Source organism: Oreochromis niloticus, unplaced genomic scaffold, assembly GCF_001858045.2.
Source record: "Oreochromis niloticus isolate F11D_XX unplaced genomic scaffold, O_niloticus_UMD_NMBU tig00000692_pilon, whole genome shotgun sequence".
In the NCBI taxonomy this organism is placed as follows: Eukaryota; Metazoa; Chordata; class Actinopteri; order Cichliformes; family Cichlidae; genus Oreochromis; species Oreochromis niloticus.
This window is the reverse complement of record NW_020327215.1, coordinates 4,277-76,365: the sequence shown is the minus strand read 5'-3', so window position 1 is coordinate 76,365 and position 72,089 is coordinate 4,277. Positions and strand designations below refer to the sequence as shown.

The 72,089-nt window shown below is 41.8% G+C and overlaps 3 long non-coding RNA genes across 3 annotated transcripts; 2 read left to right on the top strand and 1 right to left on the bottom strand.

The window, feature by feature from the left end:
• The first annotated feature begins 17,976 nt into the window (after positions 1–17,976).
• Positions 17,977–18,439, top strand: LOC112844651 (uncharacterized). The gene is made up of 2 exons (XR_003217390.1): positions 17,977–18,092; positions 18,408–18,439. It is a non-coding gene; the product is annotated as an uncharacterized LOC112844651 (long non-coding RNA).
• Positions 18,440–28,985: 10,546 nt separating this feature from the next.
• LOC106097390 (uncharacterized) lies at positions 28,986–30,809 on the top strand. The gene is made up of 3 exons (XR_001223649.3): positions 28,986–29,068; positions 29,291–29,383; positions 29,520–30,809. It is a non-coding gene; the product is annotated as an uncharacterized LOC106097390 (long non-coding RNA).
• A 14,921-nt stretch (positions 30,810–45,730) lies between these two features.
• LOC112844653 (uncharacterized) lies at positions 45,731–55,942 on the bottom strand. Its single transcript, XR_003217392.1, has 3 exons — positions 55,903–55,942; positions 46,903–47,168; positions 45,731–45,815 (listed from the first exon to the last, which is right to left on the bottom strand). It is a non-coding gene; the product is annotated as an uncharacterized LOC112844653 (long non-coding RNA).
• Positions 55,943–72,089: the final 16,147 nt, after the last annotated feature.

The window sequence follows — 72,089 nt, the reverse complement described above, 5'->3', positions numbered from 1 at the left end:
CTGCTTTAAATAGTTTATTTTGATGCACATGCTGTTTTCTTTGCAAATTTGCATTATAGATGTCATAATGTGGCTGTGTGCAGGCAGGATGAGGACCCAATCGCAAACTCACGGAGGCAGGAATGAACTCAAAAGTCACAGCTTTATTGCTGGAGAGCAAAACCATACAAACTAAACTGGGAAACCATAAACTAGTACACAGAGAAACACACGGCCATGAATGGGGGAGGACGCGACATGGAACTGAGGGAGACGCGGACATAAATACACAGTAGGATAACGAGGGACGCGGGAGAACACTGGGAACACAGGTGACATTGATAATCATAACAAGACAGGGCAGGAGCAAACACAACGTGACATACACTGACGAGAGACTATCAAAGTAAAACAGGAAGCACACAGAGACGCAGACCGGAGGGGGAGAGAGAACACGGGGAGAGCACAGACATAACGGGCTGGGAAGGCATGGAATAAAACACAAGGAGGAAAAACAAGGCATAAGAACTCACAGATACACTGAGTGAGACACAAGAGGTATAGACACGAGGGGAAATCTAAGAAATGACATCTTAACAGAACAACCTAGGGACCCTAAAACATAACATCAAATGACAACAATACAAGAAACACAAAATACTGGGTAGAAGTCCCAGGATCATTACAATAGGATTGTTTTTCGTTTTTTCTGCAGTATATAAAAATTGGTGTATCTGAAAAATAAAACTATCAAAACACTTAAAATAAATTTCCTGTGGTTGGAAACTATTTTTTCAACTTTTTTGTATTTAAAGTTTTGAGGGAGAAACCTCTTAAATTAGAAAAGTAGAAATATATGTAAAATATATGTAAAATATATGTAAAAAAACAAAAACGATTTTCAATTTTTTTGTAGTTTATTGCAATTTTTTGCAATTTATGGAGTTGCTATGGACTTAATGCATACAGATTATTAAAATTTGGGCTATAGCAGTTGTATTGATGTATAGCAACTTGAAATGCTCCCCAAAATGGCACTACAGCATGTAAAAATATAAAGTAAGCTCTGGCGGATTTGGTTCTATGGTAGGTCTTAAAGGGTTAAGGTCTGTAGTCTACATCCTATATCCAAAAACTGCTCCCACAATTTCTTTATTCCCCTGAGCTTTCCTTATCTCTGATTCTAAGGAGACTGCTGCACTAACGTCTCATCTAGGGAAAGTCATGGAGAGAATGGCAGTGGACAGACTGATGTATGTGACTGAAGACAGCTGCTGTTTTCACCTTTTCAGGAGGGGGAGGAACACCTATAACCTGTGGTCTTAGTGGGGTCTTTCCCTGGTTTCACAGTTGGAATTATTAGAGCTTCTTTCCAGCTTTCTGCTATATTCTATTGTAGAAGAGCAGCAGAGCATTCAGTCCTTCATTGTCTACCAGCTTCATCATGATGTAACAAACATTTATTATCAATATAGACTAAATCTATAGTCTCCATTTATCTGACTCTGAGACTCTGGAGAGTAACTCAGCTGAATACATTTTAATGTCACTTTCTAAATTTAGTTTGCAGAAATCAAACAAAACATGTATAACATCAAAATGATTGGTCCCAGCAGAAGACCCTGTGAAACTACATGACTAATGTTAATGTGTGAGAACATTTACTGTATTAATATATTAACTGTGTTCACTGTATTTCTACTGTGATCAACAGTTTTCAATACTGCAGTCAGGTCTAGCAGAACAAGCTTAGTGGGAAGTCCCCTGAAAAAGTCTCACTTGTGCCATTTCTGTATAAATTAGAGGTTTATTTCAACACTTCCAACAGCTGACCCATAAAAACTCCAAAACAATTTCTTTGTCAATCAATACAATTTTGATTTTTCTAATATAAGCACAAAAAACTTAATGATAAAACATATCTCTCAGAGACAAAGTTAGAAAGCAAGTGTCTCATTCAGGTCTGTATCTGTTTGGTCTCATAGACATGCAGTGCTCATATTTACTTTTTGTGTGTCACTCAGACCCTTCCTCAGGGGCAGAAATTTCATTTAAAGCTGCATTCACTGATAAAGGCTGCTAGCGCTCCAACCAGGAGGGTATACACATGATTCAGGGGGAAAAAAAATCAGATTCATATTTTTGGGCTGAGACTTGAACATATATGTTCTCTTGGGTGGTGTCAAAGTAGTAAAATACAGGACCTTTGGGTTAGATATAAGATGATTTGACAAATCATGTCTGTTTTATATGAGTAAGCCATTTATTGATGGGCTTCAGGCTTTAAATAGTTATCATCAGAAAAGACTGAATCCTGACCTGAGAATTCCCAGTGTACACTGTGGGCTCTCCACTGCAGTAAACACAAGCTTCAGTCCCGAACCCTGCAGGTTGTTGTTACCCAGGTCCAACTCTCTCAGACTAGAGGACTCGAAGCTCACCACTGAGGACAGCGTTTCACAGCTTCTGTCTGACAGGTTGCAGCCACTCAGTCTGAAAAAAAATATGACAAGCAAGACATGAAACACTTGTGTTTAAGTATATTCATGGTGTCACGAGGAGTCACTACATTTACCAATATTTCAACACTGTTTAAGGACATGCTGGAATTCTTCTTGAAGAGAGAAATGTGGCTGTTTACTGCAACTTGGACTGAATTCATTAAAATATACAAAAACAAAAAAGAAAAAATACATATACTCAGGCCCAATTTTATTTTATTTTTTTTAAAGTGAAATGGATTAAATTACCTCAGTCGATGAAAACAAATTATATAGCCTCATCTGACCTCAGTGTTTCGAGTTTGCAGTATGGACTCTTCATCCCAGCAGACAGAAGCTTCAAGCCTGAATCCTGCAGGTTGTTGTTACTCAGGTCCAGCTCTCTCAGAACAGAGGACTGGGAGCTCAGGACTGAGGAGAGAGCTTCACAGCTTCTGTCTGACAGGTTACAATCACTCAGTCTGAAATAATGCAGACAAGATCAACTAAACAACTCACAGCTTTATAAATGGCATACATTAACTCCGGACAACAAAAGTGAGGTGCTGGTAGATTTTGTTCCATTGGTTTATTACCAAATAACACACACATAAACTAATATTTGTAACTTTTTTAATTGTAGCATTTATGATGAAAAAAAGCATTAATCATAGATTTAAGGGGCCTGAATAAAACTACAATGCTTTTTTAAAAAAAATATGACTTCTTCTTCTAATTTCCAACTACTGATTTTTATTTTCCAACCTAACAGTTAAAAATAATTCTTTATCTCATACTGAATCCTGGTGCAGCTGCCCCTAAGTTTATTAAAATGAAGTGCTACTAAAGTTGCTGTTAGTGATATGTGATACCACTGATTTCCTTTCTGATCAAATACAAAGTAAAATTCAGGCTGGCATCAGCGATACTGCGCCAATACTGATGAAAACTATTCCTTGAGAATGAATATAAGACATCATAACAAAATATGATTATTTGTATGACATAAAAAAGCCTGAATTTTGAAATATTCAATTAACATTCAAAAATGAATGTGACTGAAAATAATATGGCTGAGAAACATTTTTTAGATATAAATGTTATTTTCTCTCTTTCCTATATAAAATATTTCGAGTTGTATTTTTATTGTTTTACTGCCAGTATGGTGTATATTTTAAAAATAGCTAGTCTATATAGTCAATTTTAAATGCTCTACAATTTGAACAAATGCAATTCTGTAGTTTTAAAGATGCAGGGAGTTCTCATCATTTAAACATAGACACAAAACCCCTAAGCCTAAGTCACGTTACTAAATTCAGCAACCGTGCTATACAACGCTGCCAGCTCCATATTTCTTCCCTCTATGCCTGGATAATACCTGCCTGCAGGACAAAAGGATTCAGCCTTAGCAGCACCTGTCCCTCTCCTCCTCTTCAGTTTATCTTATCAGAAAGTCATCAACATACTCTGAGTTAAGATTTACCTTTATATGTGTTTAACAAGGTTTCTACCCCTGCCACATTTCTCACAACTAGCATGTTTGGCAGTTTGTGGAGCTGAAATATCTTCACACAAGACTCACTTATGGTCAACACCTGAGTGAGATAGCACACGTGAGCTGCGAAGCATGTTTACAGCTGTATTTTGCATATTACTGTGACCGGTGGAAGAAGTAGTTCCTACTAATCATTTAGACAATAATTATACAGTTACTTTGAAATGTTTTCCTGTCAATAATAAACAAAAAAATATCCCAAATTACTCAAATATTCATATTTTAATCAATTCTACAACATAAATATCAATAAATATCAATGAACACAGCACGAGTAGCTGTCAGAAAATACCAAAAATAACATATTGTTTAATATTAATATTAATATTTTACTTCTGTGTTTGTTTTTGGTTTTTTTGTATTTAAATTTTTATTGAAAAGTGATTGGGCTGAACCTTGTTTCTTGAACAATCACTATGTAAAAGTGGAAAGAGTGAAGATAAATCCATTATTCAATTTCTTTGTGAACAAGTTCATTGTGTTTGATGTGGGTTGTTAGATCAAAACATTTTAAGCTCCTTAAGTGCTTCAAGGTTGTATCAAAAGTTTATTTAAGTTAAAATATTGTGGTCAAACATTCTCCTTTTTTCGTTTATACTTTCCAAATGTGTAAGTTTATGGTTTTAGGATATGGATCTGTGATGGAAGAAATCAGTGCCCGCCTGTGATCAACATGAACAAAGCTATATGTATCAGCATATATTTACTTACAGAGCTTTGTTGGAGGCTTTGACCACTGGCAGCAGCCTCAGAAGAGCCTCCTCTGAAGCAGAGTATTTCTTCAGGTCAAACACATCCAGATCTTCTTCTGATGACAGTAAGATGAAGACCAGAGCTGACCACTGAGCAGGAGACAGTTTATCTGTGGAGAGACTTCCTGATCTCAGGGACTGTTGGATCTCCTCCACTAGAGAACGATCATTCAGTTCATTCAGACAGTGGAACAGATTGATGCTTTTCTCTGCAGACAGATTCTCACTGAGCTTCTCCTTGATGTACTGGACTGTTTTCTTATTGGTCTGTGAGCTACTTCCTGTCTGTGTCAGCAGACCTCGTAGGAGAGTCTGATTGGTCTGCAGTGAAAGACCCAGGAGGAAGCGGAGGAACAAGTCCAGGTGTCCATTTGGACTCTGTAAGGCCTTGTTCACAGCACTCTGGTGGACAGATGGTTTAAACCACCAGGAGGTTGTTTGTTGTTGTTCCAGCAGATTAAGTCCAGAGTTGATGAAGGTCAGATGGACATGAAGAGCAGCCAGAAACTCCTGAACACTCAGATGGATGAAGCTGAACACCTTGTCCTGGTACAGTCCTCTCTCCTCTTTAAAGATCTGTGTGAACACTCCTGAGTACACTGAGGCTGCTCTGATATCGATGCCACACTCTGTCAGGTCTGATTCATAGAAGATCAGGTTTCCTTTCTGCAGCTGATCAAAAGCCAGTTTTCCCAGAGACTCCATCATCTTCCTGCTCTCTGGACTCCAGTGTGGATCTGTCTCAGCTCCTCCATCATACTTGACCTTCTTCACTTTGGCCTGAACCACCAGGAAGTGGATGTACATGTCAGTCAGGGTCTTGGGCAGCTGTCCTCCCTCTCTGGTTTCCAGCACATCCTCCAGAACTGTAGCAGTGATCCAGCAGAAGACTGGGATGTGGCACATGATGTGGAGGCTTCGTGATATCTTGATGTGGGAGATGATCCTGCTGGCCTGCTCCTCATCTCTGAATCTCTTCCTGAAGTACTCTTCCTTCTCTGGGTCAGTGAACCCTCTGACCTCTGTCACCATGCCAACACAGTCAGGAGGGATCTGATTGGCTGCTGCAGGTCGTGTGGTTATCCAGAGGCGAGCAGAGGGAAGCAGTTTCCCCCTGATGAGGTTTATCAGCAGCACATCCACTGAGGTGGACTTTCTAGGGTCAGTTAGGATTGTAGTTTTGTGGAAGTCCAGAGGAAGTCGACACTCATCCAGACCATCAAAGATGAACACAACCTGGAAGTCTTCAAAGCTGCAGATTCCTGCTTCTTTGGTTTCAGTAAAGAAGTGATGAACAAGTTCCACCAAGCTGAACTTTTCCTCTTTCAGCACATTCAGCTCTCTGAAAGTGAATGGAAATATGAACTGGATGTCCTGGTTGGCTTTGTCTTCAGCCCAGTCCAGGGTGTATTTCTGTGTTAAGACTGTTTTCCCAATGCCAGCCACTCCCTTTGTCAGCACTGTTCTGATTGGTTCATCTCTTCCAGGTGAGGCTTTAAAGATGTCTTCTTGTCTGATGGTTGTTTCTGGTCTGTCTGGTTTCCTGGATGCTGTTTCAATCTGTCTGACCTCATGTTCATCATTGACCTCTGCAGTCCCTCCCTCTGTGATGTAGAGCTCTGTGTAGATCTGATTCAGAAGGGTTGGGTTTCCTGCTTTAGCGATCCCCTCAAACACGCACTGGAACTTCTTCTTCAGAGCAGATTTAAGGTTACGATGACAAACTGCAGCATGAAGTTCTGAAGTATCATTTGAAAGTGGAAATAAACAATTCCAAAAAGAATGAATGATGGTACATCTCTTGAGACAGTAGAAAATGTTCACTGATCCAGCAGCTTTAAATTTTAGAGAAATCCTCTTACTGCTCTGCAGACAGTCAGCCAGCTCCTCCTGCTTCATTCTCCTCAGGAAGTTCAGTGTGATCTTCATAAATGCCTCTCTGTTGCTACTCTCCTCATCATCCTCCCTCTGACTCTCTAAGCATTCTGGGTAATCTGGACTCAGAAACTTCTGGATCTTCTTCAGCTCGTTCTTCACAAAAGTAATGATGTTGTCCTCCAGCAGCTGGAACAGAATACTTTATGAATTAACCAATGAGAATGCCATGAATGAATGAGCCAATCAGACTGAAATCATGCAGCAAAACATCAGATCCATGTTGGACACACTGACAATCCACTGGTCTACAAGCATGGAGATGACTGTGAACACAATAGATGTAACAGTAGTTGTTGTACATGTACAGACCATAAATATGGAGTCCAGCTGTGTTTGATGCTGCTGGGCAGACTGACCACTGGGAACCTCTGAGCTCTGCTGGTCCACTCTGTGGAGGAACCATGAAGAATTAGATCAACACAGGATAAAGATCCAGGAGTTTCTGCTCAAATAACTTCATCTGAATCAAGTTCAGGTTTGTCAAGTTTCAACTCTCATATTGTGAAAATATTGGGCATTTTTGGTCTGTTTTTATGGACTCCCTTTCAGTCATGATGGATAATGTTGCAGAAGCTCAGAACAAAGTTTGAGATTTCATTTCATTCTTAAAATAAAATGAAATAAAAAAATCACTCAAGTATATTGTAGATGCCTCCTGGCGTGGTATGAGTCAATGAACACTTCAGATTTTATTTCACTGAAGAGTTAATATATCCAAGCACATGTAGCCTACGTATAATAGACGATACATTTAAATACCGTTCTGGCTGAATTTCAAAACAGAGGTGGCTCATGACAGACGAAATGGTGCACAATGATCATTTAACCAAATAACCTACATGTATGAATAATTACCCGGAGTGTGTGTGTAACGGGTGTATTAAAAAATAATTTATATTTCACCAAAGATCCATCCTGCAGTGTTATTTTGCTTTGTCAGTATTGGTAATGTATATGTGTTTATTTATATATATGTTTATTTTCTGTATTTATATTTTGGGAGCTTCTATTTGTTTGTGTGACCTTTGCCTTTCCACGAAGTCACTTCCTGTAGCTGCGTGCTATTTTCCTCAGTCGCCTAGAGGCCCCGCTGAGGAGAGGTGAGCATGCAGAAGTCCAGTAAAGTGAAGTCGCTGTACTGTTTTGTTTTTATTTTAAACAGTTCTGGGAGAATAAATCCGCCCAGCTGGCAAAGTGAGAGCTGATTCTTCTGGTCATTCGCACAACACAACACAGAGAACTAACGGTAATCAGAGTTTAAGGCCAGACCGGCTACATGTGCATTTATAATCTAGTTTGATAGAGTTGGTGTGCTCATCTCTTCCCAGGATAACCAGTTTGGCTTCAAACCAAAGCACGGCACTGACATGTGCATATATGCACTCAAGGAAATAGTCAGTCTGTATAGGGCTAAAAATTCATCTTCCCCAATGTGTTTCATTTGTTGCGGCCCTGGGCCTCGGAGGGAGTGAGACTGCCTATTTGTGTTCATGCAAATCCGTGTGTGCCATGACTTGCAGGGATTGGACCACCCCATTTGTTACTTCTCCCGCAAGTTTAACAAGCATCAGATAAACTACTCCGTCATTGATAAGGAGACATTGGCCCTATTGCTAGCTCTTCAGCACTTCCATGTGTACTTGGGGTCTGGCACATTACCCATTGTAGTGTACACTGATCATAATCCACTTGTATTTCTTGCCCGAATGTTTAACCATAATCAAAGACTCATGCGATGGGCCTTGCTGCTACAAGAGTACAATTTGGAGATTCGGCACATCAAAGGATCAGAAAATGTACTAGCTGATGGCCTCTCCCGGTTGTGAGTATAACTCGTTTTGTTATCTGTCACAAATATTGAAATCTGTGTGTACAAAACGTTGTTTTATATTTTAAGGGAGGGGTGTTACGGCCCTGGGCCTCGGAGGGAGTGAGACTGCCTATTTGTGTTCATGTAAATCCGTGTGTGCCATGACTTGTGGGTGATTGGTTACAGGGAGGCCCGGGCCAGCCTTCTTTTATGCAGATCGCAGTGTGCCAGACCTCGCGGACAATTGGCCGCCTGGAGATTCCATGACCACTCCAAGACCAATTGACTGGCTGATTGTCTGCACCTGGGAGTATAAAAGGCTGAAGAGCCTTCACACTATGGGGAACTGCTGCTCTGAAGTGAACATGCAGTGTCCTCCTTGTTGCATCACCCTTGAACTTTGTTTGTTGTGTTGCTCTTTGTTTGCTACTTCCGGCGCCGCTCCGAGCTGGCAGCCAGTATCAGCAGCTCCGACCTGACTGAGTCCTTTTTTGTCTTTAATATATGTTTCTCTGTTGTTTTTGTGTTTATTGTTTTTATTTTTCTATTGTGGACTGCTGTCCCCCACAATGGAGCTCAGAATTCTATGGACAATGGTGTTCTTTATTACATTTTTTACGGCGTCTTTGTCCGGAGAGCGCGTGGAGGTCCGACCTCCCATTGTTTACAGCAGGGATCAGCTGTTAGCCCTCGGAGCCTCCGCTGCCATGCCTAACGCCGAGCAAGCTAACATCCCCCGCGAGGTGAGGAGGAAGAGACGCGGTACTCGGGCCGGGATAAAGTTAGGAGGTACCGGCCAGCGATTCCATCTATTATTATGGGGAATGTGAGATCTCTCCCCAATAAAGCAGACGAGCTGGCGGCTCTTACCCGACATCAGAGGAGCTACAGGGAGTGCAGCCTGATGTGCTTCACAGAGTCGTGGCTAACCGCGCTAACTCCGGACTCACACATAAACATGGATGGTTTTCATCTGATCCGGGCCGACAGAACAACGGAGAGTGGTAAGAAGAGAGGAGGGGGTCTGGCTGTGTTTGTGAACGATAGATGGTGTAACTCTGGACATTTATCTATCAAAGAGACGCTATGCTGTAAGGACATTGAGCTGCTAGCGGTTAGCATGAGACCGTACTATCTACCGCGAGAGTTTACACACGTGATTATGATAGCTGTGTATGTCCCGCCCTCTGCTAACGCTGCAGCAGCCTGTGAGGTCCTGCACACTGTAACCAGCAGACTCCAAACACAGCACCCTCAGGCCCTTTTCCTGATCTCTGGGGACTTTAATCACATCTCCCTGTCCTCCACTCTCCCCACCTTCACCCAGTATGTTACCTGCCACACCAGAGACAATAAAACATTGGACTTATTGTATGCCAACACCAAGGAGGCATACAGCTCATCACCTCTCCCTCCCCTGGGGGGCTCAGATCACAACCTGGTTCATCTCCAGCCTGTGTATAAACCTCTAGTACACAGAGAACCAGTAGTGAAGCGCACAGTAAGGAAATGGTCGGCAGAGACTGAAGAGGCCCTGAGGGACTGTTTCCGTTCTACTGTGTGGGACAACCTCTGCAGCCCCCTGGAGGATGACCTCAACAGCATCACAGACTGCATTACGGATTACATGAACTTCTGTGTGGACAACACCGTACCCATCAAAAAGGTACGGTGTTTTTCTAACAACAAGCCATGGATTAATCCTGAAATTAAGGCTCTCCTCAAGGAGAAGAAGAGAGTGTTTAGATCTGGAGACAAACAGGAGCTGAGAGCTTTTCAGAAGAAGCTGAAATGGAAGATAAGGCAAGGAAAGGAAAACTACAGGAGGAAGATGGAAGAGCAGCTGCAACAGGACAACATCAGAGGGGTTTGGAACAGCCTGAAGACAATCTCAGGACAAAAACCAACCCCCCAAGCTGCAGGAGACTTGGGGTGGGTGAATGACCCAAATAAATATTTTAATAGGTTTGATCAACCACCCACCCCTCCCACAGCATCGTACCCCCTGCTGCAATCTCCTTCATCTCCAGGGACTGCCTGTCCTTCATCTCAGGACTTCACACCTCTCAGCTTCACACCTCCCAGCTCCCAGTCATTACACCCACCCCCGGCTTCTGTGGTCTCCAACATACACACCCCTCCCCCAAAACCCACTCTTTCTATTTCAGCACTTTAAGCGAGGAACGAGCTTCACAAGATCAAGGTGCGGAAGGCTGCAGGTCCAGATGGCGTCAGCTCCAGACTCCTGAGATGCTGCGCAGATGAACTGTGTGACATCCTAGTTTATCTGTTCAACCTGAGCCTGTCACTGGGGAAAGTACCACAGCTGTGGAAGACCTCCTGTGTGGTACCGGTACCAAAGACCTCCCATCCCAAGGACCTCAGCAGCTACAGGCCGGTAGCCCTGACATCGCATCTGATGAAGACCCTGGAGAGGTTGGTTCTAAACCATCTGCGCCCCCTGGTGAGGTCTTCATTGGATCCGCTGCAGTTTGCTTACCAGCCTGGCATCGGGGTGGAGGACGCCATCATCTACCTCCTGCACCGAGCTCTGACTCACCTGGAGAAGCCTGGAAGCACTGTGAGGATCATGTTCTTTGATTTCTCCAGTGCTTTCAACACCATCCAGCCACGACTTCTGAGAGACAAGCTGGAGCTATCAGGAGTGGACCACCACATGTCCCAGTGGATACTGGAGTACCTCACAGAACGTCCACAGTATGTGAGGTCACAGGGCTGTGTCTCTGATACACTAGTCTGCAGTACGGGGGCCCCACAGGGAACTGTGCTGGCACCGTTCCTCTTCACCCTCTACACTGCAGACTTCTCCATCAACTCCCCACGCTGCCACCTACAGAAGCTCTCTGACGACTCTGCCATAGTCGGCCTCATCACAGGTGAGGATGACTCAGAGTACAGACAGTGGACTCTGGACTTTGTGGACTGGTGTCAGCAGAACCACCTGCTGATCAACGCCGGGAAAACCAAGGAGTTGGTGGTGGACTTCCGGAGACGCAGACCCACCACACTGACACCGGTGAACATCCAGGGAGTGGACATTGAGATAGTGGACTCTTATAGATACCTGGGTGTTCACCTGAATAATAAACTGGACTGGAGCCACAACACTGATGCTCTTTACAGGAAGGGTCAGAGCAGACTCTACCTGCTGAGGCGGCTGAGGTCATTTGGAGTACAGGGAGCGCTTTTAAAGACCTTCTATGACTCTGTGGTGGCATCTGTCATTTTTTACAGTGTGGTATGTTGGAGCAGCAGTTTATCGGCAGCTGAGAGGAAGAGGTTGGATAAACTCATCAGGAAGGCAAGCTCTGTTCTGGGATGCACCCTGGACCCAGTGCAGGTGGTGGGAGACAGAAGGACTCTGGCCAAAATAACATCTCTGATGGACAGAGTCTCCCACCCCATGCATGTAAACGTTGCTGAACTGCAGAGCTGCTTCAGTGACAGACTGCTGCATCCTAGATGCATGAAGGAGCATTTCCGCAGGTCCTTCCTCCCTGCAGCTGTCAGCCTGTACAATCAGAACTGCTCCCAACAAACACAGATGTTTACATCAGCGCTGTAACAACTTTTACTGTTATAACTGCACATTACTTTTCTCAGCTTATATATACACTAACTTATTGAAAGTTACATGTTTACTTTTTAATGCACAGGTACAATAAACAATCTGCACTTTTCTAATTATTCTAAATATTCTTAACTATTTAAACATCTTTCAGTATCCTGCTATGTTTGCACACTATGTGTACGCTAATTTAAACAACTGTACTGTACTCTGCTCTGGTAACTATTGTCCATGATGTAAATATGTAAAAATTGTGCTTCGGTTCTGTGTGTCCTGTTCTGTTTGTATATGTGTGTTTTTTTTGCTGCTGATACAACCAAATTTCCCCTTGTGGGACAATTAAAGGATTATTCTATTCTATTCTATTCTAAACCAGCTGAACTTAGTTTTACTAGAGTCTTGTGTTTGCTGGCTCACCTTAGTTAACCCTTAGCTTTTATTTTGTGTGCCGCCAGCTTACCTTAGTTAATCCTTTTTTTTCTTTCTTGCCTGTTCTTTTTATTGTGTATTAATTGTTTCCCCGGTGGTCTGTTGAACAGCCCCGTCGGTTTTTGGTTTAATGTTTGTAATAAAACCCTTTATTAACTCAGGTTTCGTGAGAGGGCTTGTGTATGTTTCTCCCCTCCTGTCGCCTAGCAGAGGGGGTCATAACACATTGATGCCTCCAAAGTTTTTGATCAAGTGAACCACAGAAAACTTTTTGATAAATTCAAGTTATGGGAGTTCCTGGATATATTGTGAAAATAATATACTGGTCCGCTCATCAGAAGATGCAGGTTAAATGGGGAAGCAGTATTTCTGCCCTCTTTGGTGTCAGCAATGGTGTCAGTCAGGGTTGGGTATAAAATCCAATTTAATTTAATTTATATGTTGATGATCTGTCCATACAGCTAAAAGCCTGTAACACTGGGTGTATATTAGGTAAAACATTGAGAAATCATCTTATGTATGCAGATGACCTGGTTGTTTTTAGTCCAAGCAGTGCTGGGTTACAGGATCTTCTTAATGTCTGTACTGAATATGGTGTGCAATATGACATAAAGTACAATGCTGTTAAAAGTGCTGTTCTGATATGTAGAACCGAGCAGCATAAACAGCTTAATTTCCCTTTGTTTAAACTGGCCCAAAAAACTCATGAAGTTCATAAAAAGGTGAAATACCTCGGTCACTTTATTACTGAGCAAATGAATGATGATGATGACATTTACAGACAACAATGTAAGCTCTATGTGCAGGCAAATACTATTGCACGCAAATTCAGCTTTTGTTCACTTCCAGTTAAAGTGGCTTTGTTTAAAGCTTATTGCACACCGCTATATACTGCCCCCTTGTGGTCATCCTACAAACAATGTATCATGCAGAAGCTGCATGTTGCATATAATGATGCGATGAGAATCCTTTGTAGGATCCCTAGAAGGGGTAGTGCCAGCCAGATGTTTGTAGCTGTGGGTGTTTGGACTTTTAAAGCACTTTAAAAAAAAAGTTCATGTTCAATTTTAGAGAACGACTGGATGGTTTGAGTAACAGTATAATTTTAGCACTCACAGATCTGACAGTTTGTGGTTCCTGCTACTCATCCAGTCTGAGAAAGAACTGGTTGAAGTGTTTGTATATTTATTGATTTTATTTTAAGTAATTGTGTATTTTAAGTATATTATGGTTTTATATCTTTTGCAAATGTTTTTATATTTTATACATTTTATTAAGGTTTATATGTTGTGTTTCATTTGTGTATTGTCTTGTTTTTATGGGCATAAGGTCTGTCAATAAAGATTGAATTAGAATAGAAAGCCTTTATTGTCACGCTACAGATGCACAATGAAATACAGATCTCCTACTCAGTGCAAACATGTGTAGGGGTTTCACAGTTCTGCAGCAATATGTAAAAACAGTATTTAGAGAAAACAATATATATAAAATGTACAAATGTACAATCCAGTAAAAGAGAAAGTAAATAAATATGTAAATAAAAAGTGTTTTGTATATACAGTGTGGGTTATTGCACGTAGAATTGAGTATTGCACAATGAAGGAAATCCTAGGAAATGGGGGGTGGAACGCTATTTATTAGTGCATGTGTTAATTAAGGGTGGTTATGGTTTTTGTGAAGAATTTATATTGGACTTTGAGCTGTGTGTTGTTCCTGCTCTTCAGTTTTTCTAGCAGCTTCTCTCCTGTAAAGGTTTGTCAGCTGCAGTGAAATTTGAGTTTTTTCTGGATTTTAAATCAGGCATGATTACAGTTTTTATAACAACAAACAAAACAATCAGCCTTTATCTGAGGTAATCATGCGAGATCAGTATTTGGGCACATCAGGTCTAACAGACTGACATGAAACAGGGAACTCAAATATTACAGGCATGTGGTCAGAGAATTAATGTTGTCGATTTCAGTGTCACAGAGAGTCAGACCACCAGAAAGCACAAGATCCAGAATATGTCGTTCATGTGTTGGGCCTTTCATTGACTGAACAAGATTAAAGAGTCTTTCGGTGGCTGGTACACCAGCGCACACAGCAGTGGAGTCAACAGCTGGATTTGGTCTTCTGTGGCTCTCTTTATGACCTCTCAGACTGTTTAACACATCAGACACAAAGAGAATCAGAGCAGCTCTTTAAAGACAAACATGAACCCACTCAGGTCACACTTTCCCCACAGATATGAGCATCACTGTCCTCAAACAGCAAATGACCAAGTCTAACATTTGGATCTTTTCTCTTTGTTTTCTTTTTAATGAATCTTTGTAACAATCTGAGGATGTTTCAGGTCAGATTTATCCAGGAAACACAAACATGTAAAGGAGTCATCACAGCTCTCTGACCTCGTTGCTCCAGGTTCACCACTGAAGGCTGGAGGTCGACCTTTGGACCGGTCACTCCTCACAGACGGACAGCTGGATCCTGCAGACTGTGACCTCTGACCTGTGCAGACACAAACATGATTGAAGCAGCTGTGATCACACAGACTGCAGATAATGCAGCTGTTTCCTGTCAGTAACATCCTCTTAGATTAGAGTTCAGCTTTTTACAGGACAACTGGACAAAACTGATTTTTGTTACAAACTCATTTTCATTTCCTCTCAGCTCACAAACACAGTCAGAAAATCAACCAGAATCAACACTGATTATAATGTCAGTGCAGAATTATTTCTGTTACTCAGTGAGTTCAGCTCTCTGACCTCGTTGGTCCAGGTTCAGCACTGAAGTCTGGATCATGATCTTTGGACCGGTCACTCCTCACAGACGGACAGCTGGACCCTGCAGACTCTGCTCTGTCCTCCTCTTCCTCCATCATCATCTTCTTGTGGACTTCAGTCAGTCTGAGAGGTAAACCACAAACACTCAGTGAGTTCACATTAACAGGAGTAACTGAGTTACAGTCACTGACCTCTGACCTGTCATGTGACCTAGAAACCAGGTCATAAGATCCACATCAGGAATCAGAGAAACCTGATCTCACCTGCTGACTCTGACATTTAAGACTTTCCAATAACAAAAGACAAAAACAAGAAACTGACAGAACATTAGGAACAGCTCTGAGTGTGATACAGTCAGCTCACTGCAAACTCCGACCTCAGTTTGAATTAAAGCTCTTTTATGGTCACTCAGACACTTTAGGATCACGTGATGTTCACACATGATATCTGTTACTGTGCTAGTTTAACATGTAACATTCATGTTGATGCAGATCTGAGCTCCACATCAGCTCTGCTGAATAATCTAAACTTTCTCTGACATCAGCAATCGGACGCTTTCATGAACACACCTCCATGTTTCTGTTTCTCTGACACCCTCAATTCAAACAGTCTGAGGAAACAAGGATGAACTTAAAACTCCTTCAGGCTCTGACTCACTGACATTTGTGACAAGTGGAATAATACCATATAGCTGTTACAACTGCACACATTTTTAAATCTTGGTTTGTAACAGCACACGCAGTCATCACACTTTTGAGGCAGACTTTCTCCATAAAAATCACACAAAATGCTTTCAAAGGTTCATTTTATACCTTTTTTTTTTAACCAAGCTTGATTTTTCTGATCTGACCAATCAGATCACTGCATTTGGCAACAAGTGGACTCATAGCTCAAATCAAACATTTATTAAACATTTATTAAATATACAACAACATGGAAATGTTGTATGTTTGCTCTCTCTCCCGCTCTCTCTCTCTCTTGCCGCGGCGACGCTCATTGCGGGCTCCTGCTGCTGGCCCACACACCTGCTCTCATCACCGCACCGGCCGCTGATCCCAGCTAATTACTGCACTACTTAAGATGGCGAGTCTGCACTAGTCTTCGCTGGATCGTTGAGCTATCAGCATCGTTTTTGGAACCAGATTCTGAGAGGAGTGACTGAGGAGGAGCTTTTGTACAGAAAGTGTGGAGCACCTTTTCCCCTAACCCTATTTCCCACGGACCCTGGCGACCCGGACCCGTTTCCCCTGCACGTTGTATATAGCCACTTGGTGATTGTGTTCACTGTGAATAAACGCACTGTTCTTTGCTTAAAGGAATACCCTGGCCTGCGCCTGAGTCTCTTTCGAAAACCATATTATAAACAGTCTTTACCTTTAAATGTAAGCTCCTGTCCTTTATTATCTCTCTCCATCACTGAGGGAGATTAGCTCTCTTTCTTTTTTGTGTGTTAGTTTGTCTGCTGATGTGTTTTGAGCTAATAGAAATGCTGCATTTGAAATAATCTGGCACTTTAAAACTGTTTTTTCCTTTATTCTCCTCTTTAGTAGGCTAGCTAGATGCTAAAGCACCACAACTGCAACTTATGGACACAAGGTCACCAGGGAAGACACAAAAGATAACTGTTTGCCTTTCCTGGACTGCGCTGTGCACATTGAAGAGAATGGCAACCTCAACATCGAAGTTTACCAGAAGCCCACACACACGGACCAGTACCTCCTCTTTGACTCCCATCACCCTCTGGAACACAAACTTGGGGTAATCAGGACCCTACACCACCGGGCAGAACATGTTCCCTCTAAGCCTCAGGGAAAAAGAAGGAACACACACATGTAAAGGAAGCACTGAAAACATGTGGTTATCCTAATTGGGCGTTTATAAAGTCAGCAAAGAGCCACAGAAAAGAAGATCAGACACCAGCGAGGGAGGATAAGAAAGACAGACGCAATAACATGGTCATCCCCTATGTAGCCGGTGTATCAGAGAAACTCAGGAGAGTTTTCTCCAAGCACGACATCCCAGTGTACTTCAGACCCAGCAACACACTCAGACACAAACTGGTTCACCCGAAAGACAAAACTCCAAAACACAGACTGAACAACGTGGTGTATGCTGTACAGTGCAGCGAGGAATGCCCGGACCTCTACATTGGAGAGACCAAACAGCCACTTCACAAGCGTATGGCACAACATAGAAGAGCCACCTCCACAGGACAAGACTCAGCAGTCCATCTGCATCTAAAGGTCAAAGGTCACTCTTTCGAGGATGCCAATGTTCACATATTGGACAGAGAGGACAGATGGTTTGAAAGAGGAGTGAAAGAGGCCATCTATGTCCACTGTGAGCGACCATCTTTGAACAGAGGCGGTGGTTTACGACACCAACTGTCTGCCATCTATAATCCAGTTTTGAGTTCCCTCCCCAGACGCCTTAACGCCCACTCACATCCTGGGCCATCTGACCTCAGGAATTCACATGATAGGGTGGGGCCAGGTTTCACAATGGGCTCACCCGAAACCCTGGCTGATTAGGTCCCACACCCGCTTTCACACCTTGGCGCATGTGATTAGAGGATCACCAGGGGGTCCTTTGTCCCTCTTTTGGTGGACTGTGCTGCCCATTTAAGGCAGGCATGATAACGGCAAGTCTGCTGGTACAAAAAACACACACCCAGTTTTTTGTACCAGCAGACTTGCCGTAGTACCTCACCAGTGAAAAACAGTCCTTTAGCCAAACTGTTGTCTGTTCCACTTTTTGTTCACTTTTTCTTGCTGAGCCTGAGAGAGCACATGCCTGTAAGTAGTTGCTATCTGTTGTGTAAGCTTTCCCGCGATAGTTTTGTGTAGCAGTTTAGAGTTTTGTGTGAGAAACTTTCTTTTGTGAGGAAAAACGGCCGCGATGCTAACACGTTAGCCCGTCTATGGGATTTCCCATGTAACGTTAGCATTGAGCTAATCGCTAAATCCGTGGGCCTAATAACCAGTGAAAGGGTTTGGATAAGCTTGTGTTTATGTGTTATATACATTGTAGTGCATGGCTTAATGTTTGATGTTGTAAAGAAAATGCAATTACAGCAGAAATGTAATATTTTATTTTTGTTTCTGTACCAGTTTTACAGTGCTTCAACAGTAAACATCTAAAACGTATCCGCTGACTCCTGGATGTTTATTGTGGACCTGTTAGCTATCTGCCAAGCTAGAAACCAGCTTCACATCCTAGTGAGGGCAGAATATGGACACTCCCACTGGGTTTAAATCTGGGACTCTCCACCACTGACCCTTAGAACTGAAGAAGCTTCTCGGATGAGAGGTGAAACGTCTTCAAGCAACTTAAAGAAGTCCAGACGCTTTTCTTTGCAAACTCCTTTGACTACGATGACCTGGATGACTGAGAACCTTCACAGACAACTTATGGACACCTGCAGTCATTCACTATCCCACTTTTAACCCACGAGTTTGGCATATGTCATCTCTTTTAATGCGACATCTCCTGGTGATAAATAGATTCTGTCTTTCATGTGTTTCTATTGAGGCTTAGATGTTTACGGCTCGTAGTGATGTAAAATAAGAACGCCCCAAAAATGTGTTAAACAGAAAGTAATTGTTATGGTCTCTGACCCAGTTATGTGTTCTCTGGGTTAATTAATATTCTTTTATTTAGTGTTAATCATGGTTCTGCAGTTTTCAATGTCCAAATTCCTTTAGATTTTAAGGTCTTGTGGTGATTCTCAGGTTGGGGGATGGGTGTTCATACTGGAGTGCAAAATTAAAACCAATGGAAGATGGACAGGAAAAGGTCAAAGGTCACCAGGCTCTCAGTTTAGAAAAAAGAGAAAAGAAGAGAAACAAGTAAAAGATAAATGTAAGCAGATGTGACTTCAGATGATGGCAGTTATTATGTATCCTGAAACAGGACAACATTCATTAGTAGGGAAAACTGCTGTTTACCTTTGTTAGCCACTTGGCTGTGATAGTACAGCAGACACTGATGTGGCTTATTGAATCTTTTGGACTGTGTTCAGTATTAATTAGCCATAAATTAGAAGAAGAGATGTATTGTTGATTTGTCTGCTATTCTCAGTGTATGATGAATTATAATGGCTGTTTGTTAGCCAATGCTATCTATCTGTGTGTATGTGTATGCATGTGTGTACGCACACACACATATACACACACACACACGCACACATATAGAGGTGACACTGGAAAAATTAGAATATTGTGCAAAAGTTCATTTATTTCACTAATTCAACTTAAAAGGTGAAACTAATATATGATATCAACTCAGTACATATAAAGCAAGATATTCCGAGCCTTTATTTCTTATAATTTTATTTTTTATAATTTTTTTTATAAATTTGATGATTATGGCTTACAACTTATAAAGTTTATTAGTTCCAGCTGTTGTTCAACTGAATTTCTCAGAAGAACAAACTTGAGGGATTAATAAAGTGCTCTCTCTGTTTCTCCTCTTTAGCCTCGTTACAAACACTACAGCTAACAAGTGGATTTTCCTGTTTTAGCTCAGCCAGCAAACAAAGCAGTGTTCTTATTCTCCACTAAGTCATTGGTTCTGTCACTAATTAGCTAACAAAAAACTAATCTATGTCTATTAGCAACCAACCAACTCAGCTCTCAAAGAGTTCATGTTACTAACAGCTCACCTCTCTGCAGCAGACACAGGCTGGACTTTGAAATTATAGGGCTCATCTTTAGACCGGTCACTCTTTAAGGACACACAGCTGGGTCCAGAATCAGGTCCAGCAGGTCTCCCATGGATCCTGTCAGAGAAGAAAAATGTGTTTCGAGAATGAGCAGAAGGAAACTCCAAACTAGTGTTTCACAGTGTAAGAACAGAGCGCCACCCAGAGGTCATTTACACTGTGCAGGACTATTGATGGTCCCACTGTTAGCAACAGGAGTTTAAATGGTGAACATGTTTTATGGAATAAAGGAATAAAGGTTCAGTGACTTCCTTTGAGATGCAGTTTAAAGACCAGGAAACAACATCAAACAGTTCATTTAAATCAGATAAACTGACATCAAAGAGTTCATGTTACTAACAGCTCACCTCTCTGCAGCAGACACAGGCTGGACTTTAAAATAAATTAGCTCATCTTTAGACGTGTCACTCTTTAGGGACAAAGAGCTGGGTGGAGGTCCAGGTGGGTTCCTGTGAATAATGATGGAGCAGTGATGTGAGTGCTGAGCTGTGACATGGAGAAGAGTCATGGACAGTTAGAGATGGTCATCTCACCTCTGAGCTTTGGTCTGGCTCTCATGTTCCCCACACAGAGTGCTTTTAGAGGGAGGGACTCCCTCCTCTCTGTCCTCACACTGATCCATGCTGCTCAATTCAGCTCACACACACTTTCTACCTTCATCTGCAGAGGAAACACAAATCATTCATGTGCACATCAACTGAGAGCTGCAGAGGTCGTGTCTGATGTGTTGGACTAACATCCATCTGAGACAGCTTTCATCAGTTCACTACAAAAAGTGTTACAGAGCCCAGTTCAGCCTCCTGCAGCATCTGGACTCCCCAGGAACCTACGCCAGGATCCTGTTTGTGGACTTCAGCTCTGCCTTCAACACCATCCTTCCAGACCATCTCCAAGGCAAGCTTTCCCAGATGAACGTGCCTGATCCCATCTGGCGGTGGATCACTGACTTCCTGACGGACAGGAAGCAGCATGTGAGGCTGGGAAAGAACGTCTCGGACTCCCGGATCATCAGCACCGGCTCCCCTCAGGGCTGTGTTCTTTGTCCTCTGCTCTTCTCCCTGTACACTAACTGCTGCACCTCCACCCACCAATCTGTCAAGCTAATCAAATTTGCAGATGACACCACCATTATTGCACTCATCTCGGACGGGGATGAGTCTGCCTACAGGAGGGAGGTTGAACATCTGGTGTCCTGGTGCAGCGTGTTGTGCGCTCTGCTGAGAAGGGGGTTGGTTGCAGACTCCCATCTCTGCAGGACCTGTACACCTCCAGGACACTGGGGCGTGCAGCTCGGATCAGAGCTGACCCTTCTCACCCTGGACACAGTCTGTTTGACCTGCTCCCCTTAGGCAGGAGGCTCCGGTCCATTCGCACCAGAACCTCTCGACATAAGAACAGTTTCTTCCCCTCTGCTGTTGGACTCATGAACAATAACCATATGACTATTTGCACCACTAACACATGACCCTACACTGTGTTCACTGCAGCATTCCATTTTTGCACTGATCATCACCTGCACTCATGTATATATCTATCTACTTAGCACTTTTAATTTTAATTTTTATGTTTCTTTAAGCGTTGTCTGACAGAATGTTTTGCACTAAGTACCGCAGCAATTTCCTAATGTTGCAAACCTGCTCAACATTTGGCAATAAAACCCTTTCTGATTCTGATTCCAAATCCTCCATTAATGTAGTCCTACAAAGGTCAAACATGGCTGCAGAGAGCAGCTTTATGTCAGTAACAATGTCCAGGACCAAGCTGACTGCTTAAGTTGGGCACACTGTGTGATTTTTGGACCATCTTGAGACCATTTTTCACTCGTGTGACTGTTTTGGAGATCGGCCTGAGTTTCACCTTAATCATGTTTCGTGCATCGTGTAGGACACACGGGGTAAGAAGAAGCAATTAACACCTCACGACCAGCTCCTGATCAGCAATCACAAGAAAATCAAATCTATTTGCATCAGGGCTGTATAGTGTGAGACCCTGCATTGTGACCCTGAATAACTGAGATTCAGTTATTTGAGCAATTTGAGCACGAGCTGAATAACGTGACTGAAAAAAATCACAGTGTATACCCAGCGAGATAGTTCATACTCTGACAACTAGTAGCATTTAGTTCTCCAGCAGTTCACCGGCAGGGATAGCTCAGTAGGTAGAGTGGTGGCCCCATGATTGGAAGGTCAGGGATTCAAATACACTGAACAGCTACCCTGAGGTACCCTTGAACAAGGTACTGTCCCTACACACTGCTCCCCGGGTGCCTAACGGCTGCCCACTGCTTCACTGAGTGAATGGGTTAAATGCAGAGACGAATTTCCCCACGGGGATCAATAAAGTTGTTATTATTATTATATTTAATCCTTGTTATCTGCTCCTCTCACCTCTGTTTACCTCTGACAACAAGAACATTTAGCCAACAGTTTATTAGCTTTGGTGAAATTATGAACAGGCATCAGTGTGGTCACCTACACAGCAAATCTCTGGAGTTAAATATTCTGGAGTTAGGCATAAAAGTGCACAAGAGTTACATTCCAGGAGTTTATTTTTCACCTTATACTACAGTCAGTGTTGGGGAGTACTCTAAAGCGGTGTAATATTTAGGTGTTCATTCACTGGGTGCTAAGGAGTCTAATTCAACACATTACTGGTGTTGTTTGTCAACCGTTACCGCGCCTATCTGTGTTTCTTTCTTGGACTCTGTTATATGTTCACCAGTATGATAATGATGAAGCAGTATATTCAGTTAACGTGGTTTTATTAACCAGCAGAGCAGCAGACAACTTACATGCTTGGACTCAATAACGGAATGGGGCGTATACCACTCCAAACATACACAGACCTACACAGAGGTACGGCAAGCGGATTAGGACAAAATACCAGACTAACAGCAGGTTGTCTACAGACTCTGACATGTAGGAGGTAAGTGTAGTGATGTTATTTATATATATATATATATATGTATTCGGTTACATGTATGCATAAGTAAAATATAAAGTTAACTAACTAGCACTACATGTGTTTTCTGTATGTTATGCTAATTTGGAGATAGCAGCTAGGCTAATGCTAGTCAAAAGTTAGCTAAATAACTTATCTTACTGTATTTTAAGATACACATTTCACGTTGTCAATGAAAACGTTTATTTCTATTTCTTAATTTTAACACTAACGTTTAATTTAACGTTAGCTAACTACAGTAATATTCTGTTTAGACCCATGGTAATGGCCGTATTTAACCAAAGAGAGGTGCAGCTTGCACTGATGAGATGTTGAGGTACCATTAACATCAGTTAGTTAGTCCTGCTGCACACTGAGATATGCACAACCCTGTCTCCAGAACTGAAAAGACAAGAACACAGCAAACATGCAGTCACATTGTCTGCTAAACCTAGCCTAGCTAAATAGATTTTAAGCAATATTTAGTGTGGACACACTAACTCAATGTAAGAAAGTGTTTATTGATTAAGTTATACACAGTTTACATAAAGTTACCATAAACAACCTCTTCTTCTTGTGTTGTGTTTCATATTAGTAAAGCTATCTTTTTTCCATAGGTGGCCAAGATGTGTGATAAAAGTAAAACACAGAGAGACAAAGAAATATGTAAAATTGGAAGAAGTCAGCTTCACAGATTTTATGAGTGCAGGTAAGTTATACATGGTTTGTAATAAGTCATTAAAGAGGAAATGATAATGTTGTTATTAACTGAGTGATGATTTTACTTCAGTGCAGCAGAAGTTTCTCATACCAGAAAATGCAGCACTGAAAGTCACAGATGAGCAGGGTATAGAGGTGGATGAGGATGTCTTTCCTGAACTTGCAGGAGTCAAAGAGGTGTGTTTTGTCATCTATACAGGTGAAGGTAAGTAAATATATGCTCTGGTAGATTTTGAAGGATTTGATTTGTACAGTTACTCTTAAATAAACATTTTTAATTTGTCTAATATCCTGTGGTAACAATCACAAAATGCTGTTTTCATGGCTCAACAGTAAGTTGGATTTATCACATGCATTTCAGACATCCTGGAAACACAATCATCCAAGAAGCTGCGTGACTGCTCAGACCTAACACACTATGTGACACTCACACCTTGTGGTATGTAAATTGTATATTACCATAATAAAATACAAAATAACCATCTGTTCTCCTGGGAGAAAGTATAATTTAATCAAAGTGTGCAATTTACTGGCCCTGTTTGCATCAATGTTATCTTTGTTATGTTGTGTTTTTGATTGTATATGCCTTATATTCTAATATTTTTATTTGTCACCCTCAGATTTGACTGTCCTGAAGCAACATGTGGAAGAGCCCTCCTCTCCAAATCTAACAGATACATTGTCTGTCTCAACCACCAGCAGTCAGAGCAGTGACACAAGTGATGCCGGACTTCAAATGGTTCAGCCTCTATTGGACAGCATATATGAAAGAAATGTAGATACAGTACTTAATTGACTTATACTTGACTCTTTAGTTGCCATTACTTGAAAAAGCTTAAACACAAAGATAAAACAGATTAGAGAAAAATAATTTAATATAGTATTTCATGTAGTTTGCTCTGCAACTGTAGTGTGTAGTAAGACTTGCTCTCTCACTCTCTCTCTACAAATATATAGCTGTTTTTGTTATGTATGTTGACCATGAAACGTGTTTCCATGATCATTGTCCTGCTTTTTAGGTAAATGAAACCATTCCTAAGAACATACTGGTCCTAGAAAGGGAGAAAGTAAGACATTTCAAATGTTTTGATGCCCAAATGTCATATGGGTGTGATTCACAATTTTATGTTCTGTGAGAGAGTTGCATTACTTAATTTGTTGGCTTGATGGAGACTTTACAGAGTCTTCCTCACGTTAACACTGCATTGCAAGAAGTGCTTATTCTGTAGTCATTTTTTTTCTTTAATTCTGTTTTTCTTTTCGCCCAATGTTAGGCCTATCTGACCACACAATGTCTCAACTGTTTAGCTGCCAGTAATGGTGGATGTTATGCTATTACAGTACTGTTACACAGAATGTATGTTAATCCATGCAGCATTCATATTTGAATATGTTATTTTTGATAAATAAAATTCATACATTCATAATAATCAGTATTGTGTTTTTTTAGTAATTTGCACCTAAAACCTAAAACTTTTTTCATTTGATGAGTAACACTATAAAAGAGTTAATATCAAACTTAACTCTAGTTATGAGTTACATTTTACTCTTTATGGTAGTAGAAATTTTACTCCATGAGAGTTTAGTTTTAACTCCTATAAAGAGCTGAAAAATCAACTCCCGGAAAAGAGTTACTCTAACTCTGCAATAGAGTTCATTCGATGGTCACGCATGTACACTCAAATGTAGTTAATCTGAACTCCCAGAGAGTTTATTCCAAAGACCAGAATTTGCTGTGTATACTGTCCTTTCAAGAGTCTTTACTTGTCACGTGCACAGTTATACAAGTAAAACACAGTGAAATGTATCCTGACGCGCTCCTCGACTGTGCACAAAGAGACAGAACATTATATACATGAAGTGAATATAACAGGAGGACATTATGTGCAGTTAGTAGCATTTAGCTTTAGTGCTGAAGCAGCAGGACCAGTTCATCTGGAACAAACAGGCGTTCATTGGCTCTTAAAACATCAGTGGCTTTGCCGAGCACCAAAGTCTTTGGACTGTCACTGATATCAGTGCTGTTATTCAACTTATTTCCTGTGTTACAGGAAAATGTATTGAACATGTTAAAGAGCTAAAGCCTGACGTCACAGATGAAGCAAAGAATCAGTCCAGACTGAGTTCTTCATCGTTGGTACCATTGCTTTGTTTTTAGGCAGCAGCAGTGAAACCTGAAGAAAAAAAAGTGTAAATGTTGATGAAGGTTAAACTTTGCCAGCACATCTCCTCTGCCTGCAAACGATGGAGAGAGATGTTAGTGAAGTTTGGACCTTTGACCCACAGGAAGGTTTTTAAAGACACAATGATCAGGTTAGTGAAGGTGAGCATGATAAACTGAGCTGATCAGTCATTGTTCAGGTTTTTGTCAAACATGTAATCAGACTGATTTGTGTTTGTGTTGGATTGAAAGCGACATTTGTGAGTCCTCAGAGGTTACACACAAACCAATGCACACATTATAAATCTTAGTTTACACTGATGGATCATGTTGAACCCATTCGTAGCATTTTGGAGGCAGATTTCTCTCCATATATTTCACTGGTTACAGTTTGTTGTCCTATTAAACAATCTGCAGGTCTGAGCATTCAAAGTGCGTCAGAGTGAAAAACGTCACTGAGTGGAAACAGAATCCAACAGGAATGAGCAGCAGAGCGCTGACTGATGCATGACTGCAGTAATGATGTGTTTGATTAAGTTTGAGCTGATGTTTAAAATAAATTGATAAATAATCTGGACACAGTTTGATTGGTTTGTTTTTCTAACCAGCACAGGAGAGAGAGGAGGAGGAGAGACCAGAGGAGATGAAGAGTGCAGCAGTGAAGAAGAGGAGAGTGTCTGACAGAGCAGAGTCAGTTTAAAGGAGCCATTATGGCTCAATAGAAGCTCTGAAGTCACACTGTCAACATGTCAGCACACAGTGTCTCACATTTACATGCACTTTACTGTCAAACACACTCAGTAACTTTAAACATCTGCTGTGGTTCCAGGGCTGAGCCCCCGTGTTTCCCCTGATCAGGTCTAAGATATCTGCCTGCACTGACTGCAGGGCCCAGCTACAGGATCATGTTCAGCTATAAATAGAATACATGTTTTACAGGGACTGTCAGCACTAAAGGAGGCTGAGGACAAACTAAACAGGACACAAACAAACACACACAGTTTGTTTATGAAGAATCAGTCAGACTGTTTGATTCCAGCTGATCAATAATCTATAATCATGTGGATTTGTCTTCAAACACGATCAAAGTTTGTCCTGAAATAAGAGCTGAACATTTGCTCCAAACATCACAGAAACAGTCAAACTGTTAAAGGAGGAAACAAAGCAAACTTACAGTTTGTTCACACAGGAACAACAAGCTCCACCGTCTCCACCTGTCAGCTGCTGCAGCTGCTGCTCTTCTCCTGGACCTCAGACAGCAGGTGGTGCAGTCTCAGTGAACGGATGTTCTCTTCAAACTGGTGAAATCTGAACATCAGCACGTCACAGTGGGACACTAAACATAGCTCTGAGCTGTTTAGGAGGACTCAGTGGTGTGGACCGGTGACGCTAACATTGATGCCCATTTACATGCAGCCTAAGTTATGTTTGTTTTTGTTAGAATTGCCACATGTTCCCACATCACATGCAGCCAATCATAAAGTTACTCAAAATAGAGCCTCAAGGATTTTACATTTGCACCATTTCATTCTTGTGATAGTTAAACTGAGTTATTAGTAGTGATGTGCGATACCACTGATTTTCTTTCCGATACGATACTAAGTAATATTCAGGGTGGTATCGACGATACTGATCCGATACCGATACTTTGTACAAAAACTATTTTATTTATTGTATCTCAAATTATAGCGTCATAATGATTACAGGACATCAGATTACTTGTTCCTATCACTTAATAATACAGGGTTCATCATATAGAAATAAAAAAACTGAAGATGTGCGCTATTTGAACACCTTGCCTGCCTGCAGCACTAAAGGACTCCGTGAGAGACGTCTGTCTCCTGTCCCTCTCCTGTCCCTCTCCTCCTCTTCAGTTCGCCTCAACATAGGCTTGTCATATTCTGTGATATGATTTACTCTGAGGTGTTTGACAAGGTTAGTGATGTTGCCACAACCATACATGCCAACCCTCCCGATTTCTCCGGGAGAATCCAGAATTTCAGTGCTTCTCCTGAAAATCTCCCAGAGCCACCATTCTCCCGAATTTCTCCCGATTTTCCACCCGGACAACAAAATTGAAAAACCATATCGCAGAATTCATAGCGCGGCCCAGCCAATTCCAGTTTCCAACAATGGCGGCAGCTACTTAGTCTTTCTCTTTCTGGGTCGCAAAAAAACTTATTTTCATATATTTTCAGGTGAGAATGTAGCTGTGTAAACTTCAAATATCTGAGCCGACAGACACATCGTCTTCAAACCCCTGCGGTCTTTCGCTACTCGGGTTAGACATGATATATAAGTCACTTTGATAACTTAAAAATGTTATTGTTTGGCTTTTTCAGTGTTTTGTTTGTTCGTGAGTAAATCGGTTTGGCTGAGATTAAAGTTATTAGATTAAATTAAATTAAATTAAACTTTATTAATCCCTCGGGAGGGTTCCTCCGGGGTTTTCACACAGCTGAATAAACGTCAAACAGAAAATGATTAAACAAAGTGTGTGACGGTCGAGAGCTTACGTCAGCGCCCGGTTATATTTTAGATAGCGAGGAGCAGACGGCAGAGTTTCACTCCACCAACGGAGCTCGTGACATACTACCCGGCTTTCTTTAGACCATGAAGGCTGGGTCCTCAGGTGGAAGCGGCCTCTGAATTTGGACACCCCCGCTGTTTCCAGGCCGGCCAATAATAACGGTGACATTTAACTTATTTTATCCGATAAATAAACCCTGTAAATTGTATTTATTACCTCCCAACAGCCCTTTTGAATGTCTCCCTAGTATGGCCACAACACCTCACTCTTGGAGCCACATGTATCGCAAACCACGTCTCAGCTGTTTGTGGAGGTAAAATACGTCTGCACAATTACGCTCAGCCATTGTTGTGAGTGCGCACGCCAAGGAGCTGCGAGACATTTATACAGCCGTATTTCGCACATGACTATGAAAGGTGGAAGAGGAAGTAGTTTCTTTGAATGTAGACAATCCGAATGTTATAGTTTCTTTCCACTGTGTTCCTGTTAATGACACACTACAAATGTACTCTAAATTACTAAAATATCGATATTTTCATGTGAGAATCGATTCCAAAACATAAATGAGTGGTATTGGAGGAATCGATATTTCAGGATCGATCCGCACATCACTAGTTTCGGAACAAGAAGAAAGGAGAAAAAGAGCACGAGCGCATCGTTAAAGCCGACTAACGTGAAAACACGTGACGAGACGAAGGTAAGCGGTACGGTTTGGTGACGTCACAGTGAAATCCAGCGTCATGACTTTAACGTTGAACAAATCCAGTCCACACAGGTTCAGGGACAGACTTCATCCTTTTACTTTAACCATGAAACATGAAGCTGTCGCTCATAATGAGACAGGAGCTCAGCTTTCAGCGTCACAGCTGGAACAACATCAGCTGACATGAAAGAAAAACAAACGTTTGTTCCCTGTTAGCAAAGATGAAGATGGAGAGCGTGAGGGAACTACAGAGAGGAGGAGGAGGAGGACACGGGCTGTGAGGGACGCAGTGGAGCAGCCCTCAGACCTGTGTGTCTCACACTGTGATTACACTCCACACACTCAGTTTCAGTAACACTCATGAACAACAATGAAAAGATAAAGTAATAAGTTACTGTAGTTCCCAGTTACAGCCTCGTGTTTCCTCCACATTCGTCTCTTTCAGACATCAGCAGGAGCGAGGACGACCCCCCCAGTCTGAGGACGTTCCCACCACATGAATGGGGGACAGGAGGCGCAGCTTCCAGCCCAGCTGGTAGGAAAGTCCTCCTTGGGTGGACTTCTCTGTAACTATGGACTCATGCATGCAGACGTTTCAGTCCACAGTGATGTCAGTCAGTGCTTTTTAAAGATGTGCACGTGTGCAGGATGTGAAATCTTCACTTTGATTGTTAAATGTTCACTTTGTTTGTGCTTCAAATAAATTCACTTCATGGATGAAACAGTTTGTTTTGGTTCTGTGGCCCATGAAACCCCCCCTGAGCCCACCCTGGTGAATCTGCTGTCAAACTTTATCTTCATCTATCAAATATTTTACATCAAAATGCTCCTTCCACTCATGTTCATGTCCTTTTCCTGCACACTGAAGTCTGAGGCTTAAACATGAATCTGTCAACAGCTATAAACACACTGGAGTCACTGCTTTTTCTTCTCATGCACATGAATCAGGGTCTGTCCTTCAGCACAGAGACTTAAATACACGAGTACAAAACAAGCAAGCGCTCCTTCAAATCTGTGAGCGCGCGGTAACAAAAACACTTGACATGTGAAAGATCATCAGTGTCTGAATCTTCACAGAAATGCAAAAATAAAAACGTAGAAAAGAAAACAGCAGATTTTTAGTGACAGAAGTGAAGAAAATGCTGTTTTCATTTTGCTTCCAGCATCAGAAGAGTGTGACATGATGCACACATGTAGAAACAGACACGTGTAGCTGTGCATGGACACATGATTCCATCTTTCTCATGCAAACACCTACAGAAGCTGTAAACAGGCAGAGAAGCTTTCCTGCACATGTTTGTGTTCTCAGCAGTGACGCTGCTCACAGCTGCTTCGTCCTCGTGGGTTTGGTGAGGCTGCAGGTCAGTAACCATGGTTACAGGTGACGCTCTGAAACTGATGATCAAAGATGTCAGGTTATTGTTTCCATGCAGAATCAAGACTGAAGTCAAATAAATCCACTGTGTGTTTAGATAGTGTGTCAGTGTCGTTTCCATGGTAACAGTGACTTATAAAAACAAAGGCGATCCATCAGTCCAGATCAATAATGTGAGCTCATTTAAGTGCACATGTATGTTTGTGTGTTCACAGCATGAAGGCTGATGTCCACTGATGACTGCTGACATCTAGTGGACATTTGATGACATTACAACAACAGTTTGTGTGAAATAAATAAAATGCAGATAGAAAACATTAATTCACACAAGGAGAAGTCATGTGACTGTGACGACAGATGTCATTGGGTGGAAAGATCATCAGAAGGCTGACTGACCTGCAGCCTGATGGCCTGTGGCAGGAAACAGTGCGTTCATCGTTCAGCTGTAACCTGATGGAGTCGTGTGTAAAATAAGGCAAAGATATGGATGGAGCAGAAGAAGAGCAGACGCTGAGCTCCCAGTGTTTCCAACATACACACCACTGTGTTTGTGCTGTTCCAACATACGCACAGTGGTGACAACAAAATAGTCTCGTTCAATAAATCTGATGTCATTTTGTGTGACATCTCCAAGAAGTTTGAACTTTTTCATACAAACGTTAGTAAACGAGGCCACACAGGTGATGACTTCATGCCTGTTGCTCTCTAATCTGGAAACACAGAAGAAGAGTCAGACGTGTTGCAGCAGGGAGACGAGCGCTGTCATGAAGTGTGATGCTTCCAGCCTGCAGTCAAACACCACCTTCAGCATGTTTCAGCCTTTTATCCACCATCACACCATGAAGCCGCCTCCAGTCAGAGACGTTACTCTGAGCGCTTTGTCATCGGGTCTCCTTCGCCTCCTCGTGTCCTTGTCTCCTCCCTCCTCGTGTCTCAGGTGAAGCTGCACAGAAACCTGCCCAGCTCGTGTGATTCATCTGTGCAGAGCTTTAAACTCACACTCTCCTGTCACACAAGCTCAGTGAAATCAAGTTTTTGTCCTCATGTGAACAAAGTGAGTGTGTGTGCTGAAAGCAGCTGCTGTGTGTGTGTGTTTCACTTCTTATTGCACACTAAAACACACACACTCTCTTTCAGCTCAGTTTAGTGTGTGCAGCCAAACATCACGGCAGACTGCCACAGAGTTCAGCTTCCTCATAGTTTCACATAAGCCTTCACATCACTTCCTGTCCTCACAGGAAGCTAAACTCCGTCTCTCACAGCAAAGAACGGAGCGTTTGTCAGAGCCACACATATTCTTAAGGACAAAATCAGTGTTTCACAATAAAAGCCTTGTTAATACAAAAGTGTCCAGCAGCTATTAGGAGGGCCTTTAATTTGATGCTGTTCATACTTTGGTTATTTTTTCTGTCTGAACTGGCAGGAAGTCCTCTGTGAGGAGCAGGAAGTCCTCTGTGAGAAGCAGGAAGTCCTCTGTGAGAAGCAGGAAGTCCCACTTTTGTTGTTTTTGGTGACTTTCAGAAATCTTCCAGCCACTATAAAATAAAATGGTGTTGGAAACATCGCTGTGGCAGATGGAGGGTTCAGCCGCCTCCAACCGAGTAAAGAGGTTCAGCAGCTCTGATGGTTCATTGGAGTCAGCACAGAGTGTGGAGACATCTAGTGGTGGTGGAGAGAAGTGCAATCAAAGCTCTGCTGGTGGATGTAGTTACTGTAAGGTCCCTGATGGAGCTCTGTGATTGGTGGATTGTCCAAACTAAACTCAGTGATAAAGTTTCCTCTGATAAACAATGAAAGGACCGATCAGCTGATCAGCATCGTGACACGAGCACTGGATCCAAATTTGAAGTTCTTTTCTCTGACCAATGAAATCTGACCTGGAATTTGGGGAAAGTCCTGGAAAGTTGTTTTCCTGCATTAAGGATTCTGCTCACAGCCTAGGTGACCTTTGACCTTAAGCTGAAGATTCAGCTCCCACATTAATCATTAATAATAACTGTCATATGAAAGTGTATCAGGGCCTGATGTGGCCCGCTGGCCGTATGTTGGACACCCCTGCTTTAGCTGCTGAGTCACGGCTGAACGAGCACAAACAGCTCAGACTTGTTTCTCACTACTTTCTGTGGAGAAAGAAAGAAAACAAACCCACTCATGATCTTCAGATTCTGTGTCACAGTGTGACTGTGGGGATGAAGGAGCTCTCAGGGCCTCCACAGCCTCCTGTTTCTAAAAGCAGCAGCAGCAGCTTCAATGACAGGATGGGGAATAATTATGTGTTTAGTTACAAACAACAACGTCTCTGATTTGATGCTGTTTCATTTTAATGCAGACAGAATATCAACAGCATCACAAAGGCTGCAGATAAAGTGTTTTCATGTCCCTGAGTGAGGAAAGTATTCGATGCTACAACACACACACACACTCCTGATCTCAGCTCATGTGTGGATGAAGCACAGCTGTGCACAGATTCACTTTCTTCTGCTCCACCCTCTCCACCACCACAGGACCAAAGAGCTAAACCACGCCCCCTCACCCCCATCACTGCTAACCTCTTACAATAACACACTTATTGACTCAGGCTGTGGAAACTCTTTGCTCGTCACTCCTGCCTGGATTTTGCACTCAGCTCATAATCATCCATAGTTCATATTTTCTAATCTGTATCTGTGGGCAGGTCTGGAACAGGTGAGTGATCAGCAGGTGTGACCAGCCCACCTACTGACCAATCAGCTGTCATGAGGGTGTGTCAGAGCTGTGTGGGGAGAGCACAGTTGTTCACAGTTGTTCCTCTGATGAGCATCAGTGTTGATTATGGAAGCTCAGACACAACTTTACTCTCTGATTCTTCCTCCATCAGCTGCTCTGTGAGCAGTAATATAGGATCCTGTCTCTGACAGACAGATGATGACCTTTGATGACCTTTGTGAACTCTGTTTTTAAGTTTACTCTGAGCGTGAAACAGCATGAAAACTCAAATTTAAACATTCATTTAATGAAACACGATTCTTCCTCACATTCTCCTCGTCTTCATATTGATGCTACGCTCACTAAACATCATTAATACTTCACACACACCAGCTTTGTCTCAAATGTCCAACATAATAAATCCCTGTGTGATGTGTGATCAGCTTTAACATCACTGTCACTGCTGTGAGCGGAGCTGAACTCTCAGAAGGAGACAAACGAGCGTAAAACTGCGAGTAGAAGAGAAACTGACTGAGACTGAATGAGATCCAAACATCTGGAGCTGATTTTACCTTCATCTGTTTAAACTGTAACACACCTGGATCCCTGTGACTTTATTATTACGACCCTCACGTGTGATATGTGAGGAGTCCAGCACACACCTGCTTCCTGCTCTCTGCTGACATCGTGACCCTGAGCAGTCGTGTAACTGTGCAGAAGGTCGAGCAGCTGCTTCCTGCTGCGTCTGAGATCTATTCAGGAGGAAGAGAAGATGTGTTTGTCTCTTCTTCTCTGGAGCCAACCACAGTCCAGCTGCAGCCCTGATACGCTGCCTTCAGCTGCAGATACTGAGTGTGTGTGAACCTGCTGTGTGACTGTGTTTGTTGAGCCTGTAGTTTCAGACTGTTGTTAGTGTAACTGTGCTGCTGCCTTAACTCGGCTACATTACAGGACGTGGCCACGATCCTATAGGTCCAATGAAAACTCTGCAACACTAAATGTTTTTAAAGTGTCAGCCTCCTCTAGAGCAGGGCTGTCAAACATAAGGCCCGGGGACCAGAATCGGCCAAAGACTTCAGCCCATTGGACAGCTTTGGACAATATGAAGCAGGGCATCAGTTTCTGTAACTTTAAATATATGAAATAAGTCTTACAGCGCCCTGCGACAGACTGAAGAGCTGTCCAGGGGAAGCCCACCTCTCCCCCGTGGTGACTGGGAGAGGCCGTCCTGTCCTGTAGAAACACTGAGACGTGCTGCTGACGCTGCTCCTTTATATTAACATGTCTCAGGAATCAACAGTGACTTAAACATCTTTGCACTGACACAAAGAGGAGCTTCACTCGTCCGGCCCACTGACCATCAACATGTGTGTAACATCAGTGTGACGCTGCGCTCTACAGGAAGAGGACGACACTCCACACACAGAATCCAGAAACTAGAAAAGCTGAGGACAGAAACCCGAGAGGGGCGCGAGCAGAACCAAGGCGCCACCGACAAAGACGAGAGCACGATCAGATATCTGCTGCACCGAGACGCCGAGCCAACAGCTGTATGTGAAGAACATGTGAGAAGATAGCGCGTCCCAGAGGCCGACGAGGGAACAAGATGTTCCCGCAGGAGCTGAAACAAACACGTCTTAAACTTTATATCCTGTATATTTAACTTCAGCTGTGCTCTCAGACCGACCGTGGACTCAGCAGGACTGGGTTCAGATCTCTGGGCCACTTACATCACCTTCATGTCCCGGGTCCATGACAGCTCTTCAACACCACCTGGTAAAGAACCAGGACCAGTGACTGTAGTACAGAACCATCACTGTGTGAGGACACAAACCAGTATGTTTGATGGTGAGGACAGGACCCAGTAAACTATCTAAATACTGCAGATTTAATGAGGCTGTGCTAAATGATGAGGTCACTAAACAGTGAGGGGTCAGATAAAATGCTTTTGCCATTATGTAATCTGTAACTTCCACATAGTATGCTGATCAGTGTAATTTTCAATGATCAAATTGTAATAGAGACGAGCAAACATATTAGCAGATCTGAGAAGGAAAAATCTGTGTTATGAAAATGATTTTAATCTTTTATACATGATTGCATTTGAGCTTATTAAAGAGCTGTGGCTCCTGGTCAAGTGAAGGTCAGAAACTCTTGGCAGGCGCTATGATCAGCCAATACAAGGTGAGAAGAACAGGAGCTCTGAAAGGAATTGCAACACACCTGATTAGTTATTACTTATATCCTTTAGAGCTAAGATTTAAGTTTGTATCATTTATCACGTATATCTTTTAAGTAAGTTTTAAGGTTTATTTATCTTCAGTTTAAGTAAGTTTCCTTCATGGTTTGAGTGTGACATTTAGCCTAGAAATCACACAGAGTTCAGCTGTGTATGTGCACAGGCCTTATGTCTGGCTGAGACGGGAGGTGTAAGGCTAGCAGAGGTGCAGACGGGGTCATGACACATACATAGCCTACACAGCAGGCGCCCACACATACACACACACTCACACACACACATACACACCATAACAGATCTATTTTGGTAGGTGAGAAGTGGAGATGTGTTTTTGCTGCAATTGCAGAATTGTGCCGAAGTACTTAGAGGAAGTGCAACTGATGTCGAGACAGGAGACGTAATGTTCTTTAAACTATGTTAAAGTTCACGGAACATTTTGTGGTTTGAATTGACGTAAGCTGTACTATTGTCTGTTTTGCAAAAGAGGGGGGCTTTGTTGTTGTATCCATATAAAACCTTGTGTAATTGTTGTAAGTTCAGTTCGACGCTGAAATCTGCACAGCGGTCGGGCTCACACATGTGTTTATTAAAATGCCGTCTAAGTACACCAGGCTGGATCTGTGGTTATTTTTAGATTCCCTCTCTCAATATTTTTTGAACCTTAACATTTGGGGGCTCGTTCCGGTGAGAAAGAGGGAATTTTGGTGTAGATGGAGAGATCCAGGGTCCGTGGTGATTAGATGGGCAGATACGAGTCAGTGGTCTGAAGTGAGAGACAAGCCGGCTTAAACAAAAGGTAAGGCACATACCTGTTGAATTTTCCAAAATGTGCTAGAATTGGATATGACAAAATTGAAGTCTACTCACTGAAAATTACTGGTGAATGTCTGTTTTGAGTTTGCTGAAATTTTTATGAGGTTTACCGGTTGAAGTAATGATAATGAAGTATAAGTGACAGTACTGAGTAATGAGAATGAAAGAATGAAAAGAGAATTAAAGCAGTTGGACTGCTAAGTGAACTTAGAAAAGGTAGGGAATTTGGTCATTGTGTGGGTTCAAGTCCCATTGGTTATGCAACCTTTAAGAAGTTTCTCGGAGGTGACGCTCCCTGCTGGATAGAGAAATTTATCCTTCACCTAGCGATGACTAGGGATAGTTTCGGGCAACATTCGAGGAGGACTTGGGAACCTCCAAAACTGTTGAGGGTTGTCCTTAATCTTAATCCTGTTTTGGGTTTAGATTGTTGTTTCAAATTACTCTAAATTCTTCTAGAACGACAGCGGCGTCTGTTAAGAAGCGCATAGCCCGGACGTTGCGATCCCTCCTCGATGTGGACGCGCATCGTTGACCTATCGACGAATAGGGTTAGCTCGGTTTGGCTTGACCGTGGGGTACAGGGCATCCTGAGAAAAGCCAGTGGTTGGACCACTTGACCGTTTGAAACGGTACTTGCGCTTTTTTGGCCAGCAGAAGTTGGACTTCGGGCATGTAACTTTAACTTAAAACTTCGGGGAAGCCTGGGATGTGAAATGCCCAAGAATAGAGCTTCAGGCAGAGTTTGGGTTGGTTCATGCTTTTAAATTGTGTTAGGGCATTAGAGATGCGGCCGCGGTCCGGGACCGAGAAACGGTAAATTGATCGCAAAAAACTCAGGGAGTTTTCCGCAGGGCGGTTATTATTAAATTTGTCGAAATTCGGTAGGTGTTTAAGAGGCCTAAGAAATCTGTGCAGTGTAAATATAAGACGTCTCTGTGTAATATAAAATATGAGATCTATGAGTAAGATCAGTCTCTGTGTGTCAGTGCACTACCGGATGTGCACTGATGGTGTGTGTAAATGCAAATGAGGAGCGGTGACGCGCATAGAGATTGTTGCTTTCGGTTTCGAGTGTACGGAGCTTTAACTATTGTTTGAAAATATTGCTGAATGCCTGTATATAAGAGGTTGGTGTTGCTTATTACGAGAGTATAAATACAGTAATTAATAATACATTAGTGTGGATGTATAGTAATTGACTGAATTTTGATAGATGTATATATCTTGAGCCATAAAGGCTGGTGTGTTTTATTTTTAGTTATGTGTGTGTGGGGAGAAGCTGTGAGAATGATGAGAGGTTTCAGTTTCTTTTTTCTTTTGACTTGCTCTTTCTGATCATGGAAGGCATGTCCAAAATACTCGTATGAAAGCGTATTTCGTGTGATTTTAACTGTGTGAATGCTGTCAGTATTTGATTTGAGTGACTCTGCGTGAGTTGTCTGAGTGAGAGAAAAGGCAGTGTGTGTGAGACGATTCATGGCGTCTGAAAGAGGTTAGAACATTTAAAAGTGTGTATGAAATAATGGTATGAAATATATTTCTTGTGTGATGTAGAGTAGGATGTTTTAAAGTTTGAAAGTGCTTTTAATTCAAGAAATGCATGAGTGATGGTATGAGAGGTTGAGTCTCTTTTCTCTCAGTTCAAAAACACATAAGTATATACACTTGGTTAATTGTTCTGATGTTTGAAAGAGCTCTGTTTAAATGTGTGTGAGTGAGATGAAGGTGTATTGTTTTTAGACAAAGATTTAGTAGAATTACTGATTATTTGTAGACTGTGAAATTAAAAGGAAGTCTCTGCAGAAGCTGTAGAAACAGGAAACCGTGTGTGTGTCTGGGACAGGAAATGCATGCCCATAAAAGGGAAGCTCACGGTGACAAGTGTGCACCCAGAGTAGAGAGAGAGAGTTAACTCTGGGCAGATGAAGCAAAAGGGAGGTTTTAAGATAAAAACGAATATGAGACTAATTATATGCTTTAGTGTGCCAATACAGGTGGACTCTCTCAACATGGATCCTTGAGTGCAGCTGCAGAACAATAGATTAACAGAATTGGGAGAATAAGCCAGTCTTTGGCTCGAAATTGTGCAGCTTCATCGGTCACTTTGTCCCTAAACTGAGAAGAAGTTCAAAGGACAAGTCAACCTCCTGATGAAGACCGACAGAACATCGTGGACTTGAATACAGCAGGCAAACGACAGTGCCACTGATCCATTAACACTGATGACGACTGACGACCAGCAGCAGCATGTAAGAGTAATGCAACATGTACTGTGAAAATACAGGCTGGACAGTTGAACACTGGGATAAAGAATTGTGGAAGAGCACTGGACATTGAGTGTCATATTTGCCATGCTTGAAGTAATTTTGGAAGAGAAGACTGAAAAGCCGGACGGGAACTTAACTTCGAAGAAGAATACGGAAAGACCAAATCAGAGTAGAAAGAGACTGTGTTTGCTGGAGCTTTGAAGCCCGAACAGGACATTGTGCAGAGAGGGACCAGTGAGAGATGAAGCTGGACGAGTTTGACTGTAAGATTATAGGATAATTGGATCGGAAAAATTGCAACCTGAACTCATGAAGGTTTAGGGATGTCCATCACAGCATAACAAAGGGGTAAACATTAGAAAAGGTAAGAATAATGAGAGAAAATAATTGTCATTACCTTAATGAACAGAAAACACACATGCACAAATTGTTACATGTGAAATTATTTTTGAAATGAATTAGAAGTGAGATAGTTTGAATTTAAAGCTCAGTGAAAAGAGGCATAAGTTAAATATGAATATATAGGATGCAATGAAGAAACAGCTTACACGTAGTGTACATTAACATGAATACATAAAAAATGCAACGAAGAAAGCAGCTTACACTCAATTAACATGAAAATGCAACGAGTAAAATGCTTACATTCATATTCATGATATAAACATGACATAATTGGTATTTGTGACAGGAGAGAGAGAAAAGTGGGTCGTTTGACCACTCGTGATAATAATGAAAATGTCTTAGTTTGTTACTTTTAGGAGCAAAGCAAACCCGGACCAGTTCTCCACGGCACCAGTCGGAAGGAAATTCTAGGTTAACATCAATGGATATGTTAAGGCAAGTTTCTGGTTGAATTGGTCACAGGATGATGTGTCCAGAAACCTGAAAAGCAAGCCCTAACTCCTGGCTGAAGACCAGGAGGGCGGTTATTCTAGGTGGGAAATTAAAGTTGGGGCTAGTAAATTCGGGAAAGAGAAAACTGACTGCTTAACTGGAGAATTGGGAAGGAGTTTGAAAGACTGCGAAGCCATAGATGCATAAATAACACACACAAACAGAAAATGCATTAACTTTACAGAGACAACCTGATGAAGTTTAATGCATAGAGATATTGAATGAACCTGGCTAAGAACACAAGCATATGCAATGAAGATCTGCTTGCTGCTTGTATGAGTGAGAGAATGGTGTGAATGTTTAATATAATAGATGGAAAAAACAAAAGATTATTTGGCGAAATATATAAGGGTAAAGTATCAGGATATTTGATTACGGTGGTCAGGTCTGCTCAGAGGGGCAGATTTGGACAGGAAATTTATAATTTAAGGATGATACGTTGTTGAAATTGGTTTTTATCTTGTGCTGAATGGAAACATGGCAGAGTGAGGAAGGGAGACATTGTGCAAACGGTCTTTGATCTTTTGACGAGGTTTTCGGTGCGTTGAATGGGTGAAATTTAAGATTGTTTAAGATTTTTTGGGGCTGTTGTTTTTCATTTTAATAGAGGGAGTTTTGATAAACATGGACATGTCTAAAAGGGCCCATAGTTTTTGTAACAGTGCACTTAGGGAAAAAACCTGGTAGGTGATTTTATTTTGTACTTTGATGAGCTAATAATCAGCTCTCTTTTTTCATTTTTGTTCTAAGCAGGCCTGGAAGAGAGTGAACTGACGACGCTGACAAAATTATCAAGTACGAAAATCAGGTGGGCTTTATCGATTATAAATTGGCTGAAAAGGAGACCTAATTGGCGGTGAGTCTCTGTTTAATTTTAGGATTGCCGCGAGTCAATCCAGTCAAAAGTATAGAGAACTATTTTCCTAAAAAGGAAAAACGAAATAAAACAAATGATTGAGCTCATTTTGCTGATGTGGAGCATCTGACGTGCGCAGAAGGCTGCAGTATCAGCAAAAACATCATGGGTGAATGCATGGGAGTGAAATAAATGAAAGGACGAGTGGGAGACTTAAATCTGGGGATGCTGATTTTGGGATGTTGATGTTTACTTTGAGGTAATTATTTATTACTGGGGTTGGAGTATGTTATTACATTCTAGAATGCTAAATGCTAAAAGGGAAACATTGTTTGATGTAACTTAAGTTACCATTAACTGAGGTAACACATGATTAATAACTGTTCCGTTTAAGTTTATTTTTTGTTATGACATAGACGGGATCAAAAAGGGACAGTTGAGAATGAAATGTAAACTACAGGTTTTGTTTCCAGGAAATTCCAAGGATCCAGATTCGATGGAGCAGCGAGTTTGAGAAGATTTGACATAATAATTAAATTGATTTTGTTCCTTAAACACAGGTTTTCAGGGCTGGAGCAAAATACCGGAGAGGAAGATGGCTGAAGTGTTTGGAGAAATGAAATGACTAACCTTTTTTCCCTTTTAATTTCCTAAGCTTGGGTGAAGCATGTTGAGTTTTTTGCCACATGAGATGTGTCAAAAAGAGAGGGATTTAAGATTTAATTTGTTTAATTTGAAATGGGTTTTAGTATGATTTTAACTATTGGGGTTTTTGATAACTTAGATATAGTAAAACTGAGGCAGAAAATGTTATTTTTTAAAGAAAGGAGTAAAATGAACTGAAGTCGGTTTAGAAGATAAATTGCTGGTGTTAATAAGAAGTGTATAAAACTTAAAGGGAAACTGTGGGAATATAGGATATGCTTTGGGGAAAACAGGGAAGATTTTCTTTTGTGAAGAGTTTATAAATAGATTTATTTCTAGGATAAAGGAGAGCTTTTGATGAGGATGTTAGAAGTGTTACTGACCCAAATGAATAGTATTGAAGATTACATACACAGGAATGATTTCATACACATTGCATTTTGTGCTCATTAAAGAAATGTTGCTCAGGTCAATAACTGCAATTTATTGTGCAAGATGACCTGAGCATTGAAGGCTGCGCACGCTTACAGACATATAGAGTTCATCAACACACAGGACAGTATTGATTTGAGGCCAAAGGCCTGAAATCCCTTTAGCTTTTAACTGAATTTGAGTTGACCCAATAACAAATGACAGAAAAGAGGAACTGAATAGGAGTTTTGCTTGTAATTAAACTGTGTGACATGTAAAATATTGAGATAACACATGCAGCTCTAAATTAGTCCTCTTATATAAAATGTAGTTACAGAATAATAAATGCTTGTTGAAGTGACTAAGTTTTTGTTTAAAACAGAAGCAAAGGGAAAAAGCTTATATATTTTGGTTGAGTCTGATAAAGTATAAATTAGAATGTACCATTACAATAAGAGCAGCAAAATGAAATAAAATGATATATTAAAACAGGGTAAACACAGGAAATGTGAGTTCTAAAATACAGTTAGAGTTCAGCTTTTAGCTATGATGTAATTTATTTAGGAGCTATTGTTAATGTGCTTACACTTAGTGAGTAAAATGGTTGTTTTTTTTTTTATCCTTTAGTAGAATAAGCAGGTATAATGATTCTCTTGATATATTTTCTTGGGAGAGGTGACTTTAGGTGAGAGGCACTTGCAGCAGCTACAGTTATGTGCATAGGATGCTGATAATCAGATAAGGAACCAACAGGAAGCATAAGCAGAGACGTGCTTCCTTTGATCCTCTTAAAGGCAGTGCTTTTAAGAGTTTTTACAAATGCTGACGGTTGAATAAGATATAAAAATAAAAGTCAAAAACCAAATACAAAATTAGGTTCATGTTTTGAGTAATATTAGGTTGAATCAGGTTCGAATAGAGAGAACAAGAGAGGGACCCAGAACAGGGACAGACCACTAGAGATTCACAAGTGGAAGGGGTCTCTCCCCGGGTATGAGTGGGTTCTGGGGTGAGGGAGGAGTGCTGATTGAGCTCTGCTCGCACTCTTATTCTCTCCTGCCCCTGATCAACTTTAGGCTCGCTGATACTTTGGTGTGATTAACCTCAAGCATGAGTGTTCTCAAGTGGGAGCTGGCATTTTATTATTAAGACCACCTAGATGACATGGGGTTGTCTGGTTTGCTAAGTCACAGGATGCCTAGAGAGGGTCAGTGATCCTAAAGTCCACGACGTCAGGGGTGGACAGGGAAGCAGCTGAATGGGACGAGGAGTGATGCACCTGAAAGTATGGTGACCTCTGGTCAGCCAGAGGTCAAAAGGGGGAATGAGGGGTCAGATAAAATGCTTTTGCCATTATGTAATCTGTAACTTCCACATAGTATGCTGATCAGTGTAATTTTCAATGATCAAATTGTAATAGAGACGAGCAAACATATTAGCAGATCTGAGAAGGAAAAATCTGTGTTATGAAAATGATTTTAATCTTTTATACATGATTGCATTTGAGCATATTAAAGAGCTGTGGCTCCTGGTCAAGTGAAGGTCAGAAACTCTTGGCAGGCGCTATGATCAGCCAATACAAGGTGAGAAGAACAGGAGCTCTGAAAGGAATTGCAACACACCTGCTTAGTTATTACGTATATCCTTTAGAGCTAAGATTTAAGTTTGTATCATTTATCACGTATATCTTTTAAGTAAGTTTTAAGGTTTATTTATCTTCAGTTTAAGTAAGTTTCCTTCATGGTTTGAGTGTGACATTTAGCCTAGAAATCACACAGAGTTCAGCTGTGTATGTGCACAGGCCTTATGTCTGGCTGAGACGGGAGGTGTAAGGCTAGCAGAGGTGCAGACGGGGTCATGACACATACATAGCCTACACAGCAGGCGCCCACACATACACACACACTCACACACACACATACACACCATAACAGATCTATTTTGGTAGGTGAGAAGTGGAGATGTGTTTTTGCTGCAATTGCAGAATTGTGCCGAAGTACTTAGAGGAAGTGCAACTGATGTCGAGACAGGAGACGTAATGTTCTTTAAACTATGTTAAAGTTCACGGAACATTTTGTGGTTTGAATTGACGTAAGCTGTACTATTGTCTGTTTTGCAAAAGAGGGGGGCTTTGTTGTAGTATCCATATAAAACCTTGTGTAATTGTTGTAAGTTCAGTTCGACGCTGAAATCTGCACAGCGGTCGGGCTCACACATGTGTTTATTAAAATGCCGTCTAAGTACACCAGGCTGGATCTGTGGTTATTTTTAGATTCCCTCTCTCAATATTTTTTGAACCTTAACAACAGGAAGTACAGAAAGATTTAACTCAATAGGGTGTGTCACATGATGATGTCACAGTCTGGCTGTCTACCCTGTGGGAGGGGCCTAAAGTAGGCATGAGGGGGGCATTACAGCCATTTCCTCCAGACTGAGAAAACAAAGCTGAAGGAGAGAAACTAGAGACAGAGCAGCAGCAGCCACACAGACAGGAGGCGTCTGCATCAGTGAAGGACTCTGTGACATCCACATCAAAGCAAACACACACTGGGACAACACACAGGAAGATGATGGACGAGGTGAGAGGCGGAGCAAGTCTCCAGTTTCACCAATCACAATCCATCAGGACTGTTCATCAAATGAAACGCTCGCGTCGTAACGAGACGTCGACACGACCAAACGCCATCACAGACACGTCTCTGCTCGCTGTCAGAAGACGAGGACGATGAAACAGGAAGGATTGAACTCTTCTGTGACATCAACGCCAGCAGAGGCTGAAACACATCCTGACCTTGAAAATCACAGATCCCCACGGGCGCACTCCCATCTGACACATCACATCCTGTAACAGGAGGAGAGCGCCGGGGTCGTGCTCAGGAGACATGAAGTTCAGTTACAGCAAAGACCATAAAGCAGCATGTAAACGAAGTGCACAGGGTTCATTCATGTTTGCAGGGCTCCATCACTGCGCCTCCACAGCTGGAAGTGTGTTGAGTGTTCAGTCACCCTGCAGGGATCTGTGATCACTCTCAGAGAAAACCAATCATAATACAGACACTTTTCTTTCTCCCTGCTGGAGGTTGGCTGGAGTTCTTTACTGTCCAACAGCTGAGCTGGACAGAAACAATCACAGGTTTCCCTGACTGAAGGTCACCATGCTCACCTGTGATCAGCGTGGGAGGAGTTTCAGGCCTTCAGACAGACGGCTGCAGGTCAGTGCTGCACCGACTGTGTTGGTCCTGAGTCATGGGGACAGCAAACGACTTGTCAAAGCATCTGCAGGAGAAGAAAGCTGAACTTTATTAAGCAGCAAAAGGACATAAAAGCACTAGATGTGAGTAAAGAGCTGCTCCTCGGCCCCATCATCGTGTGTGAGGTCTGAGGTCTGGTCCTTCTAATAAAGATGCATTTCCTCCAGTGTATCCATGAACTCGTGGGGCTGAATGATCACATGTTATCACAGTGATCATGTGGCTCAATGTAAAAAGTTCAAATAGACTGAAACACTGTAGATAAAGGTCAGAGGTCACGTTGATGCCTTCATGTTTGACCACAGAACGGTCAGTCTGTGTAACAGACTCTGTGATCAGTGATCAGTGCTGTGGGTCCAGATCAGAGGACATGTTGGATCTCTTCTTCTTTCACTTCCATATTAAACAGCTGCTGCGATGAACTGTGACTGTTAGCAGTAACTCATTAAACATGTCTGCACACTGTGAGAGAGCCGTCCTCCATCAGTGAGGCTGACAAATGCTCACACTGGGAACAGGAAGCAGATTTCTGTCTGACTGTCCTGATGGACAAAGGATGAAATCCTCTGTAACACAGTCAGCCTGTTACAGCCCATAATAACAATGAACACTTATTAAAATATGAAAGGATCACGTTAGATAAAACTGTTTTTAATCAAATATGCAAACAGATCCAACAACATTCACACAATAAGATCCAAATCATTAGTTCCAGCTGACATGGACTGGAGTGAGGACACCAGTGACTGAAAGAACCAGTGTTCCCATCACAGACTCATCATCATGTGTTATGTTAGTGTCTCATTCAGCACAGACACATTATTTCTGTTAGGTCCTGTCAGCTGTCAGCACTCTGTACAAGCACGACTGTGAACAACACAGACTTCTTTTAAATGTGTCACAGAAACATTCAGTGTGGATTTGATCCAGATGTTTCTGCGTATGGAAGTTACTCAGGCATCAAATAGATTTGAAGTCTTTATGATCCTGAGCTGACTTCAAACAAGGAGCTTCTCAGACTAACAGCACGAGCACAAAACTGAAAGGATGAGAAACAAAAGTTTGATTTTAATGCTTCACAGAAAATCTATTTTAATCCGCTGGAGACTCATTTAGGTCACTGCTGTTATCTTTCACTCAGTGCAGCGTTTCTGAAATGTCTTTGTATTATAGTGAAGTTTGAGCTTTGCAGGATACAAAGAAGAAGAAATCAAAGACGTGCACACAGCAGGTAGTTGTACAGAGGACGTCAGCTGATGGAGCAGAGGGAGGCAGACTGTGGATGAATGAGGAGGTGAAGGCCTGCAGGCCGGGTGGAGACAGAGGAGGTGATGGTCACTAATGACTTCAGACCAGCTTTCACCTTATTAACATAGTTGTTTGGTCACGTTGTGTTTGAATGAGACACGTACAGTTTGTGGAGTGGACCCGGGGCTTTGTGTGTCTGTGATCAGTCTTGGTGTTGAGGATTTCTCATGTTCAGCTCCCAACCAACAAAGTTGGAGCTAAAACTCTTCCTGTAGCCACGTGTGCTTTGCATTCTGCAGCAAAGTTCTACAGATGTGCAAAGATCTGGGCGAGCAATGAGCTGTGACATCAACATTAACTTTCTGTTTCCTGCAAAAGTCCACAGCACTTCCTGTTGTTGCTCAGACGTGACTGATAACTAGAATTGAACAGAACTCTTTGAAATTACTTAGCTTTAGCTGTATGCTAGCTACACTCTACAGTGACTTTCAGCTTCTTGTGCCACCAGGATGTTTCCCTCAAAGATGCTTGTAGGTGGATCTGACTGTGGTCAATCAACACCTGCGCCTTGCCGCCCTGATCAGATACCCAGCTGGGATAATGAGCTAGATATTTATAGTCAGTCCTCATGCATATGCTGTGCATATAGTAAGTGTCTGTCATGAAGGTGTCATGTGTGCATATCTGTGGTCAGTAAAGCTGATTGTGATTAATAGCTACACTACAGAGAGCCCACAGAGTTGTTGCATTGCTTGTTAGCCTTGTTTAGGGAGGGCTGGGGTTTCTTTGGAGCCGAATTCATTAAAGTTAGTTCAGCACCAAGTGAAAAGAATCCCTGAAGACTCAGCACAGAAAGTGTGAGACAGAAGTTTGCTGTGGAGACATGGACTGAGTTAGAAAACTAGCCAACATGGTTTATAACGGACAGTCATCATTAATGATGGAGAAGTGAAAGGACATGAAGGCTGCGCTGTTACACTTTTTGATAGCTGGAAACTTTAACTGTCATCAGAAAACATCAAATATTCTGGATCCTCTCTGCAGTGTCTCTTCTTTCCTCTGTGACTTCCATGGATTTTAGCTCAAACATGTTTTTAAATGGTTTGTCAGCAAACTGACCTCTGACCTCTACAGTACTGACCTGTACAAAGAGCTGTCAGTCTCAGCTCTTCTCTCCCAGCACTGGTGGAGCAGGTGTAGTTGCTGCTGACAGCCATTGTTGGTTTTCTCAGAGACAGGCGGAGGTCTGAAGTGTTGAGAGCATCAGCTCTCATCGATGTGCGCCGCTGTAACGCTGCTTTTGTCCTCTGAGATCACCAGGTATGAAATCCGAGCACTGACAGGGCAGCAGGACAGATCTTTCCCCCTCATTCACTTCCATGAGCACAGCCAAGGCATGCTGGGAAACTGAGGACACACCGACAGATGTAGAAATGACCTGCATGCTGTGGGTTTGTCTCAGAGTCCTCACAGGTGACACATTAGCTGCAGAAACCCAAGCCAGGTGTCTGAATACTGACACATGGACTCTTCCCATCCAGAGGGAGGATTTAGTCGCCCTTTATAATAACTACACAATAGTGAGCATTAGTATGTAGTTTATTAATGGAACCAGACCCAAACTGGTCCTGTTATACTTTCAGGACCTCCAAGTCTGCACTTATGTTTATTATCAGTTGGAGCCCCTCCTCATTCTTCTTCTTCTTCTTTGGTGCAACCCTGTAAATTTTGGGGTACCCCTTTGGCCCCTCCCCTTTTCTCCCCTGTGGGAGAGGTCGGTGTCATTTCTTTCCCAACACTGTACAACACACATATAATGTATATTTAGCCACCCTGATGTTTCTGATTGTGTTTTTAGTTCAATCATTGTCATCATTGTGTCTTTGCTAGATGCTGTAAATGTGTAGTACGTGTGTGCCACAGATGTGTTACAGTCTATGCTAGCATGAATAGATCATTCTTGCTAGCTTGGAAGTTGTGGTGGGTGGAGCTAACCCTCTTCCCTGCTGTTTGCATTTGGTTGTAGGAGCTGGAGCGAGCGAGTTAATGACTTGGAGCTCTTTGTTTCTTTGACCTTTCATTGTCAGACACAACGTAGGAACACGCCGGTTACATTAAGACAGATTTCAAAGATCTGGATCAATAAGTTCAGAACATCATCAGTGACAGCAGTTTATATGTCTAAAGTATGACATCACAGACAGAGCAGTTATTTAGGAGCTGTTATGGTTGTAAATTATAGGTTTATTACTTAGAAAATGATTCATGAAGTATTTAGATAATAATAATGTTTCAGATGATGAACATACAGGATAATTCTGCTTCTATAAATGTTATGAAGTTTGATTTCTCTGAGGTTTCATAAATACTTATCTCTGACTGTAATTTCTGGTAACTGAGGCACTTACTAGTCGTTATTGTTAGTTAGTGCTTTTGTCTGATCTCAACGAAGGAGACGATTATTCAGACTTTCAGGAGGTTTTAGATGAAACTGAAAGGCCCACAGAACCAAACACGTCTCAGCTGTGATCACACCAGAAACAGACAAACACAAAGTGATCAAACACACACCAAAGCCTACACTGCCATCTAGTGACAGAAACTAGTACTGCTAGACAACCAGGCTGCTTTAAAGCAGGTGATATTTAGGTTGGAAAATAAAAAATAAGTTGATAATAAACATTTGACAAAATCTTTTGGCAGCTAACATCTGGAAGTGAGCTGTTCTTTGGTGGTAATTAACAGTTTATTCTTGTTGGTAATTATGTAATGAAAGGTAGCAGCACACACACACACACACACACACACACACACACACACACACACAGAGTAACTGACAACAACAACTACAGACACGTCTGTGACTGCGATGAACACCTGAGTGTAAGACGAGGACTGAATATGATACAGTAACAGTCACATATGAATGTGTGTAACAGAGCATGATTATGTGTTATACATATATCAGAAATATGTGCTGGCTGTACATGCACTGTGTCCAATACTCCCAGTACGTGCACCTGCAGATGATATCCACAAAGCTCTGAGTGTCACAGAGTGGGCCTGTGCTCAGGTCACTCTGCCCCATTGAATTCTACTTACAGAGTTTTACAAGTGTGAGTAAAGTTATATATACAAGTTGGTGGCTGATAAGTTCTTGTAGTGACCCCTGACCCCGTGGTTCTTATTGGTTAATAGTAGCTTAGAGCATCTGCACCAATCATAAAGCACCAAGTTTGAGTGGAGCGAGTGTTGGACTTTGTCCCTTTTCCCCTGGACCATTACACATCCTGCCCTGTACACGTGGGGTTTGTAAATAAATGTACGACTGCTGTTCTAGTTCAGCTGCTCTGCGCCTGCTGACAGCTGCAGTTATTATATGACATTTTATTATTGTATTATCCATCCATTCACCTCTACTGTTCTTGCATTACATCACATAGTCAGCATAAATATGTTTTTAATGAATGATGAAAGTGGGATGAATTTAATGAGCCCTTGTTGAGAGAGGTGGGACAGAGAGAGACAGAAGTCCCCCCCTCACCTCTTATTGGCTCTGAGAGAAATAAAAAGGTTTTAACATTTAGGCTGTTGTGTTTACAATGATATGAAGTGCTGTTAGTAAATCATCTTCATTCTGAATCAGAAGTTTAATGAATGTGTTGAATGAGAATAATTGACATGATTTAAATGTGTAGATGTTGTGTGTGTAGACTCAGCTTTGAGAGATTAGTGTGTGTGTGGCTGCAGGAATGTTGGAAGATAAGAAATGTGCCAGAACTCCATCCTGATAAAAGACATTAAGAGTTAACAATAGAGTCATAATTCATATGTGATTGTGCTGATAGTTAATCCTGCTTAACTGACTGAAACTGTTTAGAATACAATCAGGTTTAAGTTTAACCAAAGCAACGAATAAGAAACTATGATAATAACTCTGTAGGCCCCACACTGAGAGTCTGTGTGGAAAGGATGGAGGAGCCACTAATCTCACATTAACATGGAAATCAAATCAATTATACTGAATATATTTGTTTCTGGGAAGAAAGTTTTCCTGTGTGTTTGAATCAAAAAGACATTATGTGGATGTTGATGTGAAAATGAGCTGATGGTGAATCTAACTGAAGATGAACTGCATGGGTTGATGCTTCATAAAGTGAAGTATATTCATATGCAGCCAAATGTTCATAATGGAATTTTCTATGTTAAGAAGAAAAGAAGAAAATGAAATGAAGCGATTTTGAAGCTAAAAGTCAGACACAGAGAGGATGAACGTTTATGGTTAGTTGCTCGAGTTCTTGCGATGAGCAGAGATGTCATCTGAAGACTCGTCCCGTGAGTCCACAGTTTGACACAAATTCATAGAAATTCTATCAGGATAAGATAGAAGATCTTTATTGTCACTGTTACCAGAACAATGAGTAGTTTGGCATCTCTCCATTGGCAGCTTGTATCTGTTTACATTCAGATTCTCAGGATAATAGAAGAAGATAAATAAAGATAAGAACAAGTTTCAGAGGTACCTACACAGGGAATGTGTGTAATGCACAATAAATGAAGTAAACAAAAGGATCTGCACAAGTTCTATACAGAAACAAATCTATAGATATATCTGCAGGTACAGTGTAAAGAGGAGGATCAGGTCAGTATAAGGTGCTCTGTGATTGGTGGGATTGCACATTGAGTAAGTGGTAGGAATGCTGGTTGCTGCTGTAAAAGAATACAGTTCTATAAATAGAGGCAGGAATTCTACTGTAATGAATACTGGTTAGAAATAAATCTAGTGCAAGTGTCCATGAGTGTTAACAGTTAACCTTCAATCAGGGTGGAGGTAGAAACTTCTACTGAGTCTGTCTTTGTTGGACCTGTAGAGTTTACCAGAGGGAAGGTGGGAAAGTGAGTGTCCAGGGTGGAGGGGTCCTTGATGATGATGCTGGCTTCCTGCTGAAGGCTGCCAGTATAGATGTCTCTGAGGGGGGTCAGTGAAGTGCCGATTGGCCGCTCTGCTGCCCTCACCACGCGCTGCAGTTTCCTCTTGTCCTCCACAGTGCAGCAGTTGAAGCAGAGGGTGCAGCAGGAGGTCAGAAGGCTCTCGATGGTGGAGCAGTAGAAATGAATTAGCAGGCTTTGGGGCTTGACATTGCTTCCTGAGGAAGTGCAGCCTTTGTTGTGCTTTCCCTACCTGGTGGGAGATGTTTGTGGACCAGGTAAGGTCGGCCGAGATGTGGACTCCGAGGAACTTGAAGCTCTCCACCCTTTCTACCTCCTCCATCAATGTAGAGGGTGGAGTGCTCAGATGGCTTTGTTCCGCTGAAGTCGATTATCATGTCCTTGGTCTTGGCTGTGTTCAGATGCAGGTTGTTGTCACACCATTGCTTCAGATGCTGAACCTCCTCTCTGTAGCTGAATCATCGTTGTTGTCCATCAGTCCTATGATGGTGGTGTCATCAGCACATTTATAATGGTGTTACTGGTGTGGAGAACAGTCATGGGTGAAAAGTGAGTATAAGAGGGGACTGAGGACGTTCAGAGTGAGGGTGGAGGAGGTGTGGCTCCCATCCTGACGTTCTGGGGTGTGTTGCTCAGGAAGTCCAGTATCCAGCTGCACAGTGAGCTGCTGGGTCCTAAGTTGCTGAGTTTATGAACCAGTTTGTGGGCTTGAACTGTGTTGAAGGTAAAGTCCACAAACAGCATTCTCACGTACGTGTTTCCTACTGTCCAGATGTGTGAGGGTTGTGTGAAGAGCTGTAATCATGGCGTCCTCTGTCCACCTGTTTGCCTTCTACAGACTGTAGCAGTGAGAGGTTGAAGATGGTGGTGAAACCTCTGCTAGTTGGTCTGCACATGCTTTAAGCCCTCCACCGGCTGCACCGTCAGCACCAGCTGCTTTCCTCGCATAGACTCTGCGCAGTGTGGCTCTGACCTGATGCTGCTCCAGCTGGATGGGGGCGTCGTCCCTCTCTGTAACGACAGGATAGGTGTTGGTGTCACTGTTTTGTTGGTCAAAGCGGGCGAAGAACTGCTTCATGGTGTCAGGTGAGGTGATGTGCGGGAGTTTGTTTGTGTGCGATTGTCCTTGTAGCCAGTGAGTGTCTTGATCCCTGCCACATGTTTCTGGTTTGTGTTAAAGTGTTCCTCAATGCGCTGTTTGAATCTGCGTTTGGATTCTTTGATGCTTTAGATCAGACGCCTCTTTGTAGGTTTGTTGGTCTCCTGATCTGAAGGCGCTGCTCTCAGTAGAGCTTGCACCTCACTGTTGAGCCATGGCTTCTGCTTTGGGAACACTTTGTCTTTGTTGTTGTTACACTCTCAGTGCAGATGTATGAGAGTACAGCAGATGTGTGGCCCTCCAAGTCTGATCCTTCTGTGAATACACTCCAGACCATATTGTCCAAACAGTCCTGCAGGGCTGTGGTGGATCCACAGTCTAGTGTAGACTGTGTTACTTCTGGGTCTTAAGAGACAAGGTTTGGATTTCTGAGGATGTTTCTTCTTCATAAATGTACTCAAGTAAAAGTAAAAAGTATCGCGCCAAAAAGGTACTTTAAAAGTACATTTTTTCCCCAAAACTTACCCAGGTAAATGTAACGGAGTAAATGTAACTCGTTACTACCCACCTCTGGTAATAACTCTGATTTTTCTGTGTATTATGAACTAAATGTATCCTGATACACACAGAGATGGATGAGCAGAGGTCACATGATGAAAGAACAAACATGGAGTCTTTGATTTATTTAGATATTTATTGATGAATGCAAACAAACCCTGACACTGAACCATCGTCGAGCAGAACAAACCTGATCACATGACCTGCTGACCCAAACAGTGAAAAGCTCCATGGCAACAACAACAAACAGCCTCACATATGTTAACAGAGGCTGTTAGAAGCACAGAGTCTTTACAGTCTTTCTCCTGTTTGTACACAGATCTCTGCACATCTTCATCACAGTTACTCACAGACGTGCAGAGTGTGTGGATATCAAAGCTAAGTTTCCACCATGTTTGTAGTCTGTACTGGGACTCATGGAGCATCTCTCTATGAGCACTCAGTGCTTTAAACAGTGAGTCCCAGTTTAACCAGCAGCCTTCACACCACACATCACACAGACATGGAAACTTCAAACCCTCAGACTGAAGTCACTGTCAGCCTCTGGCACCAGCGACTGCGCTAACAAACACACAGCAAACAGTGAAGGTTTGGTAGAGAAAGCTGGTTGGGTAATACCAAGTATGCAGCGAAGGAGGCGGGGTTACATTACTAGATGATTAAACATGAAACTATTTTGCTGATAATAATTGAAGCGAATAAAGAAAATAAACAAGATATTTAAACACAACATATTGATATTCACTGTGAAGCTTTGAGTGGAAAAAGACAGAAAAACAACATGTGGATCCTGGAATAATGGGAGCTTCCATCTTTGAAGGACTGAAGAGGAAGAAGTTTACAAGGAATCATTTAGAAGAGTTTCAAACATCAACTGATTGAATCCATGAATGTGAAAACGTGTTTGTGAGTGAAAGAGACAGACATGTACAGACTGAACTATCTGTTCAACAGTCGGAGTGTTTCTCTAACAGGAGACACTCTTTACACTCAGCACAGGGACACTGAGGAACCAGGAGACCAGAACGTAAACCCAGGATAAAGAGTTTGAGTGAATGTGGTGTTGAAGGTGTGGAGGTGGATCAGAGTGTCAGAGGAGACTCTGTAGAAGGACAGAGTGCCAGCAGGACAGTCCACATACACTGCTACTCTGTTAGAGACAGAGGAGGAGGAGGAGGAGGAGGATGTGTGTCTGTTATTGTGTCTGACATAGTAACCAATCACAGAGCAGTTCAGACTCCAGGACTGATCATTGTATCCAAACACACAGTCTTCACCATTTCCATTCCTTCCGATTCCTCTGTAACTCACTGATATATCAACCTCTCCTCTCCACTCGACCTCCCAGTAACAGCGACCAGTCAGACCATTTCTACACACCAGCTGATGACAAAAAAATCTGTCTGGATGATCAGGATATGACTGAACCTCCTCCACACGTGTCACCTTCCTGTTGTTGTCAGACAGTTGGAGCTCTGTGTTCACTGTGTTTGTGTCGATTGTGAGTTGACAGGAATCTGATGGAGAGAACAAACACAATCCAGCTGCAGTTATTGATCCATCATCTGTTCATTGATTGACACTTTGATGATGACTCCTGACATGATGAAGATGGTTGAATGTGTGCTGCTTTGTTTTCATGAATCCCATTAAAATCACACTTACACTTCCTCAGACCTGGTCTCAACCATCGGACTCCAGCAGGCTCCACCCTGAAAGGAGGAGGGGTCAGAGCAGTCAGCATGCACACATGGACATTACATGGCTCTCATACACACACTGTTACACACTGAGCTCAAAGCTCGGCTCCACTGTTTTATTCAAAGAAATCTACATTTATTTATCAGCACATTTAAAAACATGAGGGAGAGAACTGTGACAGCGCCGTTCCTTCGCTTGACCTCAGTCGCGCTCGTCTGCTCCCTCGTAACACTGCTCTTTATTGAGGTTACATGAATATGAATAAGTTCATTATCATATGACGTCTTACACAGGTATGAACAAAGAGTACCAGTCTGTGCATAGTGTAGGTATGTGTGTGTGTGTGTGTGTGTGTGTGTGTGTTCCAGACGTGACCTTGTGACCCCAAAGCTGGTGCTAAGAGTCCAGCGGTCGTAGAGTAGGTGTCCTGCTATACCATAAATCAGTAAGAGAAGGTACGACCTATCTCATGACCCCAAGTTGTGTGTGAATGCCAGAGCACTCTGGAAGGCACACAGAGTCTTTAAAGACTACTAAGGATCAAACCTCTATAATTATGCAATCGATTATAAAACTCTAAGCATAGATGAGTAAATATTTCTAAGCATAAATGACAAACAACAATATAAAACTTACAGCTTGTTTTAATAACAGAATTCATTTGTTTCTCTTATTAACTAATGCTAATTTGATGTGAATTAGCATTATGCACTAATGCTAACACTTACTTTTTAACAATGTGAGTAGTTAATGCTAACTATTTCCCTTAACTTTAAAACAATGTGAACGGCTAATGCTAACACTCTTTTCCCTAGCATAACAACAATCTGAGCTGCTAATGCTAAGTAGGCCGCCATTAGCACCTACGTCTAATTTAAGGCAAATACGCATTACAACCTAATGCTCATATCGTTTTCCTTTGCTTTATAGCAATATGAGCAGCTACTGCTAAATATACTGCTGTTATTAGCTAATGCTAATTTAATGTGAGTTAGCATCATTTGCATTAAACCGATGTGAGGAGTTAATGCTAAGTAGGCTGCCATTAGCGGCTAATTCTAATTAGGGGTGAATAATTATTACCAGCTAATGCTAATATCGTTTTCTCTTTCCTTATAACAATGTGAGCAGCTGAAGCTAATTTGAGGTGAATAAGCATTAGTAGCTAACGCTATTACCCTTTTCTCTTGTGTCATAATGATGTGAGATGTTAATGCTAAATAGGCTGCCATGAGTGACTCCTTTCCCTTGCATTATAAAGATGTGAAGAGTTTATGCTAAGTAGGCTGCCATTAGTAGCTAATGCTAATACTGTTTTGCCTTGCTTTCAACAACTTGAGCAGCTATTGCTAAGTAGGCCACTTTGCTCTGCTAAGGATTTGTGTGACCATGATGGAAACTCTGATAAGCTAATGCTGCTAAGCTAATGCTGTTTATGGGCCCTGTTAGAATCAATATTTCATTCTCATTATGTTGTTTGAGAACAACAACAGAAAAATGTGGACTTGAGAACAAATTTATTATGAATCCCGCTGTGAATGTAGAGTTTGTCATTATTTAAGCTTCCATTTCCAAATGTTAGCTGACACTTTATGAGGTACACTGGCATCTATCTCAGGTACACCTGTGACCTAGATGTTCCTGCAAACAGACTCCTTGGAGACGCCTACATGAATATCCATGTACTATCCAGCTAGACTAGTGTGTCTGTCCCTGAAAATATTCCTGCATGTGTGATTGTTCATGTGTCATCTGCAGGAAACAAACAGGAAGTGAGTGAAGGACTCAGGAAATGTTTCCAGCTCTTCCTCCTCTATCAGACATTCTCCATACCTGAGAGTGTCCAGTCTCCAGCCTGGATCCTTCAGTCCAGCCGACAGCAGCTTCATTCCTGAGTCTCCTGGATGATTGTAGCTCAGGTCCAGCTCTCTCAGATGGGAGGGGTTGGAGCTCAGAGCTGAGGCCAGAGAAGTACAGCCTTCCTCTGTGATCAGACAGCCTGACAGGCTGCAGACACACAAAACAACAAACCATCTGTCAACAATCGTTATCTCTTTGTCACAATAACACCTGTCCATTTACATCCATTCAATGTAACTTTATTTATAAGTAATAATTCCCAACAGACACCAACAGTCATCTCAAGCTGTTTAACAGAGTAAGGTAACAGCCTCCAATATTAGAGAGAAAGCCCCAACCATCAGACAATCCACTGTGAGCAGCACTTGGTGATGGTGGGAAGGAAGAACTCCCTTTGACACAAAGATCCTCCCAGTGAAAACAGGCTCCAGGAGGAGCATCTACCATGACTGGTTGCAGGGTGAGGGGAAAGAGAAGAGATGAGCTCAGAGAGACAAGAACAAAACACAAACTAAGGAGAGAGAAGACAAAAGTTAAGGACATGCAGTAGTGACATATAAAAGCATCAGGAGTGAAAAGAGGGGAGTGGAGAAGAAAGCAGAGCATCATGGGAAGTCCACCAACAGCCTGAGCCTATAGCAGCATAACTAAGGGATGGTTCAGGGTCACCTGATCCAGCTCTAACTATAAACTATATCAAAAAGGAAAATTTGAAGCTGATCTTCAAAGTAGAGAGGGTGCCTGTCTCCTGAACTCAAACTGGGAGCTGCTTCCACACCCAGTCCAACACAGCCAGGCTTTCTTTGCTGCTTTGACAAAACCTCAAATTCCAGTCAGAGATGATGAGTATCATCACAGTGATGATCATTCTCTGTTAACCCAGGCTTTCTGCTTGAGGATCTGTGCGCGCTCACAGAACAAGGAGACCTTTAAACATCATTTCACTAAATGGATGGACTGAGCTCAGCCTACAGATGAACTGGTGCCAGAGATCATAAAGAACATCAGACAGTCAAATTCAACACTTTAGATGGAAATATGAGATTAATGCTGCAGACAATCATGAACCTGCTGAATTCATGAACATCAAGAATGCAGCGAGTGGTAAAATAAAGATTTGACCTCAGTGTTTCTGTCTATTCCTAACATATTCCTAACATGATAGCTGCACTTTAGAGCTCTAAAACTGGAACTGACACATATTTAAACTCTACATGTTACTCAGTACATTCAGTTTTGACACTCGCCCACAGTCCAACAAAGGAAACATGGAGATCACATCAGTTTGTCATCAAAGTCTAATTATTAGTGCAACGTAACCTGTTATTATCTCGTTAACTCATTAACTGATTAACACCAACAATTATTTTATCGCACATTAACACAGTTTTTAAAATCATGATTATTGTGAAAGTGCTCACTGGCTCTGAATATAAAGCCATGGGTCACAGAAGGGATGTTGACCAGTGCTGGCTTGAAATGGGCGTCATTATGCGTCTCAACCAATGAGAGCATTGAGGGTGGGCCTAATACTACTGCAGCGCTCACATGACCCGGGACAGAAAGAAAGGGGCGGGGACAGAAACATGGAGACAGGTACAGATCTTTGACATGTTCATTTTAAACTGTTCCAGGAGGCAGTGTTGATACAACTAAAGTTATCTGGAAGCAAAGTTGAGTTTTTTATCACCGGAGTACTTCAAGTCTGAAGTATCACTTAAATGCATTACACGCTGTTGATGGCAGCAAACCACCTAAACAAACAGAGGTGGGAGGCTTGGGCAGACTACGTTGGATCAGCTTGTGGGATGAGTCTAGATAAACCAAAGAAAGACAAGCTAACAAATGCCATAGTGAAGTGAGTAGCTACAAACTGCAGGCCGATTAGTGTTGTTGAAGAAGTCGGTCTGAGGAACGTTCTTAGGATCAACAAATGACAGCATGTATGAGCCTCAAGACGCACCATCACAAGAAGAACACATGAGCTGTAGAAAAAGGAGAGACTACGAAAGCCACGGCGTTACAACGTGCACCAGCTGTTGGTCTCTCTGGAGACTACTGGACGTAGCTGGGTAACCATGGTGACGTGGGAGTTACAGAAACGTGCTAACATGTGATTCATGTTGCACAGCAGTGGGACATTTGAAATAAAGTCAGCACACTCAGTACAGATAGTGCATCAAATATGATGCTGCTGCCAGACGTCTGCCTTTGAACACGTCCCTGCATCGTGCACAACACCAAGGTTGCCATGGCAATCACAGCTAACAGGGACAACGTGCACAGCTGGAACTCTGCAGGTATATTTAACATGATGTAATTCTCAGTGTCCTGTCTGTGTGTGAGACAAACAGCCTCTGTATGTGTGTATAAATACAGCATGAATATGTAGAGGACATGTTTGTGGATATAAGTACATGAATGCTCTACGTCATTTGAATCTTTGATTCTTGTTTCTGTTGCAGGTCTGTGACTGAACTTCTGGGAGGAGAAAAGTTGGTTTCATGCTCTGTGATTCTGTGTTTTGTCGTCTCTCTCAGGTGATGGAGAGCTCAGATGATGACCCCGCCTACGTGGTCAAATTCAAGTCTACATTCAGACCACACCTGGAGACACGCAAGCAAAATGCCAACATTGTATATGTGAAAGCTGCTGCTGCACTGGAGCCAGATTCAAGGAGCTCAAGTGTTTACCCAGATCTTACTGAACTTACTGAAGGAACAGAGGGTTGTTGGAGGGAAACCTGTGGAAGCAGCAACATCCGAGCCACCAGAGAAAAAGTTGGCCCTATTGGTGCTTCATCAGAGTGTGAACAGGAGGAAGACTCAGCTGAGAACAGTGTGGTGGATACAGAGCAGAGCCCACCATCAGTACAGAGGCCTGTGCATTAGAGTGCTGCTCCAAACATGCAGCACAAGTACTTGGCCACAGCTGCAACATCTGTACCTGTGAAAGCTTGTTCTCTGTTGCTGCTCATAATGTACAGAAGAAGAGAGTTTCTTTATCATCAGAAAATGTCAGTGAGCTTGTGAGTCTTAGCAGCTGGCTCGGTGCAGAGGAGGAAGAAAATGTCAAGTCAGAGGAAGATAAATGCAGTTCATGTTGTCAACTCAACCTGGACTATTGAAAGAGTTTTTCTTTGTCTTGTTTCTGACTGAGATTCTCCAAAGGAAATCCAGTACAAACACACACTTCACACACTCAAAGTCCTGCACAGTAAATGAGCTGATGAGTGTTTGTGCTGCTGCCTGATAACAGAAAAATAGTTCTGCTGCTTCCTGTTCTGAAAACACACATTTATAAATGTTCACTTGCTGTTGGTCAAAAGTGTCTGTTATAATGTTATGTTGGTGGCTCTGGACTCTGAGGGGAACTTTGTAAAAAACTAGATCAGATGTTGACGTCCTGGCAGAGGTAAAGAACTTTTATTTGATATTTGATTGGATTAGATTCATGTTTCAGCTCAGATTGACAGAAACATTTGAACTGCTACTGTGTTAAAGGGAACACTGCTGTTAGTTGTTTCTGCACACTGAATGTTGCACTTCTCATACTGCAGTACTATTAAAATAAGTACACAATACACTACTTTTGAACTCATGATTGAATGTTGCTGTAACAAAGCCATTAATGGTGATTCAATGTGTTCATGGTTGCCCAGAACTACAAATGATTGTACAAGTGTGACTGATCCACTTTCTAATGTGTGTGTAGCCCACACTGTGTGTCACTGTGTCACAGGTGAGTCTGTGTATCCAGGTTCTATGAGGAGAACAGGATATAGTGACTGAGTCCAGCAGCTTAAAGTCTGACTCCATCCTCCATTTAAATAACTCACACCAACCACTGAATACCTTTGCCTTTGTGTAGCTGACACTTCATTTTAATGCCCTTCTATTCTGGTCAAGTCAAACAGCAGTGAGAAAGACTGATTCATTTCTATTTAGTCTTGTGATGTGCAGCTTTGATCAGAGCATTAAGGCCCAGCAAAGATTACTGAGGTCATAGAGTCACTGATGAAACCTGTGTGCTTATAGAAACTGAAACCCACCATAACCCATGGAAAGAATTACTGTCCATCCAGGCTCCTGAACATGAAGCTGATGAAGGTGGAGTATTGTGAGGGCTGATGGAGATGCTGATGAAGAATCCAGGAGCAGTGGGAGGATGGCAGCATCAGCATGAAGGATCAGTGTGAGAACACATCATCATCCACAAAGAAAACCAGTCTGAGTGTCTGACGCTCGTTAGAAAGACGCAGTCCCAGCAGTTAGCTTGTCTGCTAGTTAGCTGGTTTGATACTTAGCTTGGAGCTAACTCACTAGAACATTCAATGCTAAACTGTGTAAACCAGGGGTGTCAAACATATGACCCGTGGGCCAAATCCAGCCCTTGAGATAATTTCATATGTCAAATATTGATGAATTTTCAGGCTTGCTGATAATCAATGTGAGCACGGCTGAGATTTTATTCTGATGAGCAAACCATGTGGCCAAACACTTTAAGAGACAGACTGGGATCATACCATTATATGAAAGAGGACGGAAATGTCCCATAGACAGCAAGGGTAGTGGTAGAGACCAGGTACACAGAGAAACAGGGAGCTGTACTTAAATGCAAACAAAGGGTTTCAAACTCGTCCAGATCTTAAACCTCACGCGTGTTCTTCCTAATAGCAGTAAGTGGATAAAAATAAGGCATTTATGAAAACACTGAATAAAATTTTCTGCCTTTAAAAAGACTAAATGTACAGTTCAGTATTGAATACTACATAAAATAAACTATATATAAAGTGTGTCTGAATGGCAGAGATGCAGAAAGCTGTGCATGTAGCACAGAGCCACGGCTCAGTGTCTGAATGAGTCTCACAGACCTGAACGTGCTGTTGAAGCCTTTTATAATTATAACATAATTCTTTACTCGCTTGATCTGCTCCTTACCACAAGCGACCAGATGTAGAAGGTTTTGGACTTTTAACTATATTTTCTTAAGTTTTACAACTTTTCTTACTGTTAAAAACCTCGTTGTGGCCATTCATGCTATACAAAGTAATTAGACATGTGTGGTATCTACAGAAATATCAGAATCTCAGCTAAAAGTTCACAAAATCATCTCAACAACCACCAAACAGCTAAAACAGCAGGTGAACAGACCCCACAAAAAGATGTAAACACAAAGTGTGGATTCCCCTGATCATCTGTTTTTTTTAACCCTCTGGCTCTATCCTGGCCATTTGTGGCCACTTCACTTTTCTTTTTTCTTTGTTCTGTTAATGCAAATGGAATGAAACTTCCCAAAGGTGTGTATTTTTTTTCAGATTTTTTAATTTTCAACATCAGCTCCTTAATAATAGCAATAATATTCACTATACACTAAATTGTTCCTCTTGGCTCTATCGTGGCCATTTGTGGCCAATTGAAACCCATTATAACCACGTTTTTTGATTCCTTGTTACTGACAGTACTATATCATGCGATTTAGGTAAAACTGCTTTCATTCTAAACTCAACACATGAAAATTGTAGTTTTTAATGTTTTTTACCAAATTACATCATTTACCCATTTTTGGCCAATCAAGCAATTTCATGTAATATTCTGAGTTTCTAGTAGCGACCTTTGATGGCTTACCACACTCCAATGGACCAAAATAATGAAACAATTTTGACATAGGTTTGATCTTAAGGATCTAATAGTTTGTGTTTGTGCATGACATTGCAGCACAAACATGTATTTGCAAGATAGACTGGAATAAATTATGACGCATCAAACATTACATAGGCTGCAGTGAATTTCTGTGGATGCAGGATATTGAGCTTTGAGGTTCCCAGTCAAACTTAGCTTTGAAGCACATGTTAAAAGCACTTTAACTCTTGTATTTTTCATCAAAAGATACCATACCCAAAATATCAACTCTAGAAACAAAAACAAAAAAAAACCCCAATCACAGGACATTTTGCAGAGTTCAAACCTGCAGCTGCAGCTGGAGCGCAAACAACAACAAACACTATTTGTAAACGTGTCCTGGAGTTTATGCAGGTGCAGACAGAGCTACTGCTGTAAGTAAGCCTAACAGCTTCTAGATCATTCATTCTGGCAATATGGCAATTAGATCATCACTGCTTCACGCACTGCCTATATGATGTGGTCAGAGAGCAAGGACACCAAGCAGTCTTCTGACCTTGAAGAAAAGACATCTGTCCAAGATGAAGAAACCTCCTCTCCAGAAGATGAGGGGACAATCTCCAAAGAGGCTGACTGCATCACCACTGATGTTGAGTTCTAGCCAGTGCCTGAATCCTCTTCTTTGGGGGAGGATTGGGGTTGGGGGGCATGGAGGTGGAGGCTGAGCAGCTGATGGAAAAGAACATAGGAGCATTTTCTGAGACCGAGGAGCCGGCGACTTAGTGGATCCTTCATGAAAGGAAAACCATGTGGGTCCCACCACTGAAGAGAGACTGCTCCACAATCCAGTGCCCACTGGTATCAAACCAGGGCTCACCCTGTATGCAGTTCCCTGCATTAGCAGCCTGAGATCTACTTTTGACTTTTTTATAACAAAGGAGATCTTTTAGCTGCTGTGCACCCTTACAAACCTGCACGGGAGGCCAAGGTGTGAGGATTGGAGGATTATAGATGAAGTAGAGATAAAACCTACACCAGAATAAAGCAATACATAGCATGTTGGATGAAAACACTGGAAGTTCTCAGGAAGTAAAAAATGGCATGGGGTTCAGACTCCAACTGACGGAGGAGCTCCGAGGACAACGTCTTTACTTCAGTCACCTTGGCAGAGGAACTCCTCAGATGAAAACTGGCACAGGTGAAACCACCCGGAGCTTCCTTCTCAGCTCCTCCAGTTGCAACAGAGGAAGATTTTGTTGTCTGTCTTTGGCTTCACCAAAACTACCACGGCGATATCCCACATGCCAAAGCAACGGAGGAATGTGCTTCTTTTGACAGCAACACACAGGGAACCAGCAGTCGGTGATGGGGAATAAAGGATGCGTGAAAGCAAGAAGCAATCCTGGACTACAATAGGCACAAATACAGATTGGATAACTTAGAGAGGATGTTGGCACCTCGTGTTTTTGAAGGAAAACTAACTGATGACTGCTGGCTCTTTTCTCCAATTTCCTGGATGTCTTGGGATACGATGCCTTTGTCCCGCCGGAAACAACTTCACTGAAGTGGGGAAGTCCTCTACACCCTACAAATGAAAAGTGATCCTGGAAGAGCTGGGACACATGCTGGTGACCTCAACAACTGCAAGACACCCTTCTCCTTAATTCTCAGCCACTTCTGCCTTTGATCTCAAGATACAGCAGTCTGAACCAGAGTGTGACCCACACCCCACCAACAAAATGAGAAGAAGGTGCAAAAGGCGCACCTCCAGGATTGGAACAGCTGCCCCTTGAACCAGGTGTAGAAAGTGTGCCTACAAATAACACTCTACTGTGGTTAGCACATCCTGCTGCTAATGAGGATGCACACAGAAGCACACACATACTGGAATATAAATTTTGATCATTTTATTGGTCATTTCGGCGGTTATTTGGTCATTAAATTGCCTTTCTGGCCACTAACACACCATTTGTGATTTTCTTTTTGGCCATTCATTCAACACCCCCCCCCCCAAAAAAGTAAAAATAAATCATTGTTGCTGTTACTGTTACTGACCTGCAATGAAGATAAAAAGAAATATTAGGTTTCATCATTCATATGCTAAAAAAAGTGAACTTTATTACTATTTTCCCCCAAAAGCGTAGTAATAATACATAATCTGACTGTTATTCAAAGGGTATAATATCAGAATTTGAATTATATTTTGGCTTTCATGACTAGGACCGGTGCTAATTTAAAAAATCAAGCCAATGAAAGTAGAAAAATGTTTTAATATATATGAATTTTGTAGCATTTTGTAAATGTAAACAAGGGGTGGCCATTTTTGGCCACAAACAAGCTTAGAGGGAGTTTTTTTTGTTTTTCTGTCACTGCACAAAAAAACAAAGATGCATAAAACTCATTGATACTTTTAATTTTTGCTACGCATCTAACCTCCATCATGGTTAGAAAATAAATCAGTTTGCATGTATTATTTAGAAAAAAAATGGGGATTTTATGCTCTTATCCCTATGTAAATCATTAAAATTATGTGATTTAACTGGTATTTAAAGGGTTAAAATTCTGAATTTGAAATAAATTTTGATTTTCATGAACAGCACTAATGCTAATCAAAAAAATCAAGTCAAAAAAAGTGGAATTTGTTCTTAATATATATGAATTTTATAGCATTTTGTAAATGTAAACAGGGGGTGGCCATTGTTGGCCACGAACAAGCTGAGAGGGAGTTTTTATGTTTTTGCTCTCCCTGCACAAAAATAACAATGCATTATAATCAATGTTGATGTGAATCAATTACATGCCCCAGACTCTACTATTAATAATACAAGAAATTTCAGTAGCAATGCAATTATACAAAATTGCGAGATTTGAGGTTGTCTTCCCTCTAGTGCAATGGATAAACAAACTGGTGTTTAAAGGGTTAAACATTTAAAAAGTAATAACTATTTTATATTTATGAAAAGAACTGAAGTTAGTTAAAAGCTTTATGCAGAAAAAATGGCAAAAAAAAACATAAAAATTATAAAAATTACAGACCTAATCTGTTGGTGGCCACTTTTGGCCACGAATAAGCTGAAAGGGTAGTGATTTTGAACAAGCCGTTCATTTACTGCTGGTTCAGTGAATTTTGGTTGGACAGTGATGAAACCTACAGTCTCAGAATCTGTAAGAAGCCTGCTCTCATCACTGTTTTACCATCATGTTTCTACTTACACAATAACAAAACAGGAAGCAGTTCCCAGGAACTGCTTCCTGTTTTAGAACTTTTCAACATAAGAGTATGTTGCACTTCAGAAGACCTCCACATCTCCTCTTATTAGAGGGCTGCCTTATTATTAATTTGCTAAATCTGTCAGTTGAAGAAAAAAAACAATGCTTGATCTCACCTGAGAGTTTCCAGTGTACAGTGTGGACTCTTCAGTCCTTCAGACAGAAGCTTCACGCCTGAATCCTTCAGGTTAATGTTACTCAGGTCCAGCTGTCTCAGATTAGAGGTCTGAGACCTGAGACCTGAGGCCAGAGCTTCACAGCTTCTCTCTGACAGGTGACAGAGACTCAGTCTGAGAAATAACAGATAAACAATTACCAAAAAAAAAAAAAAAACCCCACACACTTATGTTGAAGTGTAACAACATATTATTATATTTTTGCAATATTTAATCTTAGTTTTTGTCAGGAAACTGAGCACTGATGCAGAGCAACATGTGGAGAGAATCAGAGGAGAAGAAGTGAAGAGAGAACAGCAGTAAAACAACACTGAATTGTTCAGTGTGCTTTTGGTATCAACACAATGTGTCAAATTTCTTTATTTTATATTCGTTTTAGAAGAATAGATGATTATCACTTAGATAACAACCACAGGCCAGATCTAGATGGCGCTTTGGTAACAGTTACACCCAGAAATATTTCACAAATGTGGACAATTTGTCCTCCAATGTATTCAGTATTGAACAAACTGAGTACCGATGACCACTTAATATTTTTGATATTTTATTTTAGTTGTTTCCACCTGATTTGTGTTAACTAGAATAAACATTTAAAAACTAAAGCTATGATCACACACGTACTTACAGAGCTTTGTTTGAGGCTTTGACCACTGGCAGCAGCCTCAGATGAACCCTTTTTAAAGGCTCGTGTTCTCACTTAGATCATCAATTTCTACTTACATTTCTTCCTGGGAAAAATGGGGATTACTTTGAAAACAGGAACTATTTTCCCCAATAAGCACCCCTAGATTAGGTAATCACTCAAACATCTTCTCAGTCAGAAGAAGCTGTCTTGTAATGAGGGACAGAAGAAAAAGATTGAGGCACATAAACTTGTTGAAAGAGAGATAAAGCAGCTAAAATCAGGTGTAAAAGTAAAGCAGAGGATGAGTTAAATAAAGGACACTTGGCTGGCTTGGAAAGGAATGAAGTCCATGGTGGGGATGCAGAACAAGGAGCAAAGATGAATGTGATGCTGAATCAGCAGAAGACTTGGACTCATTTAATTCCAGCTTTGATATCATTGATTTCAATGCAGAGCTTTGTGATTTTAGGAAAGGGCTGGTAGCTCTGAGAGTGACACTGATGAGGTGTCTGTGAAGGTTCGCAGTCATCTAAAGAGCTTAGACAAAAGGTATCTGGACTTCTTTAAGTTTCTTGAAGACGTTTCACCTCTCATTCCAAGTAGCTTATTTATTTCTGGGGTCAAATGGTAGCGAGTCCCATATTTAAGCCCTGTGGGAGAGTCCGCCAAGGGGGTCATGAACCCCCCTGTTGATCCTCTACCTAATCACAAGAGACAAGGTGTGATTAGGTAGCCTGTGTACAAACAGACATATGAGAGTGAGTGTGAGTGAATGAGAGCAAACACAGGACACGCTGATCTCTGAATGTGTGTGACTTAGTGAAAAAGAGGATTGTATTGAGTATACTGTGATTGACAAAGAGTTTAAAGAGAAGTGTGTTTGGATTCATTTCTAGTAAGTGGCCCAGCCCCTCCTATATTTTCATGTATGTGGCCCTCAGGGAAAAAAGTTTGGACACCCCTGGTCTAATGAAACCTGAACTGACTGAAATGTGAAGTGAAGATTATTCAGATGTGAAAGAGAGAGAGACCGATAATAAAGTGGGGCTGAAGATCAGTGAATATGATGTAAACACCTGATTGGTTGACTAGATATCAGAGCGACAGTTTTCCCTGTGGATTATAACTTCAAGAAGATGTGACATTAATCAATCCTGCTCTCTGGATTATTTCAATCAACACTGAGCTGGAACACATCTACAGTGCTGGAAGTGCTGGTTTCACCACCAACCTCTCTGTGTACATTCACTTTTGAACCCTTTGTGAAACAATAAAGATTTAAATGTGAGTATTATTCTAACTTAGTGCAAACACCTCTAATAGGTTGGTTTAGTCTTTCCAAGTCATATCTTTCATTGGAGTCTGTGGTCCAGGCTTCTAAAACCATACTAGTTTAACAAGCACTCCAATCTAGAAGAGAGCTTCATTAACAGGTGTGACTGATAACATCTGACCTGCAAAGGACACTCATGTTTATTTGTATCAGGACAAGCAGGGAAGACATGGACATCAAAATTGTCAGGCTGCCCGAGTCCCCTCACCCACATCAGCTCAGATCTCTGCATTATCTACTGAGTCAGACTCAGAGGATCAGGGATCAGAAGTTCTACAAAGAGTAGAACAAGACTTCCTGTATAGAGGTGTGTGGGCCTACCGACCCACATCATATCCATCTCAGCACAACTAAAACATGGTGACTGACCTCAGAGTTTCAAGTCCACATCCTGGTCTCTCCAGGAAACCACACAGATACTTCACTCCTGGATCCTGCAGGTTGTAGTTGATGCTCAGGTCCAGCTGTCTCAGATGGGAGGGGTTGGACTTCAGCGCTGCTGCCAGATAATCAAAGCTGATCTTTGACAATCCACAGCCATTCAATCTGTATAAAGAATGAAAGATGTAAGTTTATTAGACAAAGTGCTTGAAATCATTCAGTGTTTCATAATCTGTTCAGAGCTGAAGAAGGTTCAGAATGTAGAAGATTAGAAAATGGAAACTCCAAACAGCTGAAGCCAACAGGAAGCAGCTTCAAACAAACAAGAGAAAAAACTCTGAATGTTTCACATTAAAGTCGTACATTTATCATAAAAACAGGACAAAGACTTGAAAAAGTCGTGTTTTTCCTTCCAGGAACCACAAGGCTTCACTTTTAAAGGTGAAGTGTGAAAGAAATGGACATATTTGAAGTCCAACACCTTTTTCCAGTCACATTATTAAAGCAGACAAACTACAAGCTCATTTTCATTGCAACAAGTCATCTTCTGACCTGGACTAACAACACTGGTCTCTATGTGCAGCTGGCTGTGAGGCTCAGGGAGCGTCTACAAAGTGCAACACTGAAAGAACATCACACACTCATTTGCTTCCATCACACAAACATCTACTGTCATTATTTTTACCAAACTCTGTGGATCCTTTATTGCAAATTCAAATGGGATCAAATGGTCAGACAAAAGAGGGTTATGAGGAAATATGATGAAATGTTGTGTATTAGCAGCAAGTTATTGAATCATTTTCCTCAGAAACCAAACAAAATGATTGACAAACATCATTTTACAAACTCAGTGTTGGACTTTGATCAGCAGGATAAGCTGATGTTTAAAGGCATTTTAGGCTACGTTCACACTGCAGGCGAAAGCGCATCAAATCCAACTTTTTTGACCCTATGCGACCCATATCCGATCATGGTATGACAGTGTGAACGGCACAAATCCGATATTGTCAAATCCGACCCAGGTCACTTTCATATGTGGTACCGATACATATCTGATGTTTTAGAAAGCGACTGCTATTTGAAAGGTCATGTCACATTAAATCCGTCTTTTAGAGGGCGATCGTGGCTCAAGAGTTGGCAGTTCGCCTCGTAATCAGAAGGTTGCCAGTGTCCGGCAGCCTCGCCTCTGTCAGTGCGCCCCAGGGTGGCTGTGGCTACAATGTAGCTGCCATCACCAGTGTGTGAATGTGTGCGTGAATGGGTGGATGACTGGATGTAGTGTGAAGTGCTTTGGGGTCCTTAGGGACTAAGTAAAGTGCTACACAAGTACAGGCCATTTACCATTTATGTCACTGACACAAGACAAATGCCAATTATCAGCGCCGGAAAAGACAAACGAGAAAGCATGACGGCGGAAACCAGAGACGGAGCGAGTTAATGGACAGAAACTGAGGTATTGGGCTTGATTAGCATATGGGGAGACAATTCTGAAGAAACTGATAGACAGCTGCAACAACACCTACCAGCTCTGTAGCCCCATTTTTACTTCTGTAAACAAAGTGCGTTGTGTGTGACGTATTCTTTTGCGCATGCGGGCTGCGAACCGTTCACACTAGAGCGTGTTTGCTGTCACATTTTATTTGTAGTATGAACAACCAGACAAAAAAGAAAAAAATGGGTTTGATGAAAAAATCTGAATTGAGCATTAAGACCTGCAGTGTGAACGTTGCCTTTGTCTCACTGTATGAGAGTCGAGTTATTAGTCAATATTTATGGAGGATGTTTTTAAATTAGGCTCAAATATGTGACAGACATTTAATCCCATTTCAGTTTGGCCTCATCCTGGGCCGGATTATCCAACACACTCTTTCTTACATTTTAGCTCTTCAAGCCAAACATAGTAAAACAAGTATAGATCTGTTTCCTGATAAAATGATGTGACAGGTAGAAAAGAATGAAGTGGTGGTGTTACAGCCTTTCTCCCCTCTGCTGCCGAGGCTGTTAGTCTCTCCCAAACTCAGCTACAGGACTTCCACATGAATGAAAGCAGCAGAAGTGGCTTTACAAATGAAAGAGGAAGAGGAGAAGAAGAGGAGAGGGAGGCCACCCTGACCATCACTCCAGCTGAAAACATCACACTTCCATTAAAGTTGGTGAGAAAATGTTGAGCAGGATGAGCTGCTGGCTAATCTGGAGGCTGTAGCAGCAGCTCACAGTCACAGTGGATTTCCACTCATGAAAAAGCTCTGGCTGCGTCATTTCTCATCTCATATCACAGACTTTAATGCCTCACTGAAGCTGGACTGTGATGCTTCCTTTCCATATTCAGCCTGATGTGCTCTGTATTGTTTTATGCAGGTCATGTAAAGAGGAATGAGCAGCTCATTTCAATATAAAAGGCTGGAACTGTAAAGAAAACAGAGCTCATGAACTGAAACAGAACTGATTTCATTTTTTTAGCTGGATCTTTTTAGTTGTTCCTTTTTATACTTATAATTATATTTACAATAAGTCTTAACATTCCCCTTTTCCCTGTCAGGCACCACCACAGTTCACTTCAATAAAACTTTACTTCAGATTTGTTTTCATGTTTTGATCCACCAATGGGAGCCGTTTCCCCTGTGTCCAGTCCTTGTACTAAGCTAGGCTAAACATGTCCAGTGCCTGTCTCTGGCATGAAATTCTAAAAGGATTTCATGAATGTGTTATTGTTCATGTCACATCTGTAGGAAACAAAGAGGAAGTGAGGTTTATCCTTCATTATCATAAACTGTTCCAGCATGTAAATCTGATATCTGTTTGGAGCAGCTGACCTGTACGATGTGCACAACACAAACATTATTTACAGGGATGAACATAAGTGGTCTGCAGGTGCGCATGCGCTTTCAAAGGAAAAGACACGCACCAGATAAGAAGTTGTAACACGAGATTGCGTACATAATATTTTCTGGAGGAGGACAGACATTTATTTAGAACTCTTAAAGATGTCGAAGAAGCAATCTCCTTTAAGCAATTAATTTGGTGTTCCTCCACCTCCAAAGAAATGTCAGAAGGAGTCCGAACCGTAAAAAAAGCACGTATTATCGGAAAAGTGGTTGCAGGAGGTGAGCTGGCTTCAAACAAATGATGAAAGCACAGAGATGTGGTGCAGAATATGCCGTGAAAATTCCACTCTGGTGGACAAAAACAGAGCCTTTTATACCACTTTTCCGAGAATACGGAATGCGGTTCGTAATCCTTCTGACAGATCTGCACACCTGCGGACCACTTATGTGCACCCCTGATTATTTACAATCGGTTACTGTGTGACTGAACCACGTGGGTGTGGGAGGCATGGCTCTGAGTTTTAATAGCACATGGCAACATTCAGTAATACTTTGATTTGTTACAGACTGTGCAGAGAGAAGAGGGCAGAAAGAAAAGCAAGAAACCAAGAAAAGGGCAGAGCAAATAAAGAGAGGTGGTGATCCTGCACCCCCCTCGTCACAACCCGGCAGAGGAGCTGGCCCTAGGGTTGAATGCCACCAGACCCATTGTTGAGGGCATCCCTGGGGCCAGCTCCTCCTTAGACCAGCAGCCGGGGTGCAGTAGCAGCAGCACCTTCATAACTGGTGAATGAGCTCATAATTCTATTTGTACAATGTAAAATATTTGGTTGTTGCCTTAATTAAAATGCTTTTTGTACTGAGACATTTATTGACATTGTGGGTTTTTTTGTGTGTAGTTTCACATAACACTCCATCACTTTTACCTGTTCCAATGCAAGGGGTGACTGAAGCATGCACAGTAAGTTGAGATATATATATATATACATACATATACACATATATATATATATATATATATATATATATACACACATATATATACACACACATATATATATATATATATATCAACTTACTGTGCATGCTTCAGTCACCCCTTGCATTGGAACAGGTAAAAGTGATGGAGTGTTATGTGAAACTACACACAAAAAAACCCACAATGTCAATAAATGTCTCAGTACAAAAAGCATTTTAATTAAGGCAACAACCAAATATTTTACATTGTACAAATAGAATTATGAGCTCATTCACCAGTTATGAAGGTGCTGCTGCTACTGCACCCCGGCTGCTGGTCTAAGGAAGAGCTGCCCCCAGGGATGCCCTCAACAATGGGTCTGGTGGCATTCAACCCTAGGGCCAGCTCCTCTGCCGGGTTGTGACGAGGGGGGTGCAGGATCACCACCTGTCTTTATTTGCTCTGCCCTTTTCTTGGTTGCTGTTATAAACAAACAAACAGATTATTCCAGGGTCTCTTTTCAAGAGACTAAAAGCAATATAAGTGATAAATATTACCATTCTGTGGAATATTCTTATATTTCACTTTTACTTGTTCCCATGTTCTAGTGGGTCCTGTTGTGGCTCTAATGTGAAAGAGGATATAATGTAATATAATATAATAAATTACTTACGGGTTTAATTTGTCAGCAACTTTCTGCCAGCCCTCTCTCCTTGCTTTTGCAGCCTTTGCAGTGTTCCCCTGCGTTTTAATTATGTGTGCCTATGCCAAGAGGCACACATATTACTATTCGTCGGATTTATTATTATGTGTGCCTATGCCAAGAGGCACACATATTACTATTCCTCGGATTTATTATTATGTGTGCCTATGCCAGGAGGCACACATATTACTATTCCTCGGATTTATTATTATGTGTGCCTATGCCAAGAGGCACACATATTACTATTCCTCGGATTTATTATTGTGTG